The following is a 60,948-nucleotide window of genomic DNA, read 5'->3' on the forward strand; positions in this document are numbered from 1 at the left end:
TGGGCCATCCCCAGCCTGCGCAGGCCTTCACCAGTGCCCCTGGTGATAAGGGTTCCAGGGGCCCAACACCTGGGCTGCTTCTCCTAACACTCAGCAGCAGGAGATAAATAAGAATAGAAGGAAGGAAGAAAAGGAGGGAAGGGGAGTCTACCAACTCCAGGCCTCCCCACTCCTCTTCCTAAGTCTTCAGCCCCCACCCAGGTCTCTACATCTCCTCAGAACCTCCCTCTGTCCCTCAGTTGTCAAGGCTCAACATGGGGTCAGGGCCAGAGTGCAGTGTGGGTCAACTTCAGCGTGAGGTCAGGGTCCTGGCTTAGACTGAAGTCAGAGTCAGTGTTCAGGCTGGGGCAGAGATTGAGGGCAGCCAGGGTCAGAAAATGGTCCTCCAGCCCTTCCAGGGACAGCCCACTTCTGTCCTGTGGGGCTGAAGATGCTGGCTTCTTCTGGAACCCTCCATAACACTGCTGGCTGGCAGCTCTGACCATACCATCCCCTGCTCTCCAGCTCTGGTGTCCAGGGCCTCTGGGCAGGAAGCCAAGCCAGAAAGCCCAGGACATCCCTGAGCGCCTGTCACCATGGCAACCTGCCCGCTCTGCCCCCCCCAAACTCAAATCCAGTATATTTTTCAAATCCAGCATGACAGAATGGGAAGGGCCTCCTAGATCAGCAGATTCCAGCCCCACCCCCTTGTCCCAGATGGAGAAACTGAGGCCCATTTGCAGAAGGGAGGGGGACCTGTTGATTAGGGACCTGGCCCCAGCCTGTCCTCCCTCCCGCCCACCCCCACCTCAGGGTCCCTGGGGATGCGAAAGGTGGGGGCAGGGAGGGGGAGCCTGCGGCCCGATCTCCCGGGAAGGAGGGGGCGGGCCCTCCACCGCAGCGATGGCGGGGGCGGGCGGCGCGGGAACCTGACACCGAGGATGAATAAATGATGCTCGCTGACTACCCGTGGCCAAAGCCCGTGGCCACCGAGCACCGGCTGGCAGGGGCAGTGACCGGCGGCCGGCCCGTTCGTCCCTGGGCTCCGCAAGCGGCGCGGTGGCACGAAGATGGCGGGGTGGCCGGGCGCGGGTCCCCTCTGCGTGCTGGGCGGCGCCGCACTCGGGGTGTGCCTCGCGGGGGTTGCCGGGCAGCTGGTGGAGGTGAGGCCGCGGCGCGGAGGGACTGGGGAGGCTGTCACTCTCCAGGCAGGGGGCTGGGGGAGAGGGGACGCCTTTTTGATCCGGAGCTTGTTTGATCCCTTACTCTTGCCCTGAGAGATCCAGTCTCCTGGGCGATGCAGCCCTGCCCCAAGCCCTGCCAGGCTGTGAGAGAGACTCAGCCCCACTCTTAGGGTCCCTGGTCTGATGGAAGGGCACAGTCCCCGATTTCTGGAACATTAGTCTGACGAGGGAGACTCACCTTGACCTTAGGGATTCCCAGCCTGACTGGGGACACAGCCCTGCCCAGACCGATGGGGGATACTGGGCCCCCATCCTCCAGCCTTTGGTCTCACTGGCAGGGAGGTGCACAGCCCTGGGTTTCCTGGACCTCTAGTCTGATGGAGCACATCCTAGACCTTTAGTCTGATGGAACAGACCCTGAATTTAGGGTCTTCTGGAGGCAACAGCCTCTATCTCCAGAGATGTTCCAGGGACCCCTGTCTAATGGAGGGGGAGACATAGCCTTAAGATGGAGCCGAGGGCATTCCAAGTTGGAGGGTGGGGGCAGCAGGATGAGGAGACCCTTTACAGAGAAGCCATGTGGAGCACTAGGTCCAGAGGGGCAGGCAGGGCAGGACCTAGGGACTGGGGAGTCTGACTTGGTCCTGGTGATAACCGGGAGCTTTAGAAGGTTTCTGCTCAGGGACAAGTCATGATGAGTTCTGGTTTGGAAGGAGGGTAAATTGGGAGCAGGCACACAGTGGGAGAGGTGGGAGGAGCTGCTGAGATAGCACAGAAGCTGGGGGAGAGCCCTGGTGGAGAGCCTGGCTGGGGCCAGGAAGGGTGGGGCCATCTGTAGCCTCCCTAACCCCCTCGTACCCCACTCCTGCTGAGCCTGAAAGGGGAGCCAACGAGGGAGCTGGCAGACCAGACCTAGAGTTCTGGATTGTGAGGCCAGAGGGAGAAGGCCCAGGAGCCAGGGCCAGGGAGGAGCAGGGGATGGAGGCTGTGCAGGCAGGGGCGGACCAGAGGGAGCAGGAAAACAGAAATGCAAGAGGCAGTGAGAGGTGCCCAGGGAGGTCCTGAGGGGCGGGGGCTTGGGGACAGTGTGGGATAGGGAGGACAGAGCCATGGGGAAGTCGTTATGGGGGGACACAGCCCTGAACTGGAGGGTTTGATGGGGACATAGGGACAGAGCCCTGGACCCAGATGTAGCCTGTCCCTGCTGTTGCCCAGAGGGCATGACCACAAGGCTGGGCTAGAGTCAGGTGTCAGCTCCAGTGTCCCTGTAAGGGGAGCTATGCTGGCTTGAGCCCTGTGAGGCGTACTTGGGCCCCTCACAGGCTGCCCTGAGGCCTGGGTACAGAAACTGAGCTGGCCTAGGTGCAGACAGAAAGCTGGGGGTGGGGGTTAAGTCAGTTCTCAGCCAAGGACTCTTCTCCCTCACCCCCAGGAACTCATCTTTTCCCAGTTCTAGGGAAATTGCATTTGGAGGCCACCTGCCTGACATCTGCCTACAGTCTGAGCAAGGCCTTAGCTCTTCCCTCACGGAAGCACCAAAGACATGGGCAGGGCTGGGGGCCATGTCACCACCCACCTTAGCCCTGTGTGGGTCACCATCACCCTCCATCAGCCCGTGAGGCTCTGAAGGAGGTGGGGGCCTCCATGCTCCAGAAATCAGACCCCAGCAGGGCCCACCATGAGGAGAAGACCAGCTGTCATCTGCTGCCGTCCACCCAAGACCCCTATCAGTAAGAGTAGGCCCAGCTCCACCCACATCAGGGCTGGGGCAAGAATGTGTAGGAAGTGAGCTGCCTTGGCTCAGAACCTGGGAACTTTGCCATGGCCCTCAGAGTCTTCCAGTCATACAACCAGCCGGGCCAACACATTGGGCCTTAGAATTAGGGCAGCTGCCACCACCAAGCCCCTAACCCTAATGGCACAGACATGTCCCTGACCACACCCACATGCATGCCAACCACACATGTGCTCAACCTCACACATGTTCCCCAACTTTATGTACATGTCTGACCCCACACATATATCCAGGGGAAAGTACTGAGGAATGGTGTCTTCTTGTCAATAGCTCACCCTGGCAGGGAGAAAAGAGCCTGAGAATCAGGTACCAATCCCAGCCCACAGATCCTCTGGGTTACCTGGGACAGGTTGCTGATCCTTTCTTGAGTTCTGCAACCCACACTGAAGGGTGGCATTCACTAGATGAAGAAGCGCCTGGCTCATGACAGATGCCTAATCCAGGTTTACGGACCTGGGGGAAGAAGGGCTGGATGGTCGAACTACAGGTTGCCTTTCTTTTCAGAGAACCAGAAGGGACTTCTCGTGTCTGTCCTTATTTGGTAATCAGTGCACAACATCTCGCTCATATCCCCCAGGGTTCTCTCTCCCTCAGAGGACAGACCCCTCTCCCTGTCCCTCAGCCACACTAAGTGACGGACATGGGGTCATATCCATCTCTGGTCAGGGACAGATCTTACTCAAATTCTACAGTGTGGGTCCATGTCCCTTCAGACCTAGGCAGGACTGCATCCCCTAGACACCCAGGGTAGAGCTGTGTCCCCTAGACACCCAGGGCAGGACCGTGTCCCCTAGACACCCAGGGTGGACCATGTCCCTAGACACCCAGGGTGGACCATGTCCCCTAGACACCCAGGGCAGGACCATGTCCCTAGACACCCAGGGCAGGAACGTGTCCCCTAGACACCCAAGGTGGACCATGTCCCTAGACACTCAGGGTGGACCATGTCCCCTAGATACCCAGGGTGGACCATGTCCCCTAGACACCCAGGGCAGGACCATGTCCCCTAGACACCCAGGGCAGGACCATGTCCCCTAGACGCCCAGGGCAGGACCATGTCCCCTAGACGCCCAGGGCAGGACCATGTCCCCTAGACACCCAGGGCAGGACCATGTCCCTAGACACCCAGGGTGGACCATGTCCCCTAGACACCCAGGGCCAGGGTCATGTCCCTAGACACCCAGGGTAAAGCACGTCCCCTAGACACCCAGGGTGGACCATGTCCCCTAGACACCCAGGGAAGGACCATGTCCCCTAGACACCCAGGGCCAGGGTCATGTCCCTAGATACCCAGGGTGAAGCATGTCCCCTAGACACACAGGGTGGACCATGTCCCCTAGACACCCAGGGCCAGGGTCATGTCCCTAGACACCCAGGGTGAAGCATGTCCCCTAGACACACAGGGTGGACCATGTCCCCTAGACACCCAGGGCCAGGGTCATGTCCCTAGACAGCCAGGAGCAGGGTTGTCTCCCCTCAGACCTGGGCAGAACTATGTCCCCTAGACACCCAGGAGAAGGGCTGTGTCCTCTCAGACCTGGGGCTGGGCCATGTCCCTTAGATATCCAGGACGAGGCCATGTCCTCTCAGAACTGGGGCAGGACTGTGTCCTCTAGACCCTGGGGCAGTGTCCTATCCCCTCAGTCCCCCAGGGCAGGGTCATGTCCACCTGGGAAGTGGGAGTGTCTGGCTGTGCTCTATTCAGGCTTGCTACAGCCGCACTTCTGCCTTTTGGCCTCCAGGTGTCGCCACAGCACTGCAGACCTTTTATTTATCCAGTGCCTGTCCTGTGGACACTCTGGCAGAGTCTTCTGTTCAGAGAGTGACTCCTAGTAGGGTAGGCGACCAAAGGAGGCCACCTGGCAGCGGTCCAGGCCAGCTGGCAGAACTATGTGGCCCGGACTCCTAGCTCCACACCCCACCGTCACTGGGGAGATGTGAGAGCAAAGCCAGTTAGCCAGCACCCCCCAGGCCTCGCCTTGCCTCTGGCCTTGGTCCTGAGACCCCATCTGCCTGGGTGGAGCCCAGGACTGGAGTAGGAGGGTGTGTTCATAGGGGCCTTGAACCTGGCCAGGACAAGCCATCCACATTTGCTTCTCCAGGCCTTGGTTTCCCCAAGCATCAACCACCCTCCCACTTCAAGTACCTGGCTCTGCTCAGTTCTCTTGCTCTAAATCTGGAACTTTCCAAGGTCTAAGGTGTTGGTAGCGCATACTTAAGAGAGTTGATTCTAGGAGATTCTGATATGCTTGGGGTGAGTGTTTGCTGAGACCTGGGCCCTTCTCAGCTGGTTCCAGCCAGCTGGCCTCTGCCTAACTCACTCCCCTCTCTCCTGACCCACAGCCCAGCACGGCCCCACCCAAGCCCAAGCCGCCTCCGCTGACCAAGGAGACAGTGGTGTTCTGGGACATGCGCCTGTGGCACGTGGTGGGCATCTTTTCGCTCTTCGTGTTGTCCATCAGTGAGTAGCTGTTCCCTTCCCTCTCCACCACACTGCAGTGGGAACACAGCACCCCCTGCCCCCCAGAGGGCTCAGAGCAGCAATTCCGGGCAGTGCAAGTAGGCCAGGCACCCGCAGGAGACCCGCGGTGGTTTCTGGCACCTCCTGATCCACACAAACTCCCCGTGGAGGGCTGACAGGCCGGTGGTGACCTGAAGTATTCTGCAGGACCCAGGGAGGTAGCCACATGGCAATTATGGTAATTACAGGGAACTCCACTGAACCAAGGACTGGGACAAGGACGTGTCATTTTTCCCTATGGCTGGCCTCCTGATGCTTTTCCTGCAGTTTGGCCAGCTTAAAGGCCCACACCCAGGGGCCCCAGCAAGGCCATCCTCCACTAGAGGCTCCCCAGACGCCCAGCACATGTGGCTCCCAGGCTTCGATCCCTGCCTTGTCAAATACCATTTTCCGGGAGTGACTCACACCCGCCTCAATTAAAAGCAGGAAACCCATTCCTCTCCTGGGCTCTGGGAGCTTCTTGATGCAAAGTCGCAGCAGAAATGGGCTTGGCCTGCTCCCCTTAGCCCTCCCCTCAGAATGGAGGTCTGGAGTTGGGGAAGGGGACAGAAAGGCACAGGAGACAGAGGCCAAGTGGGGAGGCTGCCATGGCACAAAGCAGTCTGAGAGAGGTTCCCACGAGGCAAAAGCAGAGTGGGGGGGAATGTAGGCGGTAAAGGGAGGAGCAGCCCACTCCCCTGCAAAGGCGTCACAGAGGAGGGTCCTCTGAGCTGCATACTGGTGGGAGGGTAGGTGGGGTTTTGCAGGAGGGAAGGCTGGAAAGGCATTCCGGGAGAGGGGATAGTGTGAGCAGAGGCTGGAGGAAATGCAGCCTCACGCAGGGTCTCAGATGAACCCAACTGGACATTTGCTGAGTGCACCCTGGGTGGGGAGGCGAAAGCTGCACTTTGTCCCAGCCGGAGCTGTCCCGGGATGAGGTGCCCCAGAGAGCTGGGTGGCCCACAGAGAGCCCACCCAGATGTGAGGGGCTCCAAGGAAGACATGACATCTGATTTGCATGTGCTTCTCCTGGCACCAGAAGTGCTGTCCCAAGAGAAAATATCTGCCCTGCAGAAAATCCCCGCCCCCCATCTGAGCAAGAGCCTGTGCTTTGTTCCCAGCCGAGGCTGAGAACAAGTCAGGCATCTTTGTGGAGGCCCCACAGACAGATAGGTGTGCCTGCAGCCTCAGCCAGGTGTCCAGAGAGGGAAACAGCCTGCTGCAGGGCTCGGGGGTCATCTGCTCTACAGGAGCCACAGGCGCAGCCTAGGATGCAGGTCTACGGAGCAGCAGGGAGAGCACTGTGGGCCTCAAGACACAACAGAGGTGCCTGGGGCCACATGAGAAAATTGCAGCGTCAGACCCCAAGCGGCACTTGGACATCAACCACACAGACCATCTCTAACCCCATTTCCTAGGAAGGGTAAAGGATAGTCCCAAGACACCTGAGCAGCAGGCAGCACTTGTTACCTTCCATTGCCGGATCTAGGCAGTGGGGGCAACACAGCTCCCCCTCCTGGGGGGAAACATTTTTCCTGCTTCCCAGTCTGCCTGGGCTGTTGTTATTGGAGCATCACCCCCAAAGCCCTGCAGGAAAAGGGGCTGGGGCTAGATGGGGTGCCCCTGGAGGTCTCCTCCAGCCCCAGGGACTTATATCCCAAGCCCCTGCCTGGGCCCTGGAACTTGACCCAAAGCTCTCTGCATCTCCCCTTCTTTGAAGAGAAGCAACCAGGCCAGGCTGTGCGGGGCAGGCCTGAAGTGAGGGGCGGTGTTTGAGCCCAGCTCTGGCTGCCGTCAGCGGCCCACTGAGCTCCTTAGGAAGCCCCAGCCTCCCAGGGCCTGGGACCAGCCTGCATGGAGCCTGAGTGGGCATAGTCCCAAGGAGGTTCCTGGTGGGGTGGCTAGAAGAGGTGGCCTAAGCCGGGAGGGTTAGGATTGGGTACCAACTTTGAGTCTCAGGCATGAACCCAGGTTCTGGAGAAATCCAGGACCCAGCTTCTTGGATAAGGCCTGCTGTCTGCTCAGGTCCACCCCTGGACAGTCAGATCTATAGCTGGGGCCATTGTGCAGCACCCTCCTCCAAGTGTATGCCTGGATGCTATTGGCTCCCCAATTCATTCACTCTAGTCCAGTCCTGTTCCCAACAGCAAAGGCTTTGAGATCATCCCATTCATTCATTCATTGATTTTTTTCTTTTATTCTGAGCCTGGGTGAGACCTAGCAGGACCACAATATTTGTCTGAAGGGGTTCTGACTTGGTTGCATAAAATGACCCCAGAAGGTACTCCAGTCCAGGCTACATAGATCTGATCCATCTTCCCCAAAATAGACCTGGCTAATCCTCCGTGGGCCCTTCTGCCCCCAGGAGTCTGCCAGGAAGTTATGTCTGGTCATCTGATTTATAATAGGAACCAGCTCTATCCCCTCCCCTAGGGCTGGGGCCAAGGTGGTCAGGCTGTGGGGGCCTTAGAAAAATAAACTCAGTCCAGCCAGGTCCTGGCAGCCCTAACCTGCCCTACCCATCACTAGACAGGCCAGCTCCATGACCTGGCCCAACTGGCGTGGGTGCAGCTGCCCTCAGCCGGAAAACCACTCCTGAAATAACTCCGTCTGAGGTGAACGCCTCAGGGCAGGGTCTGTGCCCTCTCATGGGCTCCCGCCCTAGCCAGGGAGAGCCCAGGGATGTCCTCAGGGAGGCTGAGGAGGACATGCAGAGCCACGTCCTCTCATGACTGAGGCAACTTTGGTCTAGCTCTCAGTGGTGTGGGAAGGAGAAGCTAAGTTGCACACCCGGAGGCCTGGGTTGGAAGTGCTGGATGGCCCCCAGGAAGCTATGGCTTAAGTCATGGTACAGACCTCTGCCTTACCCTCCAGTGACTCTCAGTCTAGTCAGAAAGACCCTCAGGACCAGGACTGGAGACATAATTTAGCCAGGGTCCCTTCCAAGCACGGGGGCCTGTGCAGCTGCATGAAGTCAGCCCTGCTTAGGAAAGCCACCTTGGTCATCATAGGGTCCACAGGGGTTTTGTCAAGATGCTGAGCCTCCTGCCAGAGTCTGGTGGGTGAGACACATGTGGGTGGATGGGGGCGGGCCTGAAGGAAGGCGGATGCCATTCCTTGGGTGTCTGAACCCCAGCCCCAGCCAAGCCTGCTCTGTCCTCCCTACAGTCATCACCCTGTGCTGTGTCTTCAACTGTCGTGTGCCACGGACCCGGAAGGAGATCGAAGCCCGGTACCTGCAGCGAAAGGCAGCCAAGATGTACACAGACAAGCTGGAGACTGTGCCACCCCTCAATGAGCTCACAGAAGTCCCAGGAGGTGAGTTGGCCCTGGCTCAAGCCCTGCTGCGCCAGCCAGTTCCTCAGTCCTGCTGCCTGGAGTCACCCTGTTCCTCTGCTCCAACCAAAGCAGCTTCAGGGAGGGGCCCCAGCCCTGCCCCTGGAGACCAGAGCACAGAAATTGGTTGGCATGAGGCAAATAGAACGATGAGCCTATTCTCCAGTAGGAAGAAGGAAGAAAAAGGCAGAGTGTAGGAGGTTCTGGGGCTCTTCCCCTCGGGACAGTCAGACCCCAGGACCTTGTCTCACCACTATCACATGGTCTCTTCCCCCTGCCCCACAGAGGATAAGAAGAAGAAGAAGAAGAAGAAGAAGGACAGTGTGGACACAGTGGCCATCAAAGTAGAGGAGGATGAGAAGAATGAGGCCAAGAAGAAGAAAGGAGAGAAATGAAGACATCCTGGACAGCTTGGGCTGGCAGGCCCTGGAGCTCAAGCCGTGGCTGGGGTCCAGGCATGTTGGACTCTGAGCTCATTTGGGGACCACAGAGGCTGTGGTCAGAGAGGGAAGCTGAGGCCCATGGCCACATCCTCATGGCCCATCAGGGGCAGGAACCAGACAATCTCGTAGGTGTCCTGCCCCCCAGCCTAGGCTTGGCTCCTTTCACCCCATCCACATGGGTACTGTCTCGGCGGAGGTGGTCTGGTGCCACCGTCCCTCTGCAGATACACTGCTCTTCCCACCCAGAGCTGCCTGTCTCCCACCGTTTCTGCCAGGGATGGCAGTGGCTGTGAAGGAGTAATGGGATATGGGGTTACTTCAGCCACCCTTTCTGGCACGAAATGGCTGAAGTGCATGGGTCAGGGTGTGAGGCCACACCCAGACTGGCCATGAGGAGGCAGAGAGGGTCACTGGGGGACATTGCGGCAGCAGGAGGGACTCTGTCTAGCCAGGGAGGAGCCCCGATGGTGAGGAGACTTCCTCAAGCCTGGCAGGGGATCCAGCTCAAGGGAGTAAGTAGAGGTGGCTTCAGAAATGGAACCCCCAGCCCAGCAGACATCAAGCTCAAGGCAATGGGCTACCCTCATTTCACACGTTGTGATGAAGCTGAGGCTGCTGCCAGGCCCGGCACGAGGCCCCGAGGCTCGAGCTCGGGGCTGGGGGCTGCAGGGCTGGGTCAGGGGTACACAGAGCTAAGGCCAATGGGCTAGAGGGTGCCGGAAAGAGAGCTGGAGTCTGGGCTCCTCTTGGGAATCAGAGTATTTTTAAGAAGCCAAGGGGGACCTCGGGCTGTTCTGGTGGCCCCTTCTATGCCCAGCTGTGCTGGGAGGTCCCAGGGCCCTAGAAGATCACAGCAGGGCCTTCTGCCTGCTGACCATAACAGTGCCAGCTTCTTTGCAACTTCCTCTTCTACCATTTCCCACTACGGGCACCTAAAAGAAGCATCTCTGACCAGAAGACAAAGGCCCAAATAGCACCTGGGGGAGGGAAGATGCACAGAGGCACTTCCAGATGGCATCGAACAGACTAAGGCTCTGAAACCTAGGCCTGAACACTAATGTCTCGAGACACCAGAGGTTTCTGAGCCAGAAGAGCCTGCTGGAAAAGCAGCCTGCAGAGATTTGTGAATAAAGCTGATTGCCTTCTCAGAGCCAGGCCTAGAAAATGGCCTCCTGAGATGACCCCTTGGGATGCGCTATTCCTGGGGCATTTATGTGGAGGGTGATGCAGCAGTCAGTGACAGATGGCTCAGGCCAGGCTAAAGCCCCCTCCCTGACTCTTCTGCCAGCCTGAATTAGAATGAGATAGAGGGAGAAATGGGAGCCAAGAGGCTGAGGGGCAGCTGCAGTCACCTGGGCCCACCCCGGAGGCAGGCACAGGACTCAGGAGGGACGCTGCCAGCTCTCTGGGTGCTGAGTTCACAAGGCTGCATTCATGATTTTCAATAGACCTGTGATGGTCTGTGCCCAGTGCTGGGGACACAGAAGAGTCAAACCCGGCTCCTGACCTGGACCTGGATCATCACTGTACAGGGAGGAGAGTGATCCAGGCTGATGAGGAAAGCGCATGACATGGGGTCTTAGGAGCAGTGAGGGGCAGAGCCATGGCAAAAGGCCCCGCCATGGAAGCTGAGGACTCTAACACCAGATGGAGGCAGTTGACTGACCTCTGCCCTTGGGGTCCAACCCATGGGCTTCTCATACATAGGGGTGAAAAAGGCCATTCTATTTATGCAGAATTTTCCCATGTGGCGAGGCAGCAGAAGTCCAGAGGGGTAGGGGCCACTCAGGGTCACACAGAGCAGCAGTTGCTGAAGACTGGGGAAGTCCAGGCCTAGGCTCCACCTGCCCTTCCCCTGACATGGGGCCACCACTAGCATCTTAGGGGCAGGCCTGGCTGCTGGTGGTTGGAATAACGTCTGACTCCAGTGGGTGTCTGTCACTGTCTCCAGACAGGAGACAGAGATAGAGGGTCAAAGTTCACTATGGCTCTTTGGGGCAATGAAAGGCTGTGTTCTAGCCTCTTGCTAGAAATCAGCCAAAGTCAAGGAAAGCCCGACTCCCACAGTTATCACAGAAAGAGCACCCACTTTCCAGCCCAGACAGCTGCACCCCAGCTGGGTCCTGGCGGCCCCAGCTTCAGCCTGGGCGGTATGTTCCAGGCCCCTCGATCATCTGACCCTAATATCACCCCTTCACACCCCCTCCACCTTCTGCGGGAGCCACCCAGAACCTTTGAATGGGGGCAGATCCTGGAGGCTCTGCAATTTTCAGTGTAAACTGCCTGGAGTTCCCCACTTCACCCTCATCTGGTTCACCTGTGGACTCCCAACAGAGCAGGCCCAGGAAACACGGGGCCTCTGAGGCCGGGGAAGAAGGAGGCATGGAAAACAGTAATGTTTAATTGAGCATCTCGTCTCCACCCTGACTCTCAGGGCTGTGAGAGCTGCACCCACAGCAACCTGGGCACGGAGGCAAGGGGGGCCCACAAGTGAGGGAGGGCACACGGAGTCAGAGGGCAGCAAGGAGGCTGAGGGGCAGTGCGAGTGCCAGGAGCAGGGTCCTGGATGGGGCTGGCAGGGCCAGGGCCTGCCCGTTGAGGCAGTCCCAGATCCAGTGTTGGTAGGAGGAGACCTGTAGGTAGATGGGTGGGGCCTCGCTCTTCTGGCAGCCTGCACCCCAGCTCACCAATCCCACCAGGTACCACGTGCCCTCCATGGAGCAGACCAAGGGCTCTCCAGTTAGCTCCTGCGGGAAGGGTTGGGGGAGTAAGGGTCAGGGAGGCCAGGCGAGGCCAGAGACGACCCAGCTCCAGGACAGGCAGGATGTCCTCACACCACACCTCCACAGCCCCCCAGTGCCAACACAGGTGAGAAGTGCTCCAGACCCAGGAGATCTTCCTCAAAGGGTTTCATCCCCCGCCTCTTAACACCCACCCTCCATCTCCCCACGGACCCCCCACTCCTCTCACCTCCAACAGCCATCCCCATTCCCAGCCCCCATCTGTTTCCTCCCAGTCTCCCCCAACATCCTCCATCCCCATATCCCAGAGTTCTGCCCACCCCCTTCCCTTCCCCTACCCAACCTCCACCCTTCCGCTCTCCCTCCCCAGATGCCTCTCCCCCAGGTGCTCCTGAAGGGGAGTGAGCGAGGAGAGGCCGCTCACATAGCAGAACTTCTCCCTGTGGGTGTCCTCCGCACACATCATCTGGGACTTGATGATCCGAACCAGAGTGGGGATTTTGGTGAAGTTGTGGTAGAAGTTGTCACACTCTTTGTTGTTCAGGATGATGACTTCCTTCTCCTGAATGGTCCGGAACTGAGGCCACATGCCTGTGGGACAGGGCCCCATTTAGGCGCAGCCACTCACCGATGCCCACTACCACCAGCCTCACCTCGTCCTCTCTCCACTGTTCCCCACGTCCCACCTTTTCTGCTTTAGCCACACACCCCTGCCCTCGTTCTAGCCCATACCCACCTAGGGCCCTCAACACAGAGCCCCCGGAGCAGAGTGCCCCCAACCCAGCCTTGCTGGGCCTGCTCTCGCTTCCTGCAGCACCCAGGCCACTGGGGCCCTTGACACCACCTCCACCACACTCGGCCTCTTGGCTTTTGCCACTCCTTCCCTCCTGAGGGCCTGCCAAGCCTTCCTTCTCTTCAAGCATCCCTTCTCCCACAGGCCTCTTCCCTGCTGAGCCTTCCCAGACCCCTCCATGGAGGCCAGGCACTGCTGCTTCCTCCTGCCTCCCTGAGTAGTGTGTCCCTGTCCTTGGCCTAAGCTCCTGGGAGACAGGAGACAGGCCACAGCAGGGATGACAAAGTCACTCCCAGGTCCTCCTACATGGGCTGAAGCCCCCTTGAGCTGTTTTGAGAGTAAGTTGGTTCCTTGAGGCCACAGGGAAGGGCATCTCTCTTATGGGCTGGGGACCCCCTGAAGGAAGTAGACAGTTCTAGGGTCCCCTGGATGTTCCTGAGAGAACACACCTGCTCTCTGGGCCTTGCTCCTGAATTGGGACGACAAGGAGTTGAGGCCCACTGAGGGGAGGGGAAACCATGAGCTCCAGGTGCAGACGGCCCCTAGCCAGCCATGTGGGCCTTCTGGGCAGCATTTTACAACACAGAAGACTGCTCCCCCGACCTCAGGTGCTCTGCTGCAAGCTGCCCATGCCTGGGCAGTGGGTGTGGACTGTGAGGTATTACTCTGTGCCTCTCTGCCTTCAAGGAAGTTCTGTTTACATGCCCTGGCCTGACTCAGGATTCAAAGGCAATCAGGGTCCCCTGAGGCTAGAGCAGCAGTGAGGTGTTCCCCACGAGATCCTCAAGGGGAAGGAGACCTCAGAGATGACAGCCTGGCAGGAAGGTCCCAGGAGCGGCAGGCTCCCTGGGGAAGATGCCTCAGAAACATCCATCTGTGGTGGCACCCTGGCCTGCACCCACGTCCTTTCTCACAGCACCCGCCCTGGTCTGCGGAGGCTTTGACTCACCGTCAGCCTTGGAAAGTCCCCAGCCCGTCACAGTGCAGAGGGAATGGTCCTTCAACACATAGTCCGTGCCAGGCAGGCAGATGGGCCGCACGTAATTGCTGTACTTGAGTTCCTGCTTGAGCTTGAGGAGGCCGATGTCGTTGGCCTGGCCCACCCAGGACCAGAACCGCTGGGCCCGGCACCTGCTATGCATGATGACCTGGAGCACCGGGACATCGGAGGTGGTCTGCGTCATCTGGTCAATCCACGGACTCCCCACCCTCACTGAGTAGATAACATCATGCCTAGGGGGACCATGAGGGGAGGCCATGATCAGCTCCAGGCCCCCTGCCCCAGCCTCCAGCCTGGGCCTTCCCCCACTCTGCTGCCCTCCCAGAAGATCCAGGAGGGGCCACCCACCTGCTTCAAGCCCCCTGAGCCTACTCCTCACCACAGACATGAACAGGGCCCTGCACACTCACTGTGTGGTCCAGTCCTCAAGACCCTTCATTTTATGGAGGGGGAAACTGAGGCTCAGAGAAGCCCAATGAACCACTCAAGGCTGCATAGCTAGGAGGCAGTGGAAGGGATGCGGACCCAGTTTTCTCTGGTTCCAAACTCTACTCTCAGTCCATAGCATGGACTCTTTCACCCCATGCTGTGCTCTGGAGGAGGCAATTCCACTCCTTCCAGCTCCATGGAATGCGCCATGGCCTGGCTGTCTAGCCGAGCACCCCTGGGGTACCCCTTGGAGTCTGTATGTTGGCCCTTAGGCCTGGAACACATTTCACTTGTCAGCTCTCACAGCCAGCACTCCTGGCCCCAAAACATCAGAACACTCCCTCTTTTGTCCCCACACCAACCAGGCACCCTTGTGAGCATCTATCTTCCTTTCTGTCTCCCCTACCAAGCTGAAAGGAATGATCCATCCCTCCTCTGCCCCCAGTGTCCAGGCCAGGGCCTTGCTCAAAGAAGTGTCAGAGACGGTTGATTGAAGGGAGGAACAAGGATGTGGGTGCAAAGGGGGTGAAATGAAAGAACTAGGAGCTTCTTCCCATGGAGAGGAGGCATGAGGCCAGACAAATGGCTTCTGAGCTTCCATTTCCCATCTGCGGAATGACTGCACGGGACTGAGAGGCCAGACGAGGGGAGCGAATGGTGGGACACTGAAAAGACTGGAGCTCTGAAGGAATTTTCAGGACTCAGCCTCCACCTGCTTGGAGCCCAGATGAGGCTGGGGCTGGGACTGTGGGGCTCTGCAGAGCACATAGCTGCCACTGCTGCCACCACTGCCAGAACAGCTGGCAGGGAGGGGATGACTGGGCCCACAGCAGCTCCAAATACCTCTCCACCCACCCCACCTCAGCCTTGACTCACCGGATCAGGCAGTGGGCCACAGTCAGCACCCACTGGGAGGCAATGATGGTGCCGGCACAGATGTGTGTGCCATTGGCCCGCACGCTGACCATCCAGGGCCACCGCCGAGCCACGGCTTCTGGGTCCCTGAGGGTGGGGTCCTGCTCATAGGAAAAGCCACAGGCTGAGGAGGAAGGTGAGAGCTTGATGAGGGATGGATCTTTCCCTGTCCCTCCCCTCCCCCAGCCTGACCTCCTGCCTCTCCAGCCACTGGCCTGCACCCATCCAGGGGTGCTCCCTTTTCACCTGTCACCATGGAATGATGCTGTCCACATGTGGACTGGAGTCTCATGCCTCAGAAGGGTCCAAGCACTGCCCAGATATCTCTCTCCCTGTTCCCACTGCCCGGGCCCTAGAGCATCCCCAGCCGACCAGCCCAGTGTACCACCAGCCCCTCTGCCGTCACCAACACACTCTCAGCTCCAATCAGATCCTTCACTAACTTGTTCTCATTTCCACCTGGTTCCACCCTCACCATGTCCCCTACTTCAGCCAAGGCAGAGCTCTCTCCCTCCTCTGGGAACCCCTTTCTGTGGCTCAGTGAGAGGAAAGTGGATGCCCCAACAGAAAAATGGGCATAGTCCAAGGAGGAAATCCCAGTAGCCAATGACCGCAGAAGCTGCTCCGCCTTTAGTCTGCAGGGAAATGCAGACTGCTTCTTCTTCTTTCCTCTTCTTCTCTCTTCCTTTTTCCTCCTCCTCTGATGAGGTCTTGCTCTGTCACCCAGGCTGGAGTGCAGTGGTATGATCACCCAGGCTGGAGTGCAGTGGTATGGTTTGAGGTACACTGTAACCTCAAACTCCTAGGCTCAAATGATCTTCCCACCTCAGCCTCCTGAATAGCTGGGACTACAGGCACACACAACCACACCCAGCTAATTTTTTTATTTTTTAATTTTTTGGAGAGATAGAGTCCCACTATGTTGCCCAGGCTGGTCTCAAACTCCCGACCTCATGTGATCTTACTGCCTCAGCCTCCAAAAGCACTGGGATTATAAGCATGACCCACTACCTCCAGCCTGAAAATGCAGATTTCAATCACGATGAGATTCTGCTCTGTACCATCCGCCTGGCAAAAACGCAACATCTGTGACACCGAGTGTCAGTGAAGATTATCACCCAGAATGCCTACCCACGGCTGGTGGGAGTGCTCACTGCTGCAGCTGCTTTGGAAAACAATTTCTCTAGATTGAAGATGCATATATCCAACATCCCAGGAGTCCCATTCCTAGTGTTTTCCAAATGGATTCGTGGATTGTAAATGTAAGTGGGCCGTGACCAGCCTTTTTAAAGGATAACATAGGCAAGAAAACATCGGCATGCACAGCACAGGGTACTGGAAGTCCTGTTTGGGTGACTTTCTGTGGCAGTTAAATGCTATGTGCTGAGTCCCAGTCTTATGTGGGTCTGTTAAACATGCCTGAAAGCCACCGGGCAAGAGAACGTCTTACGTGTGCACCCTGGAGACACCACAGGAAGGCTCACACAGCCTGGCCCTGAAAGCTGTGCTGGAGATCCCAGAGGTCCCTGGCTGGGAGCCTGGGTCAGAGGCACGATGGGTCAGGGCCTGGAGCAGGGTGAGAGGCCACCTGCCCCACAGCCAGCTCAGGCGAGGCGGGAACACACAGCCGGCCCCAGGCCCCTCTGACTTTCCTGCCCCCTACCTCAGCAGGAGGGGAGGCCTGTGAGGACAAGACACCCAGAGCTCTGGGCCTCCAGACAGGACCAGGCCTGGCCCACAGGTGTTTAGTGCTCAATGAACACCTGTAGAAGGAGGCGCTCCTCTATCCTGCTCGCCCCCGTCCCTTCTGCTCCCCTAGCCCCAGCCAAGGTCCTTAAGACTCCTCTCTCACCCTCCTTGCCCCACGGAGTCTACACCCCTGGTACTCACAGCGGTATGGGTCGACTTTGCCTTCAGAAACTGGGAATTGGGTCTCTATGGTGGTCGAGGGCAGTGTCTGGGTGGTCGGGGCCTGCCAGAGAAGGCGAGGCCGGCTGGAAGGACAGGTGGCCTTGGGGACACACTGGACGCTCTGGTCGGCGGGATCAGCAGTGGACAGCGCCCCCGGGGCTTCCCCTGCGCCCCAGCAACCTGCGGAGGACGTCGAGCGGATTAGAGGTGGAAGGCGAGGGCCGCGTCAGGCGGGTGGGGTAGGGATCGGGAGGGACTCACCTGCAGACCTCAGCAACAGCAGCAGCAGCAGCAGGGCACCGGCGGGAGGAGGCAGACGTCCGGGGGCGCTGCCCGCGGGCGACGGTCTGGCACCAGCGACCCATCCCGGGGTAGCAGCCGACTGCGTCTCTCCGGAAGGCGCTCCCAGTGCCGCCCCCACGACGGCGCCCCCTGTTGGCCTCATGCCGCGGCCTCTGGTGAGCTGGGTGGGGATGCTCCTAGTGCCCCGCCTGCGTGGCGCCCCCCAGGGGCCACCCGCCACGGCGCTCGTGGTGTCTGACCCGCAAGGGCGCCCCTAGTGACAGCCCTCCCTTATACCTCCCGGGCTGGGTACGCCCCGGCTGACTTCCCTCCTTGGCCCCTCCCTCTCCTCACTCCGCTGGTCCAAGCAGTCTCCTGGAGTCCCTCAACTTAACCTCGGCCGATTCTCAGACCTCCTCACCCCTGCAGCCCATTGCCCTGGACTGGCTCATGGTGTCACCCCTCCCGCAGTGAGATGAAGACCAAACCTCAGGGGCTGGCATCCAGGATCTCCAAGTGACCCTACTTTCCCTCCAGCCCCTCCAGTGGGGCTTTGCCCAAGGAACTGAAATGAAGCAGATAGATGTGTTTTAAATAATGATTTTGAAAGACTGCTTCATTCTAAGCAACTACACCCCACCCCCACCCCATTCAGCAGATGCCCTTGCCCCACAGATCCATCTGCTTAGGAAAGAGAGTGCAGGCAAAGGGTCTCTCCACAGAGGAACACTGGTGCTTACCATTGTGCCACTGTGGGATGAGGAGGTCACTTTGCATGTTACAATTTGGGGAACACATTGATGGTTCAGTGACACAGGAGGGTAATACATTTAAAAAGTCATGTAGGGTACTCAAAGCTGTTGGAAAATTCTAGCCTAATAGAAGATAAGGTGATCCAGCATTGTGGCATGCACCTGTCCCAGCTACTCTCAGCTACTCAGGAAACCGAAGCAGAAGGATCACTTGAGCCCAGGAGTTCGAGTCCAGCCTGGGCAACATAGCACCCCCATCTCTACAAGAAAATAATTTTTTCTAAGATACGGTGAAAGTTAAATCAAGCCAGGATATTCTAACATGTGTCCAGGCTTGTGGTCTTGGGATACACACTTGAGCTGGCCAATCCATGCTCCAATGTCTGAAAAGACAGTAAATCACACCCTTCAGGTGCCCTGAGGGATAGGGGTGGCTGGTTGCTCAGCACCTGAGGACCACCAGGTCTGAGCAGCCCCCCATTCCTCACACAGGGGCAAGGCTCTGTCCTCAGCTTGGCTACCTCCAGTAGCCTTGCTCGTGCTGTAGAGTCTAATGGAGGTCACCAAGGCAGCTCAGGAGCTCAGGGCATAGTGATCTCACACATTCATTACCCAGGCAGGCACTCTGCCCTATCCCCACATCACCTACCTCTGCCAAAGAGGGAGGAGGAATTGGTCAGGCTCTGCAGACCCATGGAAGGATATGAAGGGTTGGGAGAAGCTAGTGGGTTCTGAAACACGGTCCATGGTTGTGGGTCTGTGATCTGGCCATGGTGAGTTACTTGGGAAGAGGCCAGGCCTCGCAGGAAGGCCTGAGGGAAAGTGTCTGTCACATACCCAGGGGAGGGCCATGGGGACCTGGGGATTACTGGAGTGCTGGGATGACTAAGAAGGAGCTGCAGTCCCACATTTGGAAGAAGAGGGAGGGGAACAGTCTCCCAGGGTCACACAGCAAGCACAAGACAGACACGGCATAAAGCTATCAGAGAAGGCTCAGCTTGAGAGAACAGCCAGGACTGCTTGGGGGTTAGGAAGGTTGTGAAGGGCTCTGGCCGAAGTCAGGAAGCAAGATGATCACTTGAGTGGCTCAAAGTTCAAAAGCATCTTCACTGAACAACAGAAAGTAACAGTGGCTCTCGGACCCTCCCCCTCACTCTGCCCTGCCGTCCTGGGCAACCTCTCATCTCCACTTCTGAGGGTAGAACACAGGGGAGGGAGAAGCAGCCTCTGGGAGGGACTGTCCTTGAAACACCGCTCACAGGAGCCACAGGGAGCCCAAGGAGCCCAGCAGAATGTAGCCAGTGAGGAAAACTGGGCTCAGGAAGGCAGGGCCAGCCCTACTGATGAACCTTATGTTAGCAACCTCAGTCCTGATCCACTGGTTGAAGTGGGCAGTGCTGGTGTAGATACCTGGGAAGCGGCGCTGGCCACAACTAAAGCTGCAGCTCACCACTCCTATCTGAATCCAGGTCTTGTCCATTTGGCAGACAAGGGAGCTTCCAGAGTCAACCTGTAGAGAAAAGGAGGGAGGGCATAAGGATGGCAGCAGGAGGGCATCCCTGGCCTGAGCCCGCCCCTCAGGATGAGCTCTGTGACACATAAGCTCTGCACTGGACCACGCCAGCCTCTGCCTTCATTTTCCTGCTAACTCTGACCCTAACTCCCCATCCCATCCCCTCCTCTGCCTTCCCCTTAAATCTTGGTGGTCTTTTTCTTTCCTGAAATCCTGCTTGCAGAGTGAGCTGTTTGAAATGCAAACCAGTTCTCCTCTTTTTGTGCAAACATGGGTTTACAGATAAGAATACTGTTTACAATGACATACAACAAAAGGTCATAGCTGTTACTGCTGCTGATAGTGGGTTTCTTATGATTTTTTAAAACTTTCTTTACACTCTTCTGTAATGTCAGAAAATTTTATAAATCAGAAAAACCACTCAATTACATTTATTTTTAAAACATAATGCACACCAAGATTTATAGGACATAATCTAATGAAGAATGCAAAAGACTCTTAAGGAAAAAAGTAATAAACTGTGCCTAAGAATATAAAAAAAGACCTACATCAATGTATAGATATACTGTTGTTCAAAGCTGAGATAACTTAAAACAATGTGAAAATGTCAATTCTCAGCATTTGGCTTCCTGCAGTATGGAAGACAAGATACCCTAACCAAATTTATTGCTAAAGATACCTACAAATGTGAGACTTTTTAAAATTATGATTTTAAATGCATGGGTAAGCTAGCAAGAAAACAAAGACTCTTCAAAGTCCAAAACCTAAATGAGGGTTAGAATATAGAGGTCAGTAGAGCCCAGAAGACAGCTTTTGTCCTAAGGCCCTTTGTCAAACCCAGCAAAACTGAGCTTCAGTTTTCATAGCCTTGTTCATGGGTTCAGGAGACAAAAGACAAAACCCAGGGCCTAACTAAGGGGAGGAGCCTCAGAGTAGACCCCTGCAAAAAGTTATGCCTTCAAAAAATGACCACACCCTCACAGTGAGGGTGAACTGGAAACACTCTCGTATGAACTCACAACATGACTTCACACTGTCTGGGTGGTTCAAAAAACCTGAACCAAGGATGGATGTGGTTTAAAGTGGTGCTGGGATATTCACAATAGCAAAGACATGGAATTAGCCTAAATGCCCATCAAGGATAGACTGGATAAAGAACATGAGGTACATATATACCATGGAATACTACGCAGCCATAAAAAAGAACGTGATCATGTCCTTTGCAGGGACATGGTTGCAGCTGGAGGCCATTATCCTTAGCAACCTAATGTAGGAACAGAAAACCAAACACCACATGTTCTCACTTGTAAGTGGGAGCTAAATGATGAGAACTCATAAACACAAAGGGAACAGACACTGGAGCCTACTTGATGGGGGAGGGGAGGAGGAGGGAGAGGATCAAGAAAAACAACTAATAGGTACTAGGCTCAAAACTTGGGTGATGAAATCATCTGTACGACAAAGCCCCATGACACCAGGTTACCTGTGAAACAAGCCTGCGCTTGTACCCTGAACTGAAAAGTTAAAAATAAGTAAGTAAATAAAGTGATGCCGGGTTGGTCATACCTGCAGGCACCTGGCTGAAGCAAATGTAGATTCTGTCTGGGGGAACCTATCTTTCAAGCCACACCTCAGAGTAGTCGTATAATTAACACTCTAAGGAGCATGTCCTCCCTCCTCAAAACATTGCACACCACACAAGGAAGTTGAGGCACCATGAGCAAATGTCAGCCAGCAAAATAACTGAGAGCAGTCAGAGCCTTTGAGGCTTGAGATACAGGAATGGCCACGGGGAAACTTTAACATGCCCATAAGGGCACTCTTTCTTAGGCTTGCTGATGGGTACGTGGATGTTGCTAATGTTATTCTTTATTCTCCATATATGTTTTATAAATATCCTTTTGTCTATTCAATACAGAGTAAAAGCAATTAAAAATCATAACAATGTCCGTTCTCCTTACATTAGTCTCTCAAAGCAATTCCAATTAAAACGCCAGCAGGGTTTTCTCAGGAACTTGACAATCTGATTCTAAAATTGATATTGAAGGATAACAGTCCTTAAATTCTAGGATGGTTTTGAGAAAGGGGAGAAAATTGGAGAGTCAGGTTGGGGGCAGATTTGACCTACCAGATAGTTACACATATTTTAAAGCTATAATTATAGAAATATAATTAAAGATGAGAAAGCTATAATTATAGAAATAGTGGGGTACTGGCATAGAAACAAAAAAAATAGCCCAGTGGGGGTCGTGGAGAGCCTGTAACCTGATGCCTATCCAGGAGGACACTTGACACATGTTACACAAAGCATCACGTCTGCAGGAAATGAGGGCTCTGCAGTAGATGGTGGCAACATTGGCTCACCAGAAGGAGAAAAGCGAAGTTGTATCCTACCGTAACAAAACTTCAGAGGAATTAAAACTCTGAATGTGAAAAGTAAAAATGATAAAGCTAATTAAAACATATAAGACCAGCACAGTGGCTCACACCTGTAATCCCAACACTCTGGGAGGCCAAGGTGGGAGGATCACTCGAGCCCAGGAGTTCAAAACCAGCCTGGTCAACATAGTGAGACCCTGTCTTCACAAAAATAAAATTAGGCAGGCATGGTGGCACACACCTTAGTCCCAGCTACTCTGGAGGCTAAGGTGGGAGGATCGCTTGAGACCAGGATTTCCGGGCTGTCGTGAGCCATGATCATGCCACTGCCCTCCAGCCTGGGCAACAGAGCCAGACCCTGTCTCTAAAATAAAAAATAAAACCAAAACCAAAATGCATATAGGACCATGTTTTTATGACTTGGGATGAAGCATATTTTTAAAAATAAGATTCAAAACCCACAAACTGCTGGGTGCAGTGGCTCACACGGGTAATCCCAGCACTTTGGGAGGCTGGGGTGGGAGGATCTCTTGATCCCAGGAGTTCAAGATCAGGCTAGGCAACATAGTGACACCCCATGACTACAAAAAATTTAAAAATTAGTTCCGGCTACTCAGGAGGCTGAGGTGGGAGGATCGCTTGAGCCCAGGAGGTTGAGGCTGCAGTGAACCATACCACGCCACTGCGCTGTAGCCTGGGTAACAGAGCAAGACTCTGTCTCAAAATAACAAAACAAAAACAAGCAAACAAAACAAAACTCACAAACCTGAAGAAATGTGTTAGGCTGGATTACATCAAAACTGAGGTTATCTGTTCAGTAAAGATACCAAATCTCAATGAAGACTGATGAATTAAGATAGGGCTCTGTCTAAAACAAACCAGAGGTCAATATTGAACATATCTAAGGACCTCTTGAAAATAACAAGCAGACCGGGCGCGGTGGCTCATGCCTGTAATCCCAGCACTTTGGGAGGCCGAGACGGGTGGATCACGAGGTCAGGAGATCGAGAGCATTCTGGCTAATACGGTGAAACCCCGTCTCTACTAAAAATACAAAAAATTAGCTGGGCGTGATGGCGGGCGCCTGTAGTCCCAGCTACTCGGTAGGCTGAGGCGGGAGAATGGCGTGAACCCGGGAGGCAGAGCTTGCAGTGAGCCAAGATCACGCCACTGTACTCCAGCCTGGGGGACAGAGCAAGACTCTGTCTCAAAAAAAAATAAGAAAAGAAAATAACAAGCAGAGTGAGTTGGGGGAGATGTGAGGCTTCCATGGCCTCACCATGGAGATTACACCAGGCCAGCTTCCTGATCTCCTGCCAGGGCAGGGAACCCCATCCCTAGGAGCACCAGAGAGTGGGGGGCTCTCCTGAAGTGAGGTTTAAATTTAAATAGAAACTTTTAATGGCACAAGGCATTTCATAACTGAAAGTGACTCAAAATTATGAGCTCTGCCCAAAGTGACGTTTGGGGAAGGAAGGAAAATTTGACATAGGATATGTGGGGGCAATTATTTGAAAGAATAAAACCATTTAATGTGAATACCTTAACAAATTCAGATGCCTCAGTAAACAACTACAGGAGGAGATATGCAGCACAATATAATTTATACCAACTAAAACACACACAGCAGCACTATGCATTCTTCAAAGACACAGATATCTTTAATTTCACTTTATTATAATTATGATTATGATTATTTGAGACGGAGTCTTGCTCTGTCACGCAGGCTGGAGTGCTGTGGTGCAATCTTGGCTCACTGCAACCTCCACCTCCTGTGTTCAAGCGATTCTCCTGTCTCAGCCTCCCGAGCAACTGGGACTACAGGCGCGTGCCACCTCGCCCAGCTAATTTTTGTATTTTTAGTAGAGACGGGGTTTTGTCATGTTGGCCAGGCTGGTCTCGAACTCCTGACCTCAGGTGATCCACCCACCTTGGCCTCCCAAAGTGCTGGGATTACAGGCCTAAGCCACCGCGCCTGGCCTAATTACACATATTAGACAGATTTCAGTTGATGTTCTTTTGCGGGGAAGGGCAAATGGAAGATGAAGGAGAAAATGAAGCCAGTGATAATCACACCAGCAATGATAGTGTGAGGGCCCTTGCCTGAGATAGGACTGATGGGACGCTAGGGGCCCAGAGAAAGTAAGAACATGAGAAAAGAAGAGAGAGAGAGAGATCCACTGTAGGTAAGCATTCTCTCACCTCAGTGAAATAAAACCAGAGTTTAGTAACAAAATGTGAGTCACTCCATCAACAGGAAAAAATAACTTTCAAAACGTTAAAGTAAAAACGAAATCTACAATTAGAATGTAGAGTAAAGAGAGCATCACGTATTGCACAGGATGTGGGCCTAAACTGCACACAGATTGTCCTGGTCTAAAGTACTTTTAATATCAAGCAAGAAAGAATAAAAATAAATTATTTGTTATTATCATCAATTATCACTGCACATTCAGCTCAAGACCCTTGAAAAGGAATTAATAAAGACAAAAAGAGGATAGTTCATGTGTTACAAAGCAGAAAAATCATAGACTTGAGAAATAAAAATCAATAGTTTATTCTTAAAAAACAACAAGGCTGGGCACAGTGGCTCACGTCTGTTATCCCAGCACTTTGGGAGACTAAGGCAGGAGGATTACTTGAGCTCAGGAGTTCCAGACCAGCCTGGGCAAAACATAACATAGTGAAATCCTGTCTCTACAAAAAAATTTAAAAAATTAGCTGGGCATAGTGGCACACGCCTGTAGTCCCAGCTTCTCAGGAGGCTGAGGCAGAAGGATTTCTTGAGGCCATGAGTTCAAGGTAACAGTGAGCTATGATCACACCACTGCACTCCAGCCTGGGCAACAGAATGAGACCCTGTTTCAGACAAAACAACAAGAAGAACAACAAAACAGATAAGCACCTTGTGACTCTTACCAAGAAAAACAGAAAGAGAAGGAAAAATGGAAACACTTCATGATTTGAGTAGAAAATAAACTAGAACACATCCAGGGAAAATATACTTTCTCAGAATCTCAAGACTGTTGACAATTTCCTCTTTGCAGATTTACACTCTGGATGAAATGACCTTTTTCTATGAAACAGAAATCATTTAAACAAATTTAAAGAGTGACAGAAAGCCCGACAAGTCCAATAACTATGGGCAAAACAACTTAAAATATTCCCCAAGAGCAACCACTCAAAGGAAAACAGGCTTATGTGGTTTCACAGGCAACTGCTATCCAGCATTCAAGGAGGAGATAATTTGTGTTATTTCAAATGTTCCAGAACATGAACAAATATTTTTCAAGTGAAGCATCGTCCTGATACTATCACTTGACAAAGGGGTGTCTTTCTCTCTACATACCTTAAAGTGGAGCCCAGCGTCCCTGGAGGAAAAAGTAAAAAGGTTGTGTGCATTGTGCTGTGTGGACTGTGCCACGTGGTACCATTTGTTCCCCGGGCCCAGACCTTTCTTAAGCCCAGTGTTATCCATGTCTGGCCCAGAGCCCAGCATACGGTGTCTGTTGAGTGAATAAATAAATTAAAGTGTGCTCCACAAAAAGATATTATGAATCTGAATCCAACAGATGAATGAAACAAAAGTACACCATAAGCAGGGAGGAATGATCTTGGAATGCAGGGCGCATGGACATGAGGAATCTGTTTAGGGAACAGACTCTGCACCCTGAGTTAGAGCAGAGAGTCAGAAAACACATGTATAAAGGAGAATGTTCTTTCCTGAAATCAAATGCTGTGGTCAAACAGAAAGGAATGGCTCTCCCCTCAACAGATGACAGGCCAAGTCACCACCACGGCATGCGTCAGGGTGAAGTGTAAGAAGCACTTCCCATCAAAGTGGGCAGCAAGAGAAAACACAGCCATGACTCTAGGTTGTTTTGGGGAGAGAGGGGGACTCAAAACAATAAAAAAGTAAAACACAAATAAAAGAGGTGAAATCGTTACTAATTACAACTCATATGAGCATAGGCCTAGAAAGCTCAAGAGTCCACTAAAAATTCTTAGACATAATAAAAGAGTCAAGCAAGCTGAACTCCCAGATATCTTCAACAAGAGGGGGAGTCTGGAGGATGGAAATGAAGAAAGCAAAAATGCAGGAAGTCTCTGGCCCCCTGCTAAGGAGGCTGTAGACACTGATTAACTACGTGATAATTCAATTTTAAATATATATGTGGAAAATACAAGGTGACCAATAGCAGAAGGAAACGTACATACGTAACTTCTAAACCGCTAGAGGATAAAAGTAGAGTGAAGAAAAAAAAAATCAAACCAAAATGTAAGGTGAGGGAACAAAAAAAATCCCCAGTCTTCTTGGTAAATAGATTAAAGAACAATCTCTCAGATGTATTGAAAAATAATAGCATCCAGCTTTGTATTGTTTACAAGAGATACGCCTAAAACTAAATGACACACTGTCTCATGGGAAATAGTAATTTTTCTGGAATACGGTTCTGAATATTTGCAATTACACAAGAGAAAGAAATAAGAGGAAGACTTACAGGATTTTATTTTAGGAAAGAACGCTCAGCTTTATAAATGTGTTTTTTGACTGTATGCTCTAACTCAATGTGCAGTTGGTTCCCTGAACAGATTCTTCACGTCATGCACATACACATTGGCAGGTGATGTGTCTGTGGTCCACTCAATTGAAGAGAATCAGCTAGGTCCAGGAAGGTTGCTTATTACAAAGTAAATACACAAAAATCTAAAATAAAAAAACAGAAAATACAACAAAAGAAAATATACCAGTCTGGGCACAGTGGCTCATGCCTGTAATCTCAGCATTTTGGGAGGCTGAGGAGGGCGGATCACCTGAGGTCAGGAGTTCGAGACCAGCCTGACCAACATGGTGAAAGCCCATCTCTAATAAAAATACCAAAAATTAGCCAGGCGTGGTGGCACACATCTGTAATCCCAGGTACTTGGGAGACTGAGACAGGAGAATGGCGTGAACCCGGGAATCGGAGGTTGCAGTGAGCCGAGATCACGCCACTGCATTCTAGCCTGGGGCCACAGAACGAGACTCTGTCTGAAAATAATTAATTAATTAAAAATATATATACACCACTCACAATAAGGACGTAATATATAACATTTAGGAATAGACTCAGGAAGCAGCATGCAGTAACTACATGGAGAAAGCTACAAACTCCTGCTCTATAGACATAAAGAAATAGTGCAAAATAAAAAGTCTTTATTTCCCTAAAAGGATCTATCAATTTCCACCAAAATCCCCATGTGATTTTCTTTTTGACAACTTTATTCTAAGACTGTGAAAAGGAACGTGGGAGAACAGCAGGTAAATTCTTTAAAAGATGGAGAATGAAGGAGGACTTGCATTACCACATAAAAAAGAATTCTAAAGCTACAATAATTTTCAGAGTGGTGGTGGCATAGAGATGTAAATGGTAGGAAGACAACAAAATAGGGTGGGAATTTAGAATGCAATAAAGGGGGCATTTCTAATTCATAGCCAAAAAAACAAGTATTCAACAAAATATTTTTATGTAACAGGCTACCCATTTGGAGAAAAATAATACTGAACTTCCTCTCTCAATCATCCAGATGAATCAAAATTTAAAGTATTTAAAGAAAAGAATTAGAAAATGATGAGTAAATAATTTTATAATCTTAGGACAGAAAAGGTATTTCTTTGTTGTTGTCGTTGTTGTTGTTGTTTGAGTCTCGCTCTGTCGCCCAGGCTGCAGTGCAGTGGCGTGATCTCGGCTCACTGCAAGCTCCGCCTCCCAGGTTCAGGCCATTCTCCTGCCTCAGCCTCCCGAGTAGCTGGGACTACTGGCGCCCACCACCACGCCTGGTTAATTTTTTTGGGGGGATTTTTAGTAGACACGGGGTTTCACCATGTTAGCCAGGATGGTCTCGATCTCCTGACCTCGTGATCCGCCCACCTCGGCCTCCCAAAGTGCTGGGATTACAGTCGTGAGCCACTGCGCCCGGCCAAGATAGGAAAAAAAAAACCTAAAATCATGGAGGAAAATAATGATAGATACAAACACATAAAAATTTTACATAACCTTATGGGAAAAAAAACCTACACCAGAAAAAAAGGGTAAATGAGGTACAAATAGGGTAAAATATTGTGAAGCATTTTACAATGGGCTAAAACTTCCAGTAACCCAAAGTTTTAGGGTAAATTTGTATTCTGAAATAATTTGAGACTTTCAGAAAAGTTGCAAGTATAATATTTTACCCAGATTCACTAATTTTGATGTTTTACCATATGTTTTATATTATGTCTCCAAATGTATGTATACATATACACATATATATATAAATGCTTATGAGCCACTTGAAATTAAGCTGAAAGAGACATAATGCTCCTTTACCACTAGTTACTACAGAATAGAATATCCAGAGTTTTTGTAAATCAACAAAAACAAACGTAGTTTAATAGAAGACCATGGGCAAAGGACATGGAAAAGTGTAAATGGTACATTAAATGAAGCAAGCATTTTATTTGGACTTCCTTTGTTCTTTTAAAATTGATTTAGAAGGTGAGGTTTCTTCCTTGACCCCTGGGAAAAACTTGGGCAGAACCAGAACATTTTGCCCACTGTGGTTAAGGTAATCATAATCGCCATGATTACACCAAGTGTCATATGAACATCTCACTTCAGAAATCAGAATATTCATTTCCATATAATAATCACAATGTTAGACTTGATTTAAAGTAAAACTCCCCATTGCCATCAGGGCTTTAGCAAGTAGGAGGCTTCCCTCCCTGTAGCTTCCACTCCTCCTACCCCATCTTACTAACCTGATCTTCCTAACCTGCCAAGGTAACAGCAGCAGAGTGAGAGGGAAAGAACTGTCTTAACTGCCCCCACCCCTCCCCTCCAGGCCACTGTGAGCTCTCTGAGCCTGGAGGGATTTAGAGCTGACTCTCCCCCTACCTTGAGGGGTACGCATCAGGCTTTCGGAGTGATCCTGCGGGTACCACTCCCAGTAGACTTGCAGTGTGGAACGGGCACCCCCAGCCCGCTCATCCCTATCCCCTTAAAGGGAGAAAGGTGAGCTCATAGATGCAGTTCTCTCCAGAGAAATTCTCCTCACAAAATCACCTCCAACCCTACCCTCTGGATCCTTTGATACAGACATGTAGCCAAATATCAGTCACACAACTCTTTGAATTCTGATACTTACTGTATTTTGATATCTTTATTGAAACTTCCTACTTATCCTATTAAACAAGCAATTTACAGAATTTCTCAATGTCATGAAATAACAACAAAAATATGATATAAGTTTTAGTCTACCAAAAGGACAAAAGTTAAAATAAAAATAATACCTAGTTCTGGTGATGATGCAGGAAAAGCCATTTATCTACTGTTGGTGTTAATACAAATGGATCAAATCTTTGGGAGGCTAATTTGCAAATATCTATTGAAATTTTAAATATATATACAACTGATTTTGTAATTACACTTCTAAAAAATTATTGTAGCTAAATGTTTGAACAAATGTGAAAAGGTATTCAATTTTTTTTTATTCTGGCATAGTAAAAAAATACTGAAATGAGCTCAAATATCTGTCAATAGAAGAATGGTTAAGTAGATTGTGGCATAGCCATATGAGAAAATTATTATTCAAGGAAGATGGAATATATTTATATGTATAGACCTAGAAAGGAGTCCAAGATATATTTCAAGTAAAAATTTAAAAGTTGGAGAATAAAATTATATAACAGTCCTTTATTAAAAATCATAACCAGAGGCCGGGCATGGTGGCTTACACCTGTAATCCCAGCACTTTTGGAGGCGGAGGTGGGTGGATCACCTGAGGTCAGGAGTTCGAGACCAGCCTGATCAACATGGTGAAACCCCATCTCTACTAAAAATACAAATTAGTTGGGCGTGGTGGCGCATGCCTGTAATCTCAGCTACCTGGGAGGCTGAGGCAGGAGAATCACTTGAACCCGGGAGGCAGAAGTGCAGTAAGCTGAGATCGTGCCATTGCACTCCATCCTGGGCAACAAGGGCAAAACCCCGTCTCAAAAACAACAACAACAAAAAAAATCAAAACCAGAAAAAAAAAACAAACTAATGTAGAATTTTATATGTATAGAAAGACATGTGAGGAATATAAACCAAACAATTTAGCGTAGAAATTTCTAGGTAGTTTGATTATAGGAGAGTCTCATTTTCTAATTTTGCACTTACGTATTACTTTTTAAACAAAATGTGTGCTTTTTTTCAAAATCACAGAACATATTTTAAAATAAACTAGTGATGATGGAATCACAACAGTGAAAATTTAAGAGGTGAATTTAAAGTTCAAATCAAAACTGATTTTATGATCTTAAATGCTTTAAACACAAAACTAGAAAGAGTAAACCTTCTCAGCATATTCCACATAATTGATACCACTTTAGAACTAATTTTAAGACAAGGAAACTGAGCTGGAAATCAATAACAACAACAAAAAAACCATGCATAGGTCAAAATAAAATCAAAATAGAAATTTTATAAAATATTGTGGCATGAAACTAAAGCCATACTTAGAGGGAAATATGTAGCCTCAAAAATTTGTATTGAGAAGGAAGAAAGAACAAAAATAAATTATGTAAGTGTCCAACTGAAAAAAACTATCCCTTGTGTTTACACAACCTTGATATATGAGAGAGGTAGTGACAGCCAGTGCAGGAAATGACTTTTTCAATAAATAGCATTAGGAAAATTGGTAGTCCACATGAGAAGATAAATAAAAATAGATTCCTATCTTACACCATTCCCAAAATGAATGCCACATGGTTTCAATACGTGAAAACCGTAATTTCCAAATTCTGAGGAAAAAAATATAGGAGAATTTCTTTATGACCTTGGGAAAAGGAATGATTAAATAAGACACAAAAAGCATAAATCAGAGACATGATATATTTGACTAAAATAAAACCTAAATTGCTGTTCAGCAAAGTATAATACAAAAAAAAATAAAAAGATACATGGAAAACTGGGAGAAGATTTTGCAGTATACACAATGAACATAGAATTTGTATCCAGAATATTAAAAAATAAAAAAGAAAAAGGAAAACAATAGTAAAATATCCAAAGTATATGAATAAGTGTTCATAGAAGAGGAATCACAAATGGTGAATTAACATATGAACTGCACAACCGCATTAGTAACTGGGGACGTGCACATTACAACCGCAACGGGTGCTATTTCCCGTCCATTGGAATGGAAAACATTTTATAGTCTGACAATACCAAACGCTGGCAAGAAATGGAGCAAGGAACTCTCAAATACTACTGTTAGAATATAAATTAATACGATCACTTTGGAAAACAATTTGACCATGACTATTAAAGATGAAGGTAAATACAGCCTATGACCCAGCACTCCTGTGCAGATACATCTTGCTGAGAAATTGTGGAACATGTAAATAGGGAGGTGTGTGTGAGAATACTTAGAGTAGCAGCAGAGTTTGTGATATGAAAAAATTGGAAACTCCCTCAATGTTAATAAACAAGAGCTTGGGTAAATTGCGGCATATTCACAAAAGAGAATATTGTAGAGCATTTAATGCATAAAACCTGCATGTATCCATATGAATGAATCTCAAAACCAATGTTGAATAGAAGGTGCAAGTGGCAGGTGGCAGAGGTATTCATTCTGTGCTTGCAGAATGAATGTCACTTATGCAAAACAGGTTCTGCCTGCACATGGCCCACATCTGGGCATGTAGCTGATGCTCAGAAGTAGTAAACTAACCTGAGAAGGACTGCCATCACTACCTTCATTGTGGACAGGGACAAGAGTATTTCACCCTTATTTTACAGGCTAAATGGAAGCCCAGGGGAAGGAGATTTTCTTTTCTTTTCTTTTCTTTTCTTTTTTTATTTTACTTTAAGTTTCGGATATATGTGCAGAACGTGCAGGTTTGTTACATAGGTATAGTGTGCCATGGTGGTTTGCTGCACCTATCAACCCATGATCTAGGTTTTCAGCCCTACATGCATTAGGTATTTGTCCTAATGCTATCCCTCCCCTTGCCCCCTACCCTCCGACAGACCTTGGTGTGTGTTGTTCCCCTCCCTGTGTCCATGTGTTCTCATTGTGCATCTCCCACTTATGAGTGAGAACATACAGTGGTTAGGTTTTCTGTTCCTGTGTTAGTTTGCTGAAGATCATGGCTTCCAGCTTTATCCATGTCCCTGCAAAGGACACAATCTCATTCTTTTTATGGCTGCATAGTATTCCATGGTGTATATGTACTACGTTTTCTTTATCCAGTCTATCATTGATGGGGCTATTTAGGTTGGTTCTATGCCTTTGCTATTGTAAATAGTGCTGCAATAAACATACATGGCATGTGTCTTTTTTTTTTTTTTTTTTGAGACAGAGTCTCACTCTGTCACCCAGGCTGAAGTGCAGTAGCACAGTCTCGGCTCACTGCAACCTCCGCCTCTTGGTTCCAAGTGATTCTCCTGCCTCAGCCTCCCAAGTAGCTGGAATTACAGGTGCGTGCCACCATGCCCAGATAATTTTTGAATTTTTAGTAGAGACAGGGTTTCACCATGTGTGCCGGGCTGGTCTCCATCTCTTGACCTTGTGATCTGCCTACCTCGGCCTCCCAAGCATGTGTCTTTATAGTAGAATGATTTTTATTCCTTTAGGTATATACCCAGTAATGGGATTGCTGGATCAAATGGTATTTAAAACGTCAAGAAACAGTAGATACTGGCAAGGCTGTGGAGAAATAGGAACACTTTTACACTGTTGGTGGGAATGTAAATTAGTTCAACCATTGCGGAAGACAGTGTGGCGATTCCTCAAGGATCTAGAACCGGGAGGTTTTCATAAGGGGTTCCAGTGCCATGTGAAAAGAAAATGCATGACTCATGAAAGCCTTCTCCTGCCCCAGTCCACAAGCTCCGCACCTGACAAGTGTCCAAGCCCCATTCAGAGTGGGCACACAGCACATCATTCCCGATGAAGCTCTTCTTGTCCTTCAAGAAGAGGAATTGGTACCGCTGTTTGTGGATGTCATTGTTCACGATCCTGACAGCCACCTCCTGAAGACTGTAGGGGGTACTTGGGGTCACTGAGGAAACAGAGAGCCAGCCTTGTCATCCCCTCAGCTTTTCGGCACATCCCCATCACAGAGTTGTCCACATTTGCTAAGGTGGGAGGGAGGGCCATTTCCTGGGATGGTGATTGATAAAGGCCCCAGCCCACAGCCTAACTTTTGAAACAGCCCAGCTCATTAAAAAGGACTATGCAAAAGTGTCCCAAGGGGCTTGGAGTGATATCCAGGCACCAAAGGACAAATAGGACAAGAGGGGATTTCTCCAGGAATTCAGGTTCTATGAGGGTGAAGAGTTCAGCTCTGCCCCATGGCCACCGGCAAGGTGCCAAGACCCTAGAGCCCCAAGACGGCACCCCCTGGAAAGCAGGCCCCCACAAAGCCTCCCAGATTCTAGGACCCAAGGAGAGCACCAACAGGGGCCGGACCTCCAGGAATTTGGGGGTACCTCAGGATAACCAGTATACAAGATGGATAGAGAAACCTCAATACCTCAGTATGTCCTGAGATCGTGGCCCTCATGCCATTAATGGGAACTCCATTAATAACCAAGAATTCACTTCCTGCCATGCTGCAGGGTAAGCACTTGGCATTTCATTTAACTTCACTTTGGGAACTGAGGTCCATGCAGGTCACATGTGTCTTTTACACTAGAGCACTGGGTATATCTTTGTATCAAGAGGTCAGGAAATGTTTGCTGCCTGAGTGAATGAGTAAATAAAGGAATGAATGAAGGAGCCCGTGATGGGGCTGTGTTCTGAGGAGGCGAGTGTCTTGTAACCTCTGCCAGCCTTCACTCACCTTTTTTCCCTGTAGTTCCCCAGCCAATTACCCAGCACATGCTTCCAATGGATGGCTTGAATTTGATGTTAGGGAGGCAGACAGGCTGGACGAAGGGGGACCACGAGATGGAGTCCCTGAGCTTTAGGAGGGCAATGTCCTGAGACATGAGATTGCTGAAATCCTTATGAATCACCATGCGAGTGAGCGGGAGCTGAGTGCCATTTTCTGGGCGCTGGTGGACTCCCACCACCACGGAGTACAGGCTGGGGTCCTTGTATCTGCAGGACCATGGGTAGGAGGCAGGTCGCCAATGGTAAGGCCATAAGTAAGGTAGGAGGCAGGTCGCCAATGGTAAGGCCATAAGTAAGGGAGGAGACAGGCCCTGAGCTCAGGACCACTCAGCCAGGCCCCCTGCTCCCAGATCCCTAGATTCACCAGGGACCCCCCAGGCCAGAAAGCAAAGTCCCCAGCCCCCGCTGACTGACCTCTGCAAGCAGTGTGCAGCCGTGAGGACCCACTGGTGGTGGATGAGGGAGCCGCTGCAGATGTACGTGCCCAGGAAAAGGATGCTCACCTGCCATGGCCACTTGCCTACCTCTACCAGCTTCCCCTTCACCACCCTGCAGGACACGTTGGTCTGACCACAGGCCCGGAGCCAGGGCCCTGAGGAAAGAGGATCTCAGGCAGCAAAGGGCAGCCCTCACACCCCTGGACACAGCAGATTTGAGACAGAGAGAGCTGCCTTCCAGCCCTGTCATAAGCAGCCACTGCCACATGCACATGTGAGAAGGGGCTTTTCCCACTGCCTCAAAACTGGCAACCAGCCGGGCGCAGTGGCTCACACCTATAATCGCAGCACTTTGGGAGGCCAAGGTGGGTGGATCGCTTGAGGTCAGGAGTTCAAGACCAGCATGGCCAATATGATGAAACCCCATCTCTACTAAAAATACAAAAATTAGCCTGGCGTGGTGGCACCTGCCTGTAATCCCAGCTACTCGGGAGGCTGAGGCAGGAGAATCGCTTGAACCTGGGAGGTGGAGTTTGCAGTGAGCCGAGATCACACCACTGCACTCCAGCCTGGGTGACGGAGCCAGACTCCATCTCAAAAAAAAAAAAAAAAAAAAAGGCAACCAAAGGCCAGGGTCAGCAGGTACCCCACATTCTAGAGTTCCCAAACAATGAGGACCAGACAACTCCTCCTGGGCTTGTTGTAAGCCATCACCCAGGACTCATCCTTGCCCGTAGTTTACACAAACAGATGGTTGGGGGAGAGAAGCAGAAGAGAGAATCACCACAGGGGCGAGCTGTTAGCCAGGGGATAGGTGATGGGGCACAAGTCGGCCAGGCTGCCTGTCCCCAGTGAAGAGTAATGTCACACTGCACTGCTCTAGGGGCCACCCATGCCCCTGGAGGTGCAGTCCTTGTGATCGTGTATGGAAGTGAGTAGAGATGTGTGTCCATTCCCTCCTTGACTCTCACTGGCCCCAGCAGCAGGGGTGAGAAGAGAGCAGGCTGCACTGAACCAGGTGTGAGATGGAGATTTTAAATGGGCCCAGTCTGGATTGCTACAGGTATTTACTAACTAAACATCATAAAGGATAAGAAAGGGAGAAAGTCACACCAGTAATCACAGAGCTTTGGAAAGCCCAGGAGGGAGGATGGCTTGAGGCCAGGAGTTCAAGGCCAGCCTGAGCAACATAGCGAGATCTTATTTCTACAAAAGCAAAATTAATCAGGTGTGGTGGCGCACACCTGTAGTCCCAGCTACTCAGGAGACTGAGGCGGGAGGATCACTTGAGCCCAGGAGTTCAAGGCTACAGTGAACTAGGATTGCACCCTCCATTCCAGCCTGGGTGACAGAGCAAGACCCTGTCTCTAAAAAAATTTTAATTTTTTTTTTTTAATAGGGAACGCTTCACGAATTTGCATGTCATCCTTTTTTCACCCCCAAAGAGTCTATTGAACACAGGTATTGAATTCTGGCTACAGCACTCACAAACCACTGAAGCTCTGTGAGTCTCAGTTTCTCACTGTGAAATGGGATGCTGGTGAAGCTTGCCTCACAGGGTGTTGCGACCTCACTCAGTCTCAGCCGCGCTGATACGGAGTGGGCACTAAGCCTCACTTCCTCATCATCACAAGATGGGGTCTCCTATGACTGTGCCTCCCAAACAAGCTCACTCGTTCCATGGATGTTAGTGTTAGTGTTAGTGTTAGTCTGTTCCTTTTCTTTTTTTTTTTTTTTTTGAGATGGAGTCTCACTTTGTCACCCAGGCTGGTGTGCGATGGTGTGATCTCAGCTCACTGCAACTTCCACTTCCCAGGTTCAAGCTGTTTTCGTGCCTCAACCTCTTGAGTAGCTGGGATTACAGATGTGCACCACCATGCCCAATTTTTGTATTTTTAGTAGAGACAGGGTTTTGCCATGTTGGCCAGGCTAGTCTCAAGTGATCTGCCCTCCTTGGCCTCCCACGGTGCTGGGATTAAGGCGTGAGCCACTGTGCCCACTGTGTTCCCCCATTTTTAATAAGGCTCTTCCCTCCTGTCATGGTCACCCTTGAAATTGGAACCGCCCTGACACCGTTTGGGTCCCCAGTCTGCTGAGGATGTACCACCCACCAGGACATGGACACACCAAGGCCCTTCAGGCATGAGGACAGCCCGACACAGGCACCCGGCAAACAGACCCCTCCAGCCTCCGTCCCATGTCCCTGAAGCCTTACCTTCAATATACGGCTGATAATCTAATCTGGCAGAGGAAAGCGGAGATGTAAGGCTTTGAAGATCCCCCGGCCTACAGGCCATGGCAAGCGGGTGTCTACTCCTCAATGCTCCTTCTAACGGATGTGGAGGCAGAGGGGGTGGGGCACCTCTACTATGCCAAGATTCTAGAACTCATGCTTTGTGTGTTCATGACTGTGGGGAGTAGGCATCTGCCCCAAGGTTGGAGGCCTACCTGGCTGTGGCAGTCACAGGACTCTGAGAAGGAGGCAGTGTGGTCATGGCAAGGCCCTGCCAGGGCCACAAGGTGATGCTGCTGTCAGGAACCTCCCTGGAGTGTTACTCCCGGTGCTCAGCCCGTGACAGTGCCTCCTGGGCCCAGCTCTCTGCAGTGTACCCTATGTCCAGCCTTGGCCTTGATGGTGCCCCCTGTGTGTAGTTCTGAGCCTGTGACAGTACGATGTGCCTGGCTCGTGACAGTGCCTGGTACCTGGCCCATGAAGCACCCTAGTGCCCAGCCCAGGCTCCTTTGTGAACCCCCTCTCACGCCTCCCTGGAGGTGTGGAAACTGAGGCACTGAGAGGGAGATAACTAGTTCTTGCAGTATGTGATGTGATTGAGGTGGAACTGGAGGTTTCTTTTTTCCCTCAGGGTCTGTATTTTCTTTACTTTTCTTTTTTTTTTTTTTCAGACAGGGTCTCATTCTGTCACCACGCTGGAGTGTAATGGTGGTGAGATCATAGCTCACTGCAGCCTCCACCTCCCAGGCTCAAGCAATCCTCCTACCTTAGCCTCCCGAGTAGCTAGGACCACAGGTGTGCACCATCATGCCTGGCTAATTTTTTTTTAAATTTTTTGAGAGACAAGGTCTTACTGTGCTGCCCAGGCTGGTCTCAAGCTCCAGGGATTACAGGCATGAGCCACTATGCCCAGCCCAAGTTCTGTATTTTCAAAGGAAAGAGCTCCTGGGTTGAGAAAATCTAGGTATGTTTAACCTGGGAGGGTGGCTTCCTGAGAGGAAGCCACTTGCAGACTTGGGTCTTCACAAATCAGCAGAATGAATGACATCTGGGGACACCTCGTCACCACTCCCCCGAGGTCTCCCCTCCCAAGGATCCCAGGCTCCTCACACTGTCCATGCAGGAAGCTCCTGCTCCACCCTGCAGCCAGTGCTGTCAAGGACACGGAGTGACGAGGTTGTTCACACACTGCTGGGGAGATAAACTGACATGACCACTATAAATGACTGTTTGGAATCATTTAGCAGAGCAGAAAGTGTGCCTACCCCACAACCCACAGTTCCACTCCTGGCTTCATGCCCTAGAAACTGCACAGATGCAGCAGGACAGGTGCAAGAGACTGTTCACTAGCAGTGCTGCTGGGAAGAGTCCCAGCTGGAAACTACCCAACTGCCATCCAAGGTGCAACAGCTACGCGGAATCTTCAGCGGCGGTGAGAATGGATGAGCTGCTGCTACACCTAGCTGGAAGGTGACACTCATAACCCTATTCTGAGTGAGACAATTCAGATACAAAAGTCAGATACAGTCTGTGTACTGTATGAAATTAAAAAACAGGCAAAACAAACTAATTTTAGAGCTACATGGTAGAAAATCAAGGAAATTATTATCTGTACAATCAGATTCCCTCCAGGGGGAAAGACATGGAAAGGGAAAGAGGGAGAAATAAAAGAGAAACTTCAGAGAAGAGAAACGCTATCACTCTTCTGCCTTTGCAGAAAATAATTCTTTGGGGGAAACAACCAATCAATAAAACAAAACAGGATAACTGAATAAAGATCAGGCATACCTGTTATCACAACCAATGTGAATGCATAGAATTCTACTTTTAAAATAAAAAGATCCTCATGTTGGGTAGAAAAAAACCCATCCACATACTACTTATTAAAGACACACCAAAAACAAAGTGGCATAAATAAGGTGAAAGTAAAAAGATGTGGCTGGGCTTGGTGGCTCACACCTGCAATCCCAGAACTTTGGGAGGCTGGGGTGGGTGGATGGCTTGAGCCCAGGAATTCAACACCAGCCTAGCCAACGTAGTGAGACCTCGTCTTTACAAAAAATTTAAAAAATTAGCCAGGTGTGGTGGCATGCACCTGTGGTCCCAGCTACCCAGGAGGCTGAGATTGTGGTGAGCTGAGATCACGCCACTGCACTCCAGACTGGGCAACAGAATGAGACCCTGTCTCAAAAAATATTAATTTAAAAAATTAGAAATTAATTAAATTTTTAAAAGATAGGCAAAAATATATTTATATGCAAGCAAAAGTGGCAATGGCAATGTGAATCTCTAAAAATGATTCAAGACAAATTATTTAAACAGAAAAAGAAAGCTATTTTGTGTTGAAAAAGGCACAAATTGCAATATGTAACATCATAAAGTTCTGTCCATCAATAAAATAACATCAAACATATGAAACAAAATCAATCAGCAACACATGAGAAACTGGAAAATCTCTCCTGCAGTGGGAGAGTCTTCTCCAACTCACTCTGTCCTTGAGAGATGGAATAGCTATAAACTACTAATAAAATAATACTAATAATTAGAGCAATACGTTATTTAAAAACCTTACTGGGTGTGCCCAAGGCAAATTCATAACCTTAAAGATATTTATTAATGAATAACAGAGAATGAAAATAAATGACCTAAATACTCAAATCTAAAAACTATAAAAAGTGGAAAATAAACCAGAGGAAAATCTGAAGGAAAAAAAGTACAAAATATAAAATTGTACCTTAATCAATTAGAAGAACTGCCAAAATTAAGAATGAACTCTGATCTGGATCTTTGAAAAAAAAGTAATGTTACATAGGACAAAAGGCATGTTTTATATTGATAGGGTGTAACCCACTATATATATATAGATAGATAGATACATAGATAGATAGATAGATAGATAGATAGATAGATAGATAGATAGATATAGATAGATATATATATCTATATATACAGATATATAGAGATATATGTAGATATATATATCTCTAGAGATATATAGATATATATATAGATATCTCTAGATATATATATAGATTTTTTTTTTTTTTTTGAGACAGAGTCTCACTCTGTCACCCAGGCTGGAATGCAGTGGTGCAATCTCGGCTCACTGCAAGCTCCGCCTCCCAGGTTCAAGCCATTCTCCTGCCTCAGCCTCCCAAGTAACTGGGACTACAGGTGCCCACCACCACGCCCAGCTAATTTTTTGTATTTTTTAGTAGAGACGGGGTTTCACCATATTAGCCAGGATGGTCTTGATCTCCTGACCTCATGATCCACCCGCCTCAGCCTCCCAAAGTGCTGGGATTACAGGCGTGAGCCACCGTGCCCGGCCTATGAGCAATAATTTTTAAGAAAAAAATGTAGAAGAAGATATACCAAAATGAGAAGCAGATGCCTCCATGTGGTGGGACTCCAGGGGAAGTCTACTTTCTTGAGGCTCAACTATGTTTTCTAATTTTCTACAATAAACATGCACTACTTTTATAATTGGTTTTAAAAAAAAGAAAGCTGCTTTTGGAGTACTATTGTGAGTCACTCCTACTGCAGCCTAAAAGCCTGCATGTTTCAACTGTTCCCTTAACAGCATGTCCACTTTACAGACAAGGAAACTGAGGTCACAGGCCCAGACCTTTTCCTTAAGCCCCAGCACTAATGATACAGCAAAAACCAGCAGTCCCCACTCCAGAGAGCCTCCTGGCAGACTTAATTCCAGGAAGCTCTGCCATCCCACCCACGGCCAACCCCCAGGACTACCCCAGAAAAGAGAAAAGAGTCAGCTCAAGTTTGCACATGTTTAATCCCTGCTCTCCTGGTCCCAGATTCCAGAATCCTTCTAGGCCACACTTCCCTTCTCCTGCTCACCCAAGGCCTAGTCATCCACCACACTTCTCCTCACCAGGATGCCAAAGCCAGACCCATTCTCCCAGGGGTTACTCTTCCCCACCCTGACTCTTGTTGAAGATGGACACATGACCTTGGTCAAACCATCTGGCCCCATTCAGCAGAGGCAAGGCAGGAGGAGGAAAAGGTAGGGAGGTCAGGAGTCCATCTGGGGCTGCAGCAGCCAGCACAGGAACAGGAGGCAGGCAGAGGCGCAGGGACCTGAGAAGGCTCCATTGCTCATTTGCTTCTTGATCCATTTGGTGTATTTGGTGACGCGGGTGTACACGCCTGGATTCTGTGCCTTCACGCAGGCCTTTTCCCAGGACAACACCCCAGCCAGAATCCATCTGCCCTCAACTTCACAAGCCAATGGCCCTCCAGAATCCCCCTAGGCAAAAAGAGAGGAGTGATGGAGGCTGTGGGTCCAGCTGGGCCTGTTGGGCCCTGGGAACCCATGCCCACCCTCTGAGCTCTGCTGGGAGGGTTTTCACTCCTCCAGGACCTCACTACTTGGGGTCCTCTTTTGGCTCCTCAGCTGGGACCCACACCCCAGAATCAGGGCAAAAGTCAGCATCACAGGGGAAGGAAGACAGGAACAGAGCACTACCGGGTGATGGTAACAGAGGGAGGACGGGCCAACCCCGCCCCAGGGAACTGCCTCCACCCGGGAGTGGTTCCCAACAGAAGCAGAGCTACGAGAACCTCCCAGAAACTCACATAGCACAAGTTTTCTCCATAATTGGTGGCACAGATCATGTCCCCCAGGACAAGGGGGACAACTGGGGGGAAGAAGGACTTCTTGTATTGCTGGTCACACCTCTTGTTGTCCATGATAAACACCTCAGCCTCCTGCAGCTCTGGGGTCAGCATGGAGTTGGCTGTGGAGCCTAGCAGGGTGAGCAGTGACCTCTCACTCCACCCAATCCTGACCTCTGTCCAGGGTCCTATCCCCTTCACCCTGGAGACTCAGCCCAGCCACCGCCTGTCATACCTCCAAAGCCCTCCCCTCCTTCACCGGCCCCTCCCCCTGCAGTGCAGGCCTTGTCTGAAAAGCCCCCGCCCTCGAAGGCTCTGAGTCCAGATCCCCTTCTTGGGAAACTTCTGCTCCTGAACCAAACCAGCCATAACTCAAGTCTCAGTGCAGCCGCTTCCAATCTGGGGCCCAGCCCCGCGCTGCTTCCCTGCAGACTCTCAGCTCTGCTGGCACGGCCGCTCTCTCCACCTTCGGTAACACTCGCTCCTCCTCCAGGGCCTCAAGGCAGTCCCTCTGCCCAGAGCTCATTCCAGATCCCTCCCAGCTGGATCTCAAGACCACCAGACAAGAATTTTGCCTTGTTCTCCTCAGCCTGTGTCCACACCCACACCCAATCATGACTTCCCTCCAGGCAGGGCATGCATTTCTAATCCCAAGGGCTGGGTGCCGACACTCAAAGTGTGCCAAGTGAAGGAATGAGTGAATGCCCAGCTCTGAGCTTCTATAAGACACAGATGGCCATGCCCAGCCCAGGCACCACCAGGCCTGAATGAGGTGTCCACATAAACAGTGACAATGGTCACCACATGAGGAGTGGTCAACACATTCAGAGAACCAGGTCCAGCAGGAAAGGCCCCAGAAGGAAAGGAGTGTGCTCTCGGTGGTACCGCACCCACCCCCCATCCCATCCTGCTCACCTGAAAAGCGCTGCTTAACCTGGCTCCAGCCAGTCACCCAACACTGCGTCCCAACCTTCAGGTTGAAATTGGGCTCCAGGAGGCAGATGGGCTGCACATACTCACTGAAGGTGACAGATGTTTGAAGGTGGACAAGGGCAACGTCACCCATGATGAAGGTCCGGCCCCAGTACTTGGGGTGCATAATGATGTCCCTCACAGGGACCCAGAGGGCCCTGCTGAAGTTCATGGGCTGCAGCTTGGAGGTGCCAAGCACCACTGAGTACTCTTTGGTGCTGTGGGAAACGGAGAGCCCCACCTGGTAGGTATCAGACTCCCAAGCAGGAACACACTCCTACCTCCCCGAGGCCCTACCCCTTTAGCAGGAGTCCTGCCTCCACCCAATCTGCCTAATCCAGCCTGAGGGCACCGAAGGTCGCAGAGCTGACTGCCTCCTCATTCATCATTCAAATTGATTCAAGGTGGCCTGGTCTTTGTGTTGTGCGTGCAGGTGTGGAAGTGTTGGTGTACACATATGCTCTCATGCGTGATGAGGTAGGGGGCGTGTTCTGGGTTTTCCTGTTGCTCAGCTTAGGGTGCAGTCTTTGTTGCTAGGGGATCCTGCCCTAGCTCAGTCCCTGGCCCCCAGGAGACTCCGAGCACAATTCTCACTTATCCCAGATGCCCTTCCCACTCCCTACCTCCCTCCCACACTGTTTCACTCAGGAAATGAGGAAGCTGGGCTGGGCCCATGGTAGCTCGGGGTCTCCAAGCCCTGGACACATGGGCCATACTCACCCTTGGATGCAGTGGGCCACAGTCACCACCCAGCTGGGGTCAATGAGGGCCCCTCCACACACGTGCTCATTTTCCATCCGGAGGCTCACCTCCCAGGGCCAATGGCGGGTCATTTCCAAATCCTCCGACCACCAGGGCTCACCACAAACTTCAGGAAGAAGTGTGCCAGGGAGACACAGGAACCACATAGAGGAGGATGAGAAAGACTGAGACCTAGATGCCCTACAGGGCCAATTTGCACAAAGCTGTAAACTCAGGGCCTCTTCCCATTTCAGAGATGGGGAGAGTGAGGGTGAGAGAAGGGCAGTGGCCTGCCCAAAGGCACTGAGCTTGACAGAAAGTGACAGTGACAGAGGTAAAAAGCATCAAGGCAGAGAAGTGGAGAGAGAGAGATTCTGAGTCACAGGGAGCCTTCAGCCCAGGACCTCAAAACAAAGGCAAGCAGAGAAGGAGCCCCAAGGCAAGAAATGCATTTTCTTGCATCTGGGGAAGTTCCTCCGCCACTTCTGAAAAGCTATAATGCTTGCTGCATTTCTTAGATGCAGAAGGCCTGTGTCCCCTACACTGCTAAGAGTCAAGAAAAGCTCCTGACTTCTGTGTCAGAAGTTTTCACATTGAACATTCAAAGTGCCAGCAGGGGGACCCCAGAGGCCCCTCATTCACAGGTCACACACTCAGTTTTCACACAGTTCTATCAGTCAAGTTATATGGTTGTATGAATGTATGAAGAAACACAGATGCACGCATTCTAAATAAAATAGTAGCTAATGTTGTATTTTTAAAAAACAATGCATCATGATGATTAAGGATTGGCCCAGGAGTGCAAGGGTGGTTCCACATTGAAAGAATTCTCAGTGGATTCTCCACATAAAAGGTTCTAACAATCTGAAGACAGAAAGACCATGTGCTTTCCTCCACGGACACAGAAAAAGTCATTTGAAAAATTTAACACATATTTATAACTTACAAAAAAACCTCTCTTACTTAAACTAGAAATAAATGGAAAACGCTTAACTTTACAAAAGTTAGATATACCCCAAACTTACAACAAACATCATACAACACTAAAGAACAGGCAGAAAAGAACCTATCCCACCAGAGACCAGGAATAAGGACACTTTGTGGAAGGAGGGCAGAGGAAATAATTGAGAGAATGCAAGGGGGCTGCTGGGTGCTGGTTTAGCCTTTTTTTTTTTTTTTTTTTTTTTTTTTTGAGATAGGGTCTCACTCTGTCACCCAGGCTGCAGTGCAGTGTCACAGCTCACTGCAGCCTTGACCTCCCAGGCTTAAGCGATCCTCTCACCTCAGCCTTCCAAGTCACCGGGACTACAAGCAGTTGCCACCACACCTGGCTAATTTTTAAAAAAATTTTTTATAGAGACAGTCTTGCTATGTTGCCAGGGCTGGTCTCAAACTCCTGGGCTCAAGCAATCCTCGCACCTCAGCCTCTCTACATACTTATTCTACTTTTTAACCTGGGTGGTGATAACACAGGTATGCTCACTGTGTGACAATTCCTTCAGCTGGGCCTTCATAATTTGTGCATTTTTTTTGGAATGCATATAATACTTCAATAAAACAATTTCCTTTTAAAAACAATAATGTTTTTTTATCCCAGCACAACCAACTAGAAAATATACTGAAGTAACACACATTTTCAGCAGCGAAAAAATGATAAAAGTTCATAGGAATTAACTTACCTAACACCACATAAGACTCCTGTGGTAATAAATTTAAAACTGTAATAAAGGACACAGAAAATGATCAGCATAAATGGCAAGACAGTCCCTGCTCTTAAAACAACAGCTAAGGCCTGGCGCAATGGCTCACGCCTGTAATCCCAGCACTTTGGGAGGCGCAGGCAAGCGGATCACAAGGTCAGGAGTTTGAGACCAGCCTGGCCAACATAGTGAAACCCCGTCTCTACTAAAAATACAAAAAAATTAGCTGGGCTAGGTGGCGGGCACCTGTAATCCCAGCTACTCGGGAGGCTAAGGCAGGAGAATTGCTTGAACCCAGGGGCTGGAGGTTGCAGTGAGCCAAGATCACGCCACTGCACTCCAGCCTGGGCAATAGTGCAAGATTCCGTCTCAAAAAAAAAAAAAAAAAAAAAGACCAGCTAAACATTTTAGATGTAATTTTTCCAAAATTAATCTATAAATTCATTTTGTAAGTTAGAATTTTTAAGAAACTTGATAAACTTATTCTGAAACTGAAACAGAAAAACAAAGGTCTATGAATAGTCAGTCTTTGAAGAAGCACAGCAAAGAAGGGTCATTTGTCCTAGCAGATATTAAGACACATGTGAAAGCCATAATAATAAAAACAGTGTGGTACTGTCACAAGGACAGACAATGGAAAGTGACAATGGAAAAGAATAGAGAGCTTGAGATTGTTTCATGTGCTGCACAAACTTGATGTAAAGAAAGGAGCCACCACTATCAGTGGGTAAAAGAAGGACTGTTGAGTACATGGTGTTGGGAAAACAAGCTCACTACAAGAGAAATAAGAAAACCAAAACTGGATTCCTTGCTAATAGCACTTGAAGATCTAAAGGTAAAAGGTAAAACTGTAAAATAAATAAATCATGTGACATGGGGTAGGAAAGGACTCCTTAAAACCTCAAACACAAACCATAAAGCATAAACTGATTAACATGATTATATCAAAATCGAGAGGTTTTGGCCCGGGAGCAAAGTTAACAGACAGAGGACAGATAGGGAGGAAATATTTGCAATATCTAAAATGAATACAAGACTTTATGCAAGAAACTTTAGGAAACCAACAAGAAAAAAAAAGATAATAGGCAAAGGATAGAGACAAGCAATTTATTAGAAGAGGAAACTCAAGAAGCCAACAACATATTGAGACATCATCAAACTCATCAGTAATGAGAAAAATGAAAATTAAATCAATAAGTGATTTTTCAATCTATTAGATTGGCAAAAAACATAAACGCAGGATCACACTAAGGGTTGGTAGGTCTGTGCCAACCTATACACCTTCATGCACTGCTGAAGTAGGAGTTTGGAGAACTGACCAAATTAGAATATGGATAGTAGATAAAAGTACGGTATCAATGTAAACTTTTGAAGTTGTTAAGCGTACTGTGGTTATGGAAGAGAATATTCTCAGAAAATACATACCAAAGTATTTAGCAATAAAGAGCCATGCTGTATGTTACCCTCCACTGATTCTGAAAAAAATTATATATGTGTGCGTGTTCCTTGTACTACTTGTATTTTTGCACTGTTTTGTAAGTTTAAAATTATTTCCAAATTTTAAAAAGTCTTAATGAGGCTGAATTAAAAGGGATAACCAAAAGAGATACAGAGAACATACCATTTATGTAAATTAAAAATACATGCACACAAGACAGCAATATGTATTTTTACAAGAGCACACACAAACAGAAAGATCCCCAAGAAAGATTAAGCGGGTGGAGAAGGGGAATGGGAGTGGAGCTTGGACAGAAGCAAGGATAACTAACTTAATCCATCAGTCATCCATTCTATAATGAATTAGGGTAGAGTTCTGGCAGGACCGATGAGAATGGAGGCCCATAAACTGAAGAACAGGAGTAACCCAACGCTCCATGCCTAAGGTGTAAGGAAAAAGACAGGAAACCCAGAAGAGCTGGGCTCTGCTGACACTGCCACAAGGCCCAGGAAGTTCTATCTGCAACTGAATGGCTTAGAGCTCAAAAGGTTCTGTGTGCAACAGGGTCTGAGATGAGGCCTGGGCTGAATTCCAAGAGGCTCAGCATTCTTATGGGAGGCCAAGATCCTCTTTCCTCTAGACTGTTAGGTCTATATGTTCTGGTAGCTGCAGGCTGTTCTTTAGAAAACAGACCCCTTAGACCAAATGCCTGCTTCCTACAAACCCAGCACCACTGTCTATGTGACTCCCTTCAGACATACCCTCCCAAGAGCTTCAGCTTTTCCTGCAGCACGGTCTCACCCTACCTACCTGGATTGGTTGTGTCCTCTTTATAACCTGGAGGAGAAAAGAGGGACAGAGATGAAGCAAGCATTCACGACAGGATGACAGTAAAGAGGTGCATTTTTAAATTAGTTCATTCATTCATTCACCAAATAGGTCCTAATCTCCCACTCTGTTCCCAGCCTGGAGCCAGAGGCTGGGGAGACAGAGGTGTGTCAAATAGAGCCTACTCTCAAGGAATACAGTGTCCAGCAGGGTGGACAGAGGTAAATACACAACCACCTGTGTGCGATCAGTGCAGGGACAGGGCGGCAGGCTTCAGGGGAGCCCAGAAGAAGTGGTGGACAGAAAAGACCACTTCAGTGGGAGGAGGGCTTACTGTGCCAGGTGTTAAAGATGAGAAGGTAAACAGAAATGAAAAGTGATCATCACATTCCTTGCAGGAGAAACATCGTCGTGTATGCCAGACTGCAGAGGATGAAGGGCAAGACCTGTGATGGCAAGAGATAAGCCAGGGGAGGAGAGTCAGGCATCAGTCATGAAGGCCTCGAAAGCCTGGCCAAGAAGCCAGGGTGAGACCCTCTGGGAAAAGGGAGATCAACAGAGGTATGACTGAGCCAGGCTTGCATAGGCAGCCCAGATATTAGACAGGAAAATGACAAGACTGAGGCACTGAGATCCTACCAGAGGCTCTGCAGAACCAAGGCAAGAAATGAGGAGGTCTGAATGAGGAAGTGGCTGTGAGAACAGACACGGTGAGCTGTGTGGGGGACTTAGGCACATGGGTGGGTCTAGGATCACACCGAAGTTTCTGATTTTGGAGAAAAGTGGCTGCCATCCACTTAGTTAGGAAACAATGAGAGAAGTCAGTTGGCAAGAAGAAGAAGACCTCAGCATTGACCCCAAGGGGTTGAGATGTTCCTAGGTCTTTCAGGTAGAGATGTCCAGGAGGCAGCTGCACATCCAGACATGTTTTATGAGGCACCATCACATAAATGGCAGCTCAAGTGAGTTCACCCAGGGAGCAGTTAAGAGGGGAGGAGCAGGAAAAAGAGAGCAGCTTAGGGGACACCAACACGTCCGGGATGAACAGAGCAGGGTGGCATGGGACAGACACAGAGGAGAGGGGGAGTTGCCCTTGAGGTAGAGGAGAATCAGGAGACCACAGAAAATGAAAGAGGAGGGGGTGGTACAAAGGTCAGGGATGATCAGGGTGGAGAGAGCCCAGGAAGGAACTAAGGGTTAAGTGGAGAGCGAGGAGGCACTGGCAGGAAGCATGGAGTGAAGACATTTGGGAGGTCTGGCAGTGAAGGGGCAAGAGATGGGGGAGAAAAATCAGCAAAGCAAAAACAAGAGGATACCTATGAGAGAGGATGGTGGAGGGAGTGTCGCACAAGGAGAGCCCACACAGCAGGGCACAGGTGAGCCGCTCGCCCTGCACCAGAAGCAGGCCTCTCTGACTCCTAAAGAAGTAGGTGAGGGTGGTGTTGAGCAGTCCAGTTTGGAGGGGCCCCTGTGGGTTTGGGGATTGGGTTCAGGAAGACAGCACCCAAAGCCTGTGTTTTCTGAGGGAATGATGGGCTGCTAGGGAGGCAAGCTGGGTTGGAATAGAGGATCTGGGAAGAAGGTGAATTTTAGAATATTCCTGTAGTGGATGGGGACCAAGAATTTTCCTGGGCCAAAGAGCATGTCCAAGTGGGGTCTCCAGTGGGGCTCAGCTCCATGAGAAGATCAGAGCGGGGGGTGGAGGGGGAGCCTATGAGAGGCCTGAGGGCGGCTCGGGTGGTAGGGACATTAGCCACGGTGTCCAGACTGGCAGCGAAGGAAGAGACTGCCAGTGGAGGAGAGAAGCCAGGGGTTCCCGCACCGCTGGTTCAGGGCGCTGTAGGACAGGTGTGCCCTGACGGAGGAGGCCAGAGAGGGCAGGAGTTTAAGATCCTGGAATCGCCCTGGCGAAGTCCTGGGCGCGAGTAGTAGAGGAGAGCTGACCGCGGGGTGCGTGGCCCGCAAAAATCCCCAACCCAGGAGTAGGCAGCCACACCCCCGGGCCAGTCCTCCGCCTCCAAGGCCAGGCACGGAGCCGGAGGCGGAGCAGGGCTGGGGCCGGGGAGAGGGAAGGTAGAGCTGCGGAGGAGCGCCCACCTCACCCGAGCTCAGCGGCAGCAGAAGCAGCAGCGGCAGCAGGACGCGGCGGCTCAGGACCGAGGGCCTGGAGATTACGGGCCCCACGCCGAGGCCATGAGGCTGGGGAGGTGCCACCTGGCGGCTGCGGAGACGGTTCCCGAGAGCCCGGCACGTGCCTGGCGTCCGCACATGTGACCGCACTGTAGCACGTGATGGCGCCGGGAACTCCTGACAGCTCCCCGCAAAACTGGCGCATTTCCCTCACCTCTACCTCCTGCCTGTTCTTGAGGACGACCTGGGAGTCCTGAGTCTGTGATTGCTCCCAGGGTGGCGGGCCCCATGAAAGCACCCCCAAGGGTTTTAAGTTGGTGACAATGCCCAGAGAACCTGGCCGATTAAGGTGCACCGCATCCTTGGACTACTAATGGCATCCTGTTGCCCAGCCTCTGACTACACCCTTGGTTCCCTGGTCCCAGCGCACTGGAGAGTTTCACAATTACTCTTGGTTTGAGAATCTGGAAAGATGGAGAAAGCACAAAAAAAAGGAAAAGAACCATAAGGCTATGGAATCAGAGAAGATGTCTTTGAAAAAGTGATATTTGAGCTGGATCTAAGACTACTGTAAAACAAGGACTCTTGGGGGAGACCAGAGAAACGAAAGACATGTGTCCTCTTCCACAGACAACCAGTAAGATCGTGGCAGCTAAAAGGAATGGTGGCTTGTGCCAGGTCTTGGGCTTCCACAGGGATTTTTTGCAGAAGGATGCTGTCTTTGGATCTGCTAGGCATGGCAGAGATTGGGAGGTGATCAGCTGGACTTGGAGCCACATTCCCTCCCCAGCCTGGCACCTAAGTGGGTCCACATGAATAGAGGTGATGTGTGCCACTTCCATGCCAAGGCAGTCAACAGGAGGTTGCCTTTTCTATTCTTGTTAATGCAGAGCATTGCTTCTCAAAGTGAGGTCTCCAGACCAGCAGTATTAGCATAAGCCAGGAACTTAGAAATGTACATTCTTTAGGTCTTTCAGGTAAATGTACATTCTTGTTAGAAATGTACATTCTTTTAAGGTCTTTCTACCTGAAAGACAGAGAATGTAGGCCCCGTCCCAGACCTACAGGATTGAAAACTCCAGGGGTGGAACCAGGAAACAGTAATCTGTAATTTTGTTTTAAGAGATGAGGTTTCCTCCAGTCCCCCAGGCTGGAGGGCAGTGGCATGATCATATATCTCTGCAGCCTCAGACTCCTGGGCTCAAGACTTCTTCCTGCTCAGCCTCCAGAGTAGCTGGGACTACAGGCACAGGCCACCATGCCCAGCTAATTTTTTTTAAGAGACATGCTACGTGCTCAGGCTGGTTTCAAGCTCCTGGCCTCAAGGGATCCTCCTGCCTCAGTCTCCCAAGTAGCTGGGATTATAGGGATAAGCCACTGTGCAGGCCAGTAATCTGTATTTCACAAGCCTTAGGGGATTCTGATGCAGGTAAAGCATTAACTACAGGACTGAGAGCAAGCCACGAGATGGAGAAAGCTACCTGCTGACCAAGAACGCTGTAATGGGATGTTCTAGGGAAAAAAAGTTAAATTTGTTTTATTAATCTATGAATAAATCAGTGGTTTCTTAAAGCAGGTAGTGCTATATTCATTAAGAGACTGGGTTTGATGTAAGCTCTCGGTCTCTTGGCCTCAGCCTTCCTCAGGCAACAGAAGGGACTGATACAGACTGTCCACTGAAGCCCACCCCCATACCTGGGGGTTAAACATTCAACCCTAGAAGGGCAAAGGGCAAGAGGCTGGGAGGGGGTTGATCAGTAGCTAGACAGAGAGACTCCAGGACACCAGACTTTGTAATGAGGGGAGAGAACCTATGTATACTACAGTGAATCTCTCTTGCCCTTCTCCCGGTGGGAACGCATATCTTTGGTAACCAAGTGGGAGGGAGCAGCAAGGAGAAGCAGTAGATGAGGAGGAATATTTCTCACACCCGAACTTCACTCCTGGGCCTAGTTCCAGTGTCTCTTGATCCCCTATCCCTAACTGTAGAGACTGTTAAGCTCAACTACAGAGCTCCCTGCAGAGATGCTGATGGCTATAACAGGCATACAGGGAACAAGACCCATTGGCTCAAATCATCCCTAGAACTCATGTCTGAGGAGGCAGGGCCTCACCTGTCCTTCTACGTTTTACTAAGAACCATAAATAGCTTCCTTAGTTAAATGGGAAGCCAGTTCTCTATAGAGTATGTTATATTCAACCAAACTCCCCAGTGAGCAGAGCTTCAAAAACAGGAGACTCTCCAAACATTTATTCAGTTGATTTATGAAAACTCCACACTTCATAACTGCCTCAACAAAACTTGTGGTGTCCCTGAAAGTGGCCACTAGGGCACTGAGGAAGGGGGTGCCAAGAATGGGTTGCTCCAAAAGAACTAGTGTGGCAGAGGCTGTCCACTCACAGATGGATCCACACTGGGCTGCAGGGGAACTTCTCCCAGCCCCAGACTACTGAGCCAGAGTGGAAGACCCAGGCCTCACACGTCTGCAGGGACCTGGTAACGCCTCCTTCACTCTCTGTGAGCAATCACCCAGCTGGCTGGTTTCACAAAGTCTCAGGTGAGAGCCCTGAAACCAGAACCACGTCTAACGCTTGCTTCACCGTTGATGATGTCTCTTCTTTGATAGATGTTCCTCCAGATATTGACGAGTCACCGTGGCCCAACTGGCAGGGCAGCTGGCCCTCTAGCTGGAATCGGTTCACTCCCTGCTTCCCACCAGCCAGAGCACAGCCCTGGTGCAGGCATGGCTGAGGCAAGTGACCAGAGCACCAGGCAGGGGCACTTTCCAGGCCCCAGTCTCCCTGCCATGCTCTATTGTACGGATCTCCAGAGGGCCCGTGGATTCTAACTGGGATTTGCAGAAAGGGCATTGAGAAGGAGTGGGAAGTTGGTCACAGGAGACACCTAAGTGTGAGACTCAGAAACAGCAGAAGAGTGGAATGGGGTCTGATCACGAGGTCACCAGGATGCCCAGGGGCATCACCAGACACAGGACTAGGATGAGGAAGTCTGCTGAATTCAAACAGGAAGCTTGTCTCAGGTGATCAATAATCCATTTCTTGTAGAAACTAACCTCTGTGTAAACTCCAGGGTATCCTTTGCGACCGCAGCCAACGCCCCAGCTCACAATCCCCACCTGGACCCATGTGCCATTTAATTCACAGACCAGGGGCCCCCCAGAATCTCCCTGGAAAAAGAAAGACAGTCACTGTAGGAAAGAAATAGGATCCACATCAGAGCAGGCTAATTGCACTGCAATGCGCTACAGAGCTAGGCACTCAGGGGGCTTCCCCAGGAACCCCTAAGACCCTCCTAGCCTTAGGTATCTGTCAATATGAGATCTGAGAATTGACAATTTCCAATAAACCAAAATCATGTACCTACTAAAAAGGCGTGTTCCAAAAAACGGAATATACCTAATGAAATCGTGCCTACTCTGAGAAAATAATGAGTCAAGTGCTAACCTGAGTACACTGCCTGTCACACAGAAGGGTCTCAAAACATGGAGCATGTATTGTTGGTGGGACCTGCCTGATTCACCCCTCCTCCCGCTCCAGGCTGTGTCAGCTGCTCTCTCCTGAAGGATCAGGTAGGCTGCCCAGGAGAGCCTTGGTGGCTTGTCCTCACGTCCCATTACCATGAATAAGGGTAAACGGAGGGGCTAGGAGATAACCCAGGCCCTACTGGGTGGGGATGAGGAAGCTTTGAGGAGACAATTGCAATGCTGAGGCAGCAAGACGCCCATGAACTGACCTGACAGGCATCCTTCCCTTGGTCATTATAGCCACAGACGGTCCCCCTCGTGACCATTTTACTCTTGGATATATTCTTGTTCTTGAGCATCTCACGACATTTCTCATGACGCATAATGTTTAGCTGAGTCTCCTGAAGAACAAGTGGCATTGGTCCTGAAACTGCAAAGAGACAATTTACAAGAGAGTGGATCTTCACAAAGGGATAGAACAGGAGCCCCCAGTGCCCACTCTGAGTCCTGATTGGTGTGTTTAACACAACTGCCCAAATTAAAGGAAGTCAGGGCAGTGGACAATGTCGCCACTTGACATAGAAGGAAACTCGAGCTTAATGTTGACATGGAGAAAGGAAAGGACAAGAAGCAAAATCAAGACAGTAAAAGGAAAAACAGATCAGGAGAGGGAGAGGCAAGGCCTTGTCAGCCTGAAAAATGGCAACCAAGTATCTGTCACTCTGAGTATCAGCAGAAATGACAGGCTGTCCTGTGCATCAGTAAACCATCTTTACTTTCTAGAACAGGATCACAGACTCTTAGACAGGTAGTGCCTCTCCCTAAGGATAGGAGTCCCCACAGCCTCACTGGCAGGGTTGCTCTGGCTTGGCCTACACTGCTAGGGTGAAGAAGTTCAACCCATCAAGGCAGGTCCTTCTAGTGGGGGTTGGCTCCTATTGGCAGACAGCTCATCACCCTGAGCTGAAATTCACCCTGAAGAGAACCCACTACACTTGGCCCCCAAGTCCCAAGGTCCCAATATGACAACAGAAATTCATAACATAGTTGTTAAATTACTTCCTGCCAGCATCTTCTCCACCCTCCTCCCTCACCCACCTGCTAGAAAATGGCCTCCCTGCCTCTCCCAATAGCTTGCAGGCCAAGCCCAGCCCACCAGACTGTCCCACCTCAGCATCCTGCCTGTCTCACCACTCTCTGACACTCGGCCCCATCCAGTCACCCAGCACTCCGTCCCAGCTTCCACTTCAAAAAGCTTTTCGGGGAGGCACACAGGCTGCTCACAGAGTAGGCGAGCAGAGCAAGGGCAATGTCGCTTGTCAAAGTGGCAAAATCAAAATTGCTAGGAAAAATGATGTCTCGAACAGGGATCACCAGTGCCTCTTTGGAACCAGCATGCAAGTCAGGGTCTCCCAGCTTCACCTTGTATTCCAAATTACTGTTGAGAGAAAAGATGGCCTTCACAGAGATCCTGGGGGGACGTCTATGCTCCCCTTCCAGGTGCTTCCAAGCCTGGTCCCATCTTCCTATGCCAGCCAGCAGCCACCTCCCTCCCTCCCAACCACATCCCCTTAGGACCCCTGACCACTTTAGCCAGTGGTCCCCAGATCGGCGATGGCGGCAACACCCGGAAACTTGTTAGAAATGCAAATACTCAGGTCTCACCCAGACTGGATAAAAACTATGGGGCTGTCACCCCCTTTTACAGATGAGGAAGAGGAAGCTCAGGGAAGGGGACAGACTGGCTCCAGGTCCCACAGCCTGATCAGGGCCCAAGCTCTGAGCCCCAAACACTCACCTAAAGACACAGTGGGCGGCAGTGAGCACCCAGCGCCTGTCGATGAGGGAGCCTCCGCAGTGGTGTATGTTGCTGGTCTGCAGGCTCACCTGCCAGGGCCACTTCTTGTTTGGGGCTGGCAATCCTCCAATTATCCTTGAAACACGGTGGCCACAGGCTGGTGGGCTCAGTAAAGAGAGGGGACTGGAAGTGAAGCCACTACCTTCCCACCACCCCCACCAGGCTGCCCAGGGCGGAGGCGGGTTATCCTCTCTCTCAAATCATCTAGGTCAGGGTCTGACCCTCAACCTCTCTGAGCCAGGCTGCGTCCCCTTTGACCTCCCCGGCAGGCCAAGACAGATCTAGCACCAGAAACAATATCCTGAGAAAACTGCCTTCCAAGGTCGGAGATTCCGTCGGATTCCAAGGCTTCTCCCACTGTAGATGCTGAAGTAACCCAGGATCCTGGAGGCCCTGCGGGCGCTGGAGACCCTGGAGCTACAGAAGTTTCTGGAATTTTTGGGAATTTCGGGTGCACAGGAGGCGTCCGGGCTTCTGGGCTTGCCGGGGTCATTCTGGAATCCTCCTCTGGTCGGTATGGCTCACCTGGTGAAGACGGGGACCCGCGGCGAACAGGAGCTGGCCTGGCGGCGCCTCCTCCGCGTCTGCCTGTTCCCACAGCACCCCCACTGCCACCCCACACCCAGCGTGGGTGCAGCCCAGCCCCGCCCTGTCCACTCCCAGCCTCACTGAGCAGGGGTTGAAGGAACTGAAGCCAGATCAGGAGGTGGAGGCTCAGGCGTGTGCCTCCACGGCCCCTGCGGAGGCCGTCCTGGGACGCCATGGGCACCGTCAGCACGCCTCGTGGTGCCCCCTCGCGGCGGCTCCGCCCTGGTCCTGGTGTTGGCGGGAACCCGGTGTGCCGGCGGAGACCTGAGGCGGCTCTCGCGAGCCCCGGTCACTCAGCAAAAACTAATCCGGGTAGTGCTATGAAGGAAGTGGCTTTCAATATGTAATTCGTCCTGTGAACCTTAAGATAGAGATTTTCCTGGATTATCCAGTTGAGTGTAATTTTTTTTTCTATGGAGTTTCGCTCTTTCGCCCAGGCTGGAGTGCAGTGGCATGATCTCAGCTCACTGCAGCCTCCACCTCCCAGGTTCAAGCGATTCACCTGCCTCAGCCTCCCAAGTAGCTGGGATCCCAGGCGCGGGCCACCACGGGCGGCTAATTTTTATATTTTTAGTAGAGACGGGGTTTCACCATGTTGCCCAGGCTGGTCTCAAACTCCTGACCTCACGTGATCCTCCCGCCTCGGCCTCCCAAAGTGCTGGGACTATAGGGGTGAGCCACCGCACCCGGCCCAAGCTGAGTGTAATCTAATCACTGGATACCCTTCAAAGCAGCAGAAAATACAGTCTACCCAGTGGAAGGTTTCAAGCAAAACAGAAAGAGCCTGCTTTCCTGCAGCCTGGGGTTCCAGCTACTACGAAGGCTGCGGCTGAAGGATCACTGCAGCCCCGGGGTTTGCGTACAGCCTGGACAACATATTGAAATGCCATCTCTTTAAAACAAAACAAAACAGAACAAAGTATGATAAATAGAAAACACAAAACAAGATGGCTCTAATCAATCCTAATACAATAGCAATTGTGTTACATGTAAATGTGTTGAAAAAAACAAACAAAACAAATACTTTATAATTAGAGAAAAAAGATATCATCCAGAAATATACTATATGGAGAGACAAATTTAAAACAAAAAGATACAAATAAATTGAAAAGGGGGGATAGAAAAAGAAATACCAAGCAAATCTGAAACACAAAGTAAGTATAGCAATTTTCTTCTTAGATCATAGTATTTAAGGCAAGATCATGATAAAGGGACAAAAAGGAATCTTATTATATAAAGTATAAATAAGAAATGACCAAGAAGATGCAGAAAAAAGCCTATAATACTCAAAGAAACAGGTGACCAATTAATGGGAGACTGGAGTTTTTGATATGTTACCCTTAAGAAACTGCTGGATTACACAGACAAAATTAAGCAAAGATAAAGAAGATTTGACTATTAATAATCTTCACCTTAGCTATATAATAAATTTTACAACTACCAACAGAGAACACTTGCTCAATGACCACTAAGGGAACATTCAGAAACGATGCCACAGAGAACAACAAACTCCAGAGAATCATTGGTATATAGATTCTGTTCTTGAGTCACAAGTCAATAATATTAAAATCAATTTTTAACATATCAAAAAATCCCATCTTTCTGAAACAAAAACAAAACCCTTCTAAGTGGTTCTTCTATAAAAAGAAAATCATGAGGGAAATAATGAACATTTAGAGGTGACTGCCAATGAAAACACTACATATCAAAGCATATGTGATGCAGATAGACCAGTCCCAGAAAGTAATTTACAGCTTTGACAAGATCAGAAAAGAAAGACTGATAGCAAATGAGATAAACATCCAACTCAGAAAGTGAAAAGGATCAATGGAGTAAACTCAAAGAAAGAATTTGCGACGAAGGAGAAAATAATGGAAAAAGGAGGCAGAAATCAATAAAGTAGCCAGGCACAGTGTCTCAGGCCTGTAATCCCAACACTTTGGGAGGCTGAGGTGGGAGAACTGCTTGAGCCCAGGAGTTCAAGACTATCCTGGCAACATAGTGAGACCCTGTCTCTACTAGAAATAAAAAAAACCAGCAGGTGTGGTGGCATGCACCTATAGTCCCATCTACTTGGGAGGATGAGACAGGAGAATCGTTTGTGCCCAGGAGTTCAAGGATACAGTGAGCTATGATCAGGGTGTTGCACTTCAGCCTGGGTGATAGTGTGACACCCTCTCTCTTAAAAAAAAAGGAAATCAATAAAATAGAGAAAAAATTGTGGAGAGAATTAGCACAATCAGAATTTTGTTATTTGAAAAGCCTAATAAATTAAACAACATTCTAGTAAGATTAAAATAAAAGAAAAAAAGCAAATACAGAATGAAAAAGGGAAAGCAACTTAAAGAGATATTTTTAAATTACCTATGATAGATATTTTAAACTATAAAGGAATATTGGCTGGGCACTGTGGCTCGTGCCTGTAATCCCAACACTTTGGGAAGCTGAGGCAGGATTGCTTGAGCCCAGGAGTTTGAGACCAGCCTAGGCAACATAGTGAGACCCTGTCGCTGAATCAAATAAAATAAAATAAATTAGCTGAGGATAGTAGTGCATGCCTGTAGTCCTAGCTACTCAGGAGGCTGAGGCAAGAGGATCACTTGAGCCTAGGAGGTTGAGGTTATAGTAAGGTATGATTGTACCACTGCACTCCAGCCTGGGTAACAGAGCAAGACCCGGAAAAAAAAAAAAAGAAGAAAAGAAAAGAAAAAGAAGAGAGAGAAAGAAAGAAAAGAAAAGAAAGAGAAAGAAAGAAAGACAGAAAAAGAAAGAAAGAAAGAAAGAAAGAAAGAAAGAAAGAAAGAAAGAAAGAAAGAAAGAAAGAAAGTTATTAAATGCTGACTTCTCCTTCTAGCCGTGGAATATAAAAAGACTGACCTTCCCACCTGAAACAACCAAAAATGGACAAACATCTGAAACAATAGTTTTTAAGATACTGGACACCCACCAAAAAAAATAGAATCCCTAATAGATGGGAAACAAATGGTGTAAGCCCTGTGACTGCCTCAGGTTTATGACTTGAGAGAATTTCCAGGCCACAGTGCAGAGAAGGAGAACGTAGGCAGAATCCAGCAGGCTCCCGGATGTGAGCAGGTATTGCTGAGAGGCCAGGAACATGGAAGCGGCTGTGCTGATAAAATACTGCAGAGGAGAGTTCCTTTATAGCAACACAAATACTCCCCCTTGAGTATTAAACTGAGTATTGGTCAGTGCATGTCTGTGAGGAAATGACCTGAAGCTAGAGAAATAACCACTGAAAAGAATGAGAAGTAACAATGCCTGGTGCTTACACAGGGCCAAGAATAGAGCCTGCTTCCATTAGTTGGACAAAGAAACTCAAGATTCACAGAGCACTGGGTAGAGTATCCAGGAAGGTCTTGCCTCAGCAATGGGGAATAATTAGGCCTAGACTGAGAATTGCCCTGCTTAAAAAATCTTAAAAGCAAGATCTGAAAAGATCAAACAGTTTCCAAGTAATTTAAATGCATCCCCAAACAAAGCTCAAGAATATTTATGAGAATATGAAAATATCAAACAGCCAACAAGGTAAAAGTCACTATGTCTAGTATCCAATCAAAGAATACCCAACATGCAAGAAGCATGAAAATACAACTGATAATGAGGGGAATCATCAATTAATCTTATCCTCTCCAAACTGACACAGATGTTAAATGCACAGGCAAGGGCATTAAAACAGTCATTATAACTTTAAGTTATACATATACATAGATATTCAAAAAGTTCAGGAGAGATATCTAAGATGAAAAATGACCCAAATCAAACTTCTAAAAATGAAAACTACCATGTATGTCAGAAACACACTCACGGGATTAGTAACATATTAAACTTTGTGGAAGAAAAGATTAGTAAACTTGAAAACCTAACAATTAAAAAAAATTTGACCGGGCGCAGTGGCCCATGCCTGTAATCCCAGCACTTTGGGAGGCTGAGGAGGGCAGATCACCTGAGGCTGGGAGTTCCAGACCAGCCTGACCAACACAAAAATTAGCCAGGCATGGTGGTGCATGCCTGTAACCCCAGCTACTCGGGAGGCTGAGTCAGGAGAATTGCTTGAACCCAGGAGGCAGAGGTTGCGGTGAGCCGAGATTGCACCGTTGCACTCCAGCCTGGGCAACAAGAGGGAAACTGCGTCTCAAAAAAGAAAAAAAAATTCAAAATGAAACAGAAAGAGAGTGTTAAAAGAAAAAAAGAGAGAGAGAGAACATCAGTGAGCTGTGTCCTAATGTGTGAGTATTTGGACAAAAATATTTAAAGAAATAATGTTCAAACATTTTTAATTTGATAAAAACTATAAGCCCACAAATCTAGTAAGCTCAATGAACACCAAAGAAAGAAACATGAAGAAAACTAAACCAGGCCAGGAGTGGTGGCTCACGCCTGTAATCCCAGCACATTGGGAGGCTGACGTGGGCAGATCCTGAGGTCAGGCGTTTGAGAACAGCCTGGCCAACATGGTGAAAGCCTGTCTCTATTAAAAACATGAAAACTAGCTGGATGTGGTGGCATGCACCTGTAGTTCCAGCTACTTGGGAGGCTGAAGCAGGAGAATTGCTTAAACCCGGGAGGCAGAGGTTGTAGTGTGCCAAGATCGCGCCACTGCACTCCAGCTTGGACAACAGAGAGAGACTCCATCGAAAAAAAAAGTATATATATGTGTGTGTGTATATATATATATAACAAGTATGTATGTGTGTGTGTGTGTGTGTAAAACTAAACCAAAGCACAACTTAATCAACTTGCTTAAAACCAGTGATAAAGTAAGTACAGAAGAATAAAGATAAGGATGACAGTAGATTTCTCATCAGAAGCTGTACAAGCAGGAAGACAGATGAGCACCATTTTTTAAGTGCTGGAAGAAAAAAACTTCTAGAATTTTATTTCAAAAATGAAGGCAAAATACAGATTTTTTTCAGGCATGCATAAGATGAAAGACTATCACCAGCAGATCTGCACTATAAAAAAGTTAAAGTCATTCAGACAGAAGGAACACTATACCAGACGTAAATCTGGATTTACATAAAGAAATGAAGAGTGCTGGGAAAGACAACTGCACGGGAAATATGTAAGATACTTTTCTTTTATGTAAATATCTTTGAAAGATAATTGAATTGACTATTTAAACAAAAATAACAATGTACAGTGAGGTTTGTAACACGTACGCAAGAAGATGTATGACAGTAGCACAAAGATCGGGAGAGAGAGAAATATAAATACGTTGTGTGTGTGTGTGTGTGTGTGTGTGTGTGTGGTTGGGGTTTTTTTTGCGTTTTTTTGTTTGTTTGTTTGTTTTCCTTTTTTTTTTTTTTTTGAGACAGAGTTTCGCTCTTGTTGCCCAGGCTGGAGTGCAATGGCACAATCTCGGCTCACTGCAACCTCCGCCTCCCGGGTTCAAGCAGTTCTCCTGCTTCAACCTCCCGAGTAGCTGGGATTACAGGTGCCCACCACCATGCCCGGCTAATTTTTTGTATTTTAGTAGAGACGGGGTTTCACCATGTTGGCCAGGCTGACCTCAGGTGATCCACTGCTTCGGCCTCCCAAAGTGCTGGGATTACAGGCATGAGCCACTGCGCCTGGGAAATATGTTGTTTTCAACCTGAGGAAGCTAACTGAAAAAAAAGAAAAAGAAAAAGAAAAAGAAAGAAAAAAGAAATATGTCATAAGTTTTTCATCCTAAACGTGAAGTGGTATAGTATCACATTCAGCTGCAAGAGCTACAAAGTTCTCCAGGATAACAGCACAAAGAGAAGACCAAAAGCCAAGTGGAGGAGGCAAAAACAAGGTATTACTGACAGACTTTTAAATCTCTGGTGCCCATAGTCACAAAAAAATTCAACTCTGGTAGCTACAACAACAAATTAAAGCACAGCCCACTCCTGATTAGAGTATCACAAATCTCCGTAATAATCACCAAGCAGAAGGAAGCCTGTGTTTTTCTCCAAGCATAGAAAATATTTATATTAGTTATCTCCTGATACAGTAACAGAAATGAAGAATGTCTAACTTTCAACAAAAATTACAAGGCA

At 49.5% G+C, this 60,948-nt stretch overlaps 4 protein-coding genes and 1 pseudogene across 5 annotated transcripts; 1 reads left to right on the top strand and 4 right to left on the bottom strand.

Annotated features, from left to right (window-relative positions):
* Positions 1-892: 892 nt before the first annotated feature.
* TMIE (transmembrane inner ear) lies at positions 893-10,416 on the top strand. Its single transcript, XM_004034032.5, has 4 exons — positions 893-1,142; positions 5,302-5,419; positions 8,627-8,776; positions 9,080-10,416. Exons 1-4 carry the CDS (start codon positions 1,050-1,052, stop codon positions 9,187-9,189), a joined length of 471 nt encoding a protein of 156 aa, XP_004034080.1. The 5' UTR covers positions 893-1,049; the 3' UTR covers positions 9,190-10,416.
* Positions 10,417-11,607: 1,191 nt separating this feature from the next.
* On the bottom strand, positions 11,608-17,468 carry PRSS50 (serine protease 50). Its single transcript, XM_004034033.5, is given in 7 exon segments — positions 11,608-11,984; positions 12,403-12,569; positions 13,721-14,004; positions 15,077-15,239; positions 17,006-17,206; positions 17,288-17,328; positions 17,330-17,468. Coding segments are annotated over 7 exon segments (1,155 nt in total). The 5' UTR covers positions 17,392-17,468; the 3' UTR covers positions 11,608-11,747.
* Positions 17,469-19,147: 1,679 nt separating this feature from the next.
* On the bottom strand, positions 19,148-36,794 carry PRSS46P (serine protease 46). The gene is made up of 5 exons (XM_019022917.4): positions 36,509-36,794; positions 34,271-34,448; positions 33,804-34,063; positions 32,857-33,020; positions 19,148-19,570 (listed from the first exon to the last, which is right to left on the bottom strand). Exons 1-5 carry the CDS (start codon positions 36,588-36,590, stop codon positions 19,316-19,318), a joined length of 939 nt encoding a protein of 312 aa, XP_018878462.4. The 5' UTR covers positions 36,591-36,794; the 3' UTR covers positions 19,148-19,315.
* A 3,509-nt stretch (positions 36,795-40,303) lies between these two features.
* PRSS45P (serine protease 45) lies at positions 40,304-49,109 on the bottom strand. 2 transcript variants are annotated; one of them, XM_055382196.2, is made up of 7 exons: positions 48,946-49,109; positions 46,826-46,852; positions 44,557-44,595; positions 42,857-43,004; positions 42,080-42,354; positions 41,126-41,295; positions 40,304-40,796 (listed from the first exon to the last, which is right to left on the bottom strand). In XM_055382196.2, exons 4-7 carry the CDS (start codon positions 42,967-42,969, stop codon positions 40,563-40,565), a joined length of 792 nt encoding a protein of 263 aa, XP_055238171.2. In that variant the 5' UTR covers positions 42,970-43,004; positions 44,557-44,595; positions 46,826-46,852; positions 48,946-49,109; the 3' UTR covers positions 40,304-40,562. The 2 variants fall into 2 exon arrangements, with proteins under 2 accessions (XP_055238171.2, XP_018878703.2); XM_019023158.3 differs by lacking the exon at positions 44,557-44,595 and having other exon boundaries at positions 48,946-49,081.
* A 2,110-nt stretch (positions 49,110-51,219) lies between these two features.
* Positions 51,220-55,079, bottom strand: LOC134757973 (serine protease 44-like; annotated as a pseudogene).
* Between the last annotated feature and the right edge of the window lie 5,869 nt (positions 55,080-60,948).

Source organism: Gorilla gorilla, chromosome 2, assembly GCF_029281585.2.
Source record: "Gorilla gorilla gorilla isolate KB3781 chromosome 2, NHGRI_mGorGor1-v2.1_pri, whole genome shotgun sequence".
NCBI lineage: Eukaryota > Metazoa > Chordata > Mammalia > Primates > Hominidae > Gorilla > Gorilla gorilla.

What these genes read in the sequence shown, in the direction of transcription:
- TMIE (XM_004034032.5), top strand. Translation starts at nt 1,050, where the DNA reads ATGGCGGGGTGGCCGGGCGCGGGTCCCCTCTGCGTGCTGGGCGGCGCC. An exon ending in TTGCCGGGCAGCTGGTGGAG is followed by an intron (nt 1,143 to 5,301) that starts GTGAGGCCGCGG and finishes CCTGACCCACAG; the next exon opens with CCCAGCACGGCCCCACCCAA. An exon ending in GCTCTTCGTGTTGTCCATCA is followed by an intron (nt 5,420 to 8,626) that starts GTGAGTAGCTGT and finishes TCCTCCCTACAG; the next exon opens with TCATCACCCTGTGCTGTGTC.
- PRSS46P (XM_019022917.4), bottom strand. Translation starts at nt 36,590, where the DNA reads ATGGCCTGTAGGCCGGGGGATCTTCAAAGCCTTACATCTCCGCTTTCC. An exon ending in TTATCAGCCGTATATTGAAG is followed by an intron (nt 34,449 to 36,508) that starts GTAAGGCTTCAG and finishes CTCTTTCCTCAG; the next exon opens with GGCCCTGGCTCCGGGCCTGT. An exon ending in GGGGCTTGGACACTTGTCAG is followed by an intron (nt 19,571 to 32,856) that starts GTGCGGAGCTTG and finishes TTTTCTCTACAG; the next exon opens with GTTGACTCTGGAAGCTCCCT.
- PRSS45P (XM_055382196.2), bottom strand. Translation starts at nt 42,969, where the DNA reads ATGACCCGCCATTGGCCCTGGGAGGTGAGCCTCCGGATGGAAAATGAG. An exon ending in GGTTAAGCAGCGCTTTTCAG is followed by an intron (nt 41,296 to 42,079) that starts GTGAGCAGGATG and finishes TCACCCTGCTAG; the next exon opens with GCTCCACAGCCAACTCCATG. An exon ending in ATGGAGAAAACTTGTGCTAT is followed by an intron (nt 40,797 to 41,125) that starts GTGAGTTTCTGG and finishes CTTTTTGCCTAG; the next exon opens with GGGGATTCTGGAGGGCCATT.